Source organism: Rattus norvegicus, chromosome 2, assembly GCF_036323735.1.
Source record: "Rattus norvegicus strain BN/NHsdMcwi chromosome 2, GRCr8, whole genome shotgun sequence".
NCBI lineage: Eukaryota > Metazoa > Chordata > Mammalia > Rodentia > Muridae > Rattus > Rattus norvegicus.
In genome coordinates this window covers 18,301,480-18,373,568 of record NC_086020.1, presented here as the reverse complement: position 1 = coordinate 18,373,568, position 72,089 = coordinate 18,301,480, and the positions used below count along the sequence as shown (strand labels likewise).

The window sequence follows — 72,089 nt, the reverse complement described above, 5'->3', positions numbered from 1 at the left end:
GAATTGATGACCCAGAAATGAACCCATATACCTATGTTCATTTGATTTTGACAAAGGAGGTAAAACCATTCTGTGGAAAAATGAAATAGCATTTTCTAAAAATTCTGTTGGTCAGCATGTAGAAAAATGCAAATCAATCCATCCTTAACACCCTGTACAAAGCTCAAGTCCAGGTGGATCAAGGACCTCCACATAACAGATAAACAGAAACTAATAAAAGAGAAAGTGGGGAAGAACCTCAAACACATAGGCACAGGGGAAATTTTTCTATAAAAACACCAATGGCTTATGTTTTACGATCAAGAATTGACAAATGGGACTTCATAAAATTGCAAATCTTCTGGAACACCAAGGACACTGTCATTAGGACAAATGGAACCAACAGTTTTGGAAAGGCTCTTTACCAATCCAACATCTGATAGAGGGAAATATCCAATATATACAAAGAACTCAAGAATTATACTTCAGAGAGTCAAATAACCCTATTAAAAATCGGGTACAGACAGGAGCAGGAAATCCACTGCGTCTGAGACACCGCCGGAACCTGAAGGGACTGAAAGGATAAACAGTTCTCTGCACCCAAATCCCGTGGGAGGCAGAGCTAAACATTCAGAGACGCAGACACGCCTGGGAAACCAGAAGAGTCTAGACTCGGCCCACATCTCTGACTCCAGAGGAAGACACCAAACGCCATCTGGAACCCTGGTGCACGGAAGCTCGCGGAAAGGGCAGCACGGATCTTCCTGGTTGCTGCCCCTGCAGAGAGCTCATAAGCAACACACCATGAGCAAACTTGAGCCTCAGGACCGCAGTAAGACCAACTTTTCTGCTGCAAGCGTCCTACCTGGTGAACTCAAGACACGGGCTCACAGGAACAGCTGAAGACCTATAGATAGGAAAAACTACACGCCCGAAAGCAGAACACTCTGTCCCCATAACTGGCTGAAAGAAAACAGGGAAACAGATCTACAGCACTCCTGACACACAGGCTTATGGGACAGTCTAGCCACTGTCAGAAATAGCAGAACAAAGTAACACTAGAGATAATCTGATGGCGAGAGGCAAGCACAGGAACCCAAGCAATAGAAACCAAGACTACATGGCATCATCAGAGCCCAATTCTCCCACCAAAGAAAACACAGAATACCCAAACTCACCAGAAAAGCAAGATCTAGTATCAAAATCATATTTGATCATGATGAGGGAGGACTTCAAGAAAGACATGAAGAACTCCTTAGAGAAACACAGGAAAACATAAATAAACAAGTAGAAGCCTACAGAGAGGAATCACAAAAATCCCTGAAAGAATTCCAGGAAAACACAATAAAACAACTGAAGGAATTAAAAATGGAAATAGAAGCAATCAAGAAAGAACACATGGAAGCAACCCTGGATATAGAAAACAAAGGAAGAGACAAGGAGCCATAGATACAAGCATCACCAACAGAATACAAGGGATAGAAGGGAGAATCTCAGGAGCAGAAGATTCCATAGAAATCATTGACTCAACTGTCAAAGATAATGTAAAGCAGAAAAAGCTACTGGTCCAAAACATACAGAAAATCCAGGACTCAATGAGAAGATCAAACCTAAGGATAATAGGTATAGAAGAGAGTGAAGACTCCCAGCTCAAAGGACCAGTAAATATCTTCAACAAAATCATAGAAGAAAACTTCCCTAACCTAAAAAAAGAGATACCCATAGGCATACAAGAAGCCTACAGAATTCCAAATAGATTGGACCAGAAAAGAAACACCTCCAGACACATAATAGTCAAAACACGAAATGCACAAAATAAAGAATATTAAAAGCAGTAAGGGACAAATGTCAAGTAACATATAAAGGCAGACCTATCAGAATCACACCAGACTTTTCGCCAGAAACTATGAAAGCCAGAAGATCCTGGACAGATGTCATACAGACCCTAAGAGAACACAAATGCCAGCCCAGGTTACTGTATCCAGCAAAACTCTCAATTAACATAGATGGAGAAACCAAGATATTCCATGACAAAACCAAATTTACACAATATCTTTCTACAAATCCAGCACCACAAAGGATGATAAATGGTAAAGCCCAACATAAGGAGGCAAGCTATACCCTAGAAGAAGCAAGAAACTAATCGTCTTGGCAACAAAACAAAGAGAATGAAAGCACACAAACATAACCTCACATCCAAATATGAATATAACAGGAAGCAATAATCACTATTCCTTAATATCTCTCAACATCAAAGGCCTCAACTCCCCAATAAAAAGACATAGATCGACAAACTAGATATGCAATGAGGACCCTTCATTCTGCTGCCTCCAGGAAACACACCTCAGAGAAAAAGACAGACACTACCTCAGAGTGAAAGGCTGGAAAACAACCTTCCAAACAAATGGTCAGGAGAAGCAAGCTGGAGTAGTCATTCTAATATCAAATAAAATCAATTTTCAACTAAAAGTCATCAAAAAAAATAAGGAAGGACACTTCATATTCATCAAACGAAAAATCCACCAAGATGAATTCCCAATCCTAAATATTTTTGCCCCAAATACAAGGGCACCTAAGTAAATAAGTAAAAGAAACCTTACTAAAGCTCAAAACACACATTGCACCTCACACAATAATAGTCGGAGATTTCAACACCCCACTCTCATCAATGGACAGATCATGGAAACAGAAATTAAACAGAGACATAGACAGACTAAGAGAAGTCATGAACCAAATGGACTTAACAGATATTTATAGAACATTCTATCCTAAAGCAAAAGGATATACATTCTTCTCAGCTTCTCATGGTACTTTCTCCAAAATTGACCATATAATTGGTCAAAAGACGGACCTTAACAGGTACATAAAGATAGACATAATCCCATGCGTGCTATCAGACCACCATGGCCTAAAGCTGGTCTTCAATAACAATAAGGGAAGAACGCCCACATATACATGGAAGTTGAACAATGCTCTACTAAACGATAACCTGGTCAAGGAAGAAATAAGGAAAGATATTAAAGACTTTATAGATTTTAATGAAAATAAAGGTACAACATACCCAAACTTATGGGACACAATGAAAGCTGTGCTAAGAGGAAAACTCATAGCGCCTAGTGCCTGCAGAAAGAAACAGGAAAGAGCATAAGTCAGCAGCTTGACAGCACACTTAAAAGCTCTAGAACAAAAAGAAGCAAATACACCCAGGAGGAGTAGAAGACAGGAAATAATCAAACTCAGAGCTGAAATCAACCAAGTAGAAACAAAAAGGACCATAGAAAGAATCAACAGAACCAAAAGTTGGTTCTTTGAGAAAATCAACAAGATAGATAAACCCTTAGCCAGACTAACGAGAGGACACAGAGAGTGCGTCCAAATTAACAATATCAGAAAGGAAAAGGGAGACATAACAACAGATTCAGAGGAAATTCAAAAAATCATCAGATCTTACTATAAAAACCTATATTCAACAAAACTTGAAAATCTTCAGGAAATGGACAATTTCCTAGACAGATACCAGATACCAAAGTTAGTTCAGGAACAGATAAACCAGTTAAACAACCCCATAACTCCTAAGGAAATAGAAGCAGTCATTGAAGGTGTCCCAACCAAAAAGAGCCCAGGTCTAGACAGGTTTAGTGCAGAATTCTATCAGACCTTCATAGAAGACCTCATACCAATACTATCCAAATTATTCCACAAAATTGAAACAGATGGACCACTACCGAATTCCTTCTATGAAGCCACAATTACTCTTATACCTAAACCACACAAAGACCCAAAAAAGAAAGAGAACTTCAGACCAATTTCCCTTATGAATATCGATTCAAAAATACTCAATAAAATTCTGGGAAACCGAATCCAAGAGCACATCAAAACAATCATCCACCATGATCAATTAGGTTTCATCCCAGGCATGCATGGATGGTTTACTATACGGAAAACCATCAACGTGATCCATTATATAAACTGTTGCAAGCCCAACATCTTACCAGCATGAACGACGCGCGGACACCAGGATCCTTCTGCAGCAAAATGTTTATTGCATCTTGAAGAGGAGAGACCTGGGGCCCAGAAAGGCGCTGCCTATAAAACCCTAGCATGGCGCATCCACACCTGATTGGTCGCTTACCCATGATCTCATCGGCACGCCCCGGGGTGGGCAAAGAGTTGGTGCGAACACACTCTTGCACATGTGCACACAGCTAGCTTCCTGAAAGGAAGTCGGGCTGGCGCAGCGGAAGCCAGCGCCATCTTGTAATGGCGAATGCTATCCCGGCTTTCCACGTGGGGCACAGTGGAAGCCAGTGCCATCTTGTGATGGTGAATGTTATTTCGGCTTTCCACAATAAACAAACTGAAAGAACAAAGCCACATGATCATTTCATTAGATGCTGAGAAAGCATTTGACAAAATTCAACACCCCTTCATGATAAAAGTCCTGGGAAGAATAGGAATTCAAGGCCCATACCGAAACATAGTAAAAGCCATATACAGCAAACCAGTTGCTAACATTAAACTAAATGGAGAGAAACTTGAAGCAATCCCACTAAAATCAGGGACTAAACAAGGCTGCCCACTCTCTCCCTACTTATTCAATATAGTTCTTGAAGTTCTAGCCAGAGCAATCAGACAACAAAAGGAAATCAAGGGGATACAGATTGGTAAAGAAGAAGTCAAAATATCACTATTTGTAGATGATATGATAGTATATTTAAGTGATCCCAAAAGTTCCACCAGAGAACTACTAAAGCTGATAAACAACTTCAGCAAGGGGACTGGGTATAAAATTAACTCAAATAAATCAGTAGCCTTCCTCTACACAGAAGAGAAACAAGCCAAGAAAGAAATTAGGGAAACGATACCCTTCATAATAGACCCAAACCATATAAAGTACTTTGGTGTGACTTTAACCAAGCAAGTAAAAGATCTGTACAATAAGAACTTCAAGACTCTGAAGAAAGAGATTGAAAAAAACCTCAGAAGATGGAAAGATCTCCCATGCTCAAGGATTGGCAGGATTAACATATTAAAAATGGCCATTTTAACAAAAGCGATCTACAGATTCAATGCAATCCCCATCAAAATACCAATCCAATTCTTCAAAAAGTTAGACAGAACAATTTGCAAATTCATCTGGAATAACAAAAAACCCAGGATAGCTAAAACTATCCTCAACAATAAAAGGACTTCAGGGGAATCACTATCCCTGAACTCAAGTAATATTACAGAGCAATAGTGATAAAAACTGCATGGTATATGTACAGAGACAGACAGATAGACCAATGGAACAGAATTGAAGACCCAGAAATGAACCCACACACCTATGGGCACCTGATTTTTGACAAAGGAGCCAAAACCATTCAATGGAAAAAAGATAGCATTTTCAGGGAATGGTGCTGGTTCAACGGGAGGTCAACATGTAGAAGAATGCAAATCAATCCATGCTTATCACCCTGCACAAAGCTTAAGTCCAAGTGGATCAAGGACCTCCACATCAAACCAGATACACTCAAACTAATAGAAGAAAAACTAGGGTAGCATCTCAAACACATGGGCACTGAAAAATTTTTCCTGAACAAAACACCAATGGTTTATGCTCTACGATCAAGAATTGACAAATGGGATTTCGTAAAACTGCAAAGCTTCTGTAAGGCAAAGGACACTGTGGTTAGGACAAAACGGCAACCAACAGATTGGGAAAAGATCTTTACCAATCCTACAACAGATAGAGGACTTATATCCAAAATATAGAAAGAACTCAAGAAGTTAGACCGCAGGGAGACAAATAACCCTATTAAAAAATGGGGTTCAGAGCTAAACAAACAATTCACAGCTGAGGAATGCCGAATGGCTGAGAAACACCTAAAGAAATGTTCAACATCTTTAGTCATAAGGGAAATGCAAATCAAAGCAACCCTGAGATTTCACCTCACATCAGTGAGAATGGCTAAGATCAAAATCTCAGGTGACAGCAAATGCTGGCAAGGATGTGGAGAAAGAGGAACACTCCTCCATTGTTGGTGGGATTGCAGACTGGTAAAACCATTCTGGAAATCAATCTGGAGGTTCCTCAGAAAATTGTACATTGAACTACCTGAGGATCCAGCTATACCTCTCTTGGGCATATACCCAAAAGATGCCCCAACATACACAAAAGACATGTGCTCCACTATGTTCATAGCAGCCTTATTTATAATAGCGAGAAGCTGGAAAGAACCCAGATGCTCTTCAACAGAGGAATGGATACAGAAAATGTGGTACATCTACACAATGGAATATTACTCAGCTCTCAAAAACAATGCCTTTATGAAATTCATAGGCAAATGGTTGGAACTAGAAAATATCATCCTGAGTGAGGTAAACAAATCACAGAAAAACACACATGGTATGCACTTATTGATAAGTGGCTATTAGCCCAAATGCTTGAATTACCCTAGATGCCTAGAACACATGAAACTCAAGACGGATGATCAAAATGTGAATGCTTCACTCCTTCTTCAAAAGGGGGAACAAGAATACCTGTGGCAGGGAATAGAGAGGCAAAATTAAAACAGAGACAGAAGGAACACCCATTCAGAGCCTGCCCCACATGTGGCCCATACATATACAGCCACCCAATTAGACAAGATGGATGAAGCAAAGAAGTGCAGACCGACAGGAGCCGGATGTAGATTGCTCCTGAGAGACACAGCCAGAATACAGCAAATACATAGGCAAATGCCAGCAGCAAACCTCTGACCTGAGAATAGGTCCCCCGTTGAAGGAATTAGAGAAAGAACTGGAAGAGCTTGAAGGGGCCCAAGACCCCTTATGAACAACAATGCCAAGCAACTAGAGCTTCCAGTGACTAAGCCACTACATAAAGACTATACATGGATTGACCCTGGACTCCAACCTCATAGGTAGCAATGAATATCCTAGTAAGATCACCAGTGGAAGGGGAAGCCCTTGGTCCTGCTAAGACTGAACCCCCAGTGAACGTGATTGTTGAGGGGAGGGCGGCAACGGGGGAAGGATGGGGAGGGGAACACTCGTAAAGAAGGGGAGGTGGAGGGATTGGGGGGATGTTTGCCCGGAATCCGGGAAAGGGAATAACATTCGAAATGTAAATAAGAAATACTCAAGTTAATTTAAAAAATGGGGTACAGAGCTAAACAAAGAATTCTTAGCTGAGGAATATTGAATGACTGAAGAGTACCTAAAGAAATGTTCAACAACCTTAGTCATCAGGGAAATGCAAATCAAAACAACCCTGTGTTTCCCACTCCCACCAGTCTGAATGGCTAATATCAAAACTGGTAACAACAGATGCTGGCGAGGATGAGGAGAAAAGGGAACACTCCTTTATTGCTGGTAGGATTGCAAACTGGTACTACTGCTCTGGAAATCAGTCTGGAGTTTCCTCAGAAAATTGGATATTGTACTACCTGAGGACATATCTATACCATTCCTGGGCATATAGCCAAAAGTTACTCTAACATATAACAAACACACATGCTCTACTCTGTTCATAGCAGCCTTATTTATAATAGCCAGAAGTTGGAAAGGACCCAGATGCCCTTCAACAGAGGAATGGATACAGAAAATGTGGTATATCTACACAATGGGGTACTACTCAGCTATAAAAAACAATGATTTCATGAAATTCATAGGCAAATGGATGGAACTAGAAAATGTCATCCTCAGTGAGGTAACCCGATTCCAAAAACACACATGGTATGCCCTCAGTGATAAGTGGATATTAATCCCAAAGCTCAAATTACCCAAGATACAATCCACAGACCACATGAAGTTCAAGAAGATGGATGACCAAAGTACAGATGCTGCAGTCCTTCTTAAAATGGGGAGTAAAAATATTCACAGGAGGAGATATGGAAAAAAAGTTTGGAGTAGAGACTGAAGGAATGACCCTTCAGAAAACCTGCCCCATCTGGGGGTTCAGACCATACATACATAATATATATTATGTATGAATATATATATATATATATATATATATATATATATATATATATATATATATATATATATATAAATTGATGAAGCCAAGAATTGCATGCTAATAGGAGCCTGATATAGATGTTTCCTGACCGGCTCAGCCAGAGCATGACTAATACAGAGGTGGAATGCTAGCAGCAAAACATTGAGCTGAGAATGAGATCCCCATAGGAGGAGTTAGAGAAAGGATTGAAGATGATGAAGGGGCTTGGAACTCCATAAGATACCACCCAATGAGTACACATGGACAGACCCATGGCTCCAGCTGCAAAGATAGCTGAGGATGACCTTGTTGGACACCAATGGGAGGAGAAAACCTTGGTCCTGCCAGCTGGACCTCCCAGTGTAGGGGATTGTCAGGGCGGGAAGGGGGTGGTTGTGGAGGATGAACACCCTTATAGAAGAAGAGGGAGGGGGGATGGGATATACACAGGAAACAGGGAAAGGGGATAACATTTAAAACACGTATTTAAAAGATCCAATAAAAGAAAAAGAAAAAAAAGATACTAGTTTAGCTACTTTTCATATTGCAGTTACAAATATGTCACAAAAAACATCTTAATGAAAATTTTCCTTTTTTCTCATGGTTTCAGAATATGATCTGTCATAGTACAGAACATGAGGATGTTGAGAGAAGCTCCCGCTGCAGTAATTTCCTGAACTGGCAGATAAGGAGTAGAAGAACCAAGAGTTCAAGGTCATCCTCTGCTGCATAGCAAGTTCAAGATCAGCCTATGCTACCTGAGACTCTATATCAAATCAACAACAAAGAGAAAAAATGATCAGGACTGTGGTTTAACAGTTTCTCCCTGGACTCTGGAATATTCCCTATGTGTACTTCTATTGTGGGTTCAGTATTGACTTTAGATTCTATGTATTTTTCTTTACCCCAGTGTGTTTCTGCTACTGCACTACCATTGGTAGGGACATGTTCCTTGGAGATGTAAAATTCCTATACATGAAAAAAAATGTAGTTTAGTGCTACTACTGATTTCTCAAGGCCTGGTTGTCTCAGAGACAAAAGAGTCCTTAGGTAGACCTAAGTGACATTATGTGACCATGCTCCCAAGTTATTTCTGATTGTTGAATAAAGATGCTGGCAGTCAATAGCTGGGCAGAAGAAACATAGGCAGGTTTTAGAGTTTCCCAGCCTGCGAAGGTCAGAAAAGAACCACGGGGGAGAGAGAAGAAGGTAAATGAAGGAGAAGCCTCCATGGGTTACGTGTTTCATGAAAGCATGGCCCTGAGAACTTGCCAATTAGAGCTTAGAGCAGCCCAGATGAAAACTAGTAAGTAATAACTGAAGATTATTGATAAAAATAGATTTTATTAGCATGAAGGGTAGATATTTGCTCAGCTCTAATGATGATTAAAGCTTATTGTAAATGTAAAAGTTGTGCGTGTCTTTTAACCAGGAACCAAACAGTCAAAAGTAGAGTGGAAACCCTAGATTGGGATTAAACATTTCTACTACATAAAAGCCTTAACCACTTGTTATCTGCTTTCCTGTAACCCAAATTTACAGCTATAGCTAACACATCTGCAGTATCTATGTTTTCCCATTGCACTATTTTATATTGTCTGTTAACTCAACACAGCCTATGACGATTTTTTTAAAATAATACATTATTTAGATCAGGTTGTCCCCTGGTTATTTTTGTGGGTAAGTGAATTGTTAATTGTGTAGCAAGAACTAGCCCACTGTGGCATATTTCATCGGCTCGGCTATGAGCTGTATGAAAACTAGGTGAGTATAAGTAGAAAGCAAACATTTCTTTTTCTCTGTTTTGAAGTATGGGCATGATGTGAACATCTCCTTCCTGTGGGACTTCCTCAATAATTATTTGTAACCTGTAATTGTAAGCCAAAACCTAAATAGCAACAACAATGAACAATCTTCTCCTCCATGCTCTTTTTAGTCAGGGTGTGTAAACTTTTCAGCCAACTTATGCAGATCTTGTTGGCTTGACCTGGGATCTGAGGATCTTAAAAGAGTGGGCTATAGGCTAATGCTATATACAACTTTATTTGACTTCAGTGTACTTTTATATATGAATGCAACAAGGAAAGGAATAATCCAAGAAAAGATGTTTGAATTCAGAAAAACATGGTCAGAAAACTACAATCAGAAAAGCATATAAAAATGTGTAGCCCAGGCTGGCCTCTTATTCATGATCCTCCTGCCTCTGCCTCCTTCAGCAAATCCTACCAGCATGGGCCACCACATAGGAAGAAATACCCAGACAAAGAGTGGAACAGAGACTGAAGAAAAGGTCATGCAGAGACTGCCCTACCTGAAGATCAATCCCAGGTACAGCCACCAAGCCCAGTCACTATTTCTGATATCATGAAGTACTTGCTGCCAGGAGCCTGATATAGGTATCTCCTGAGAGGCTCTGCCAGAGCCTTATTGATACATATTAAGATGCTTGCAGCTAACCATCAGACTGAACACAGGAACCTCAATAGAGGAATTAGAAAAAGGACTGAAGGAGCTAAAGCAATTTGCAACCCCATAGGAAGAACAACAATATCAACCAACCAGACCCTCCCAGAGCTCCCAGAGATCAAACCACCAACCAAAGAGTATACATGGAGGAACCCACGGCTTCAGCTGCATCTGTAGCAGAGGATGGCATTTTCTGAAATCAATAGGAGGAGAGGCCCTAGGCCCCATGAAGCCAAATTTCCCCAGTGTAGGGGAATGCTAGGATGGTGAGGTGGGAGTGAATTGGTGAGAGCAGGAGCATTCTCATATAGCAGGGATGGGGCGTGGGGGAAACTGATATAGGGAATAACACTTGAAATATAAGTACATAAAATATCCAATAAAATGCAAAAAAGAAAAGCATGTAGTCATTAGAAAGCACATACTAAATATTAACAAAGCAGACTTTCTTAAAACTTTCTCAGGAAGACCAATTTCAGTACAGTGGTCTGGCATGTACATAGAGTATAGTAGGGAAAGCATGAAAGCAAGGCTGAAGCTCATAACCAGATTCAGGGCATGCTGACCATTTTGGGTTCCATAACTATGATCTGACATAATTTTTGTCACATTAAGCACAGAATCTCATCCAAGAGCAATTCAGAGGACAAAATACACTTGCCCTCTGCCTTTTTTCCCTGGAACTTCTTGTCACAGTGGGTCTCTGAATAGGCATTGTTTCCCATGGGTCTTTCTTTTGACTATGTTCCAATATGGGTGTTTTTATCATAGCAACAGATATGAAACTAGATCAACAACCATGTTAAAATTAGAAGACACCATTAACAGAGTGGCACTGTTGAATCTGAATAATTCAAACAATTTTGATAGAAGTATTTAAAAATTTCCTTGGAGATTTCAGGGTGACAAATATTAATATTCTGTTAATGTAAGGAGCCAGAGGTATAGAAAAAAATTCTTACAAGTGGGGTTTATATATACATGCAAACTCATTTTCTGTTCATTGCCCTTACCTTCTTCTTAAGAAGCCCAGACACACCTTTATGCTTTGGTAACTCTTTTTACACATATCTCTCTTCCTGTTGTAATGCCTGTCTTTAAATCTATATTAAATTTTTCTTAGTAAGCATCAACTTTTCTTTGAAAAGAGTATATATCCATAAAAGTATTTAGAAGGTTTCAGTTCCTTATATTTGGTTATAAATAGAACATGAGTCTGGCTATAATACCATGCAATTAGTAGAAGGCCATCATAAATTTAAAAAGGTCTTTCTTGCCTCATGTAAAAAGATGTTAGGTAACTGAAGTTACATAAAAGGTGTTAATGATCCCTTTACAAATATGTAATGACAGAAATTCTTATCCTAGACTAGTCTCTCTTCAAACTATCCAAAATGGTATCATTCTATAAAGGCTGTGACATAAATCACATGGAAATAAAATTGGTACGAATGAATTTAAACTATTAGAAAGTAATTAGATTTCAAAGAGTCCCTTGAGGCAAAATAAGTCTGGAGTAATCTCTAAAATCCTTCTGGAAGGTATTTACTTGTGGAATCCTCTAAGAATTGTACAGGAGAATGGGAACTAATTGCAAATGAAAAAGAATTAAACAGAGGTTTGTGGAATATTGGAATGAAGCCTCCAAGTCAGTTGTATAAACTGAGAACCATCTGTATTTACCATCCATGAGCCACAGAAGCATATTTTGAATTGTTTCCTAAATAAAAAGAGAAAACTGAAGAAATGGTAAAGCACCAAAGTGTTCTCCTTAGTTATGTTTATTATAATGACATATTTAAGCAGGCATATTTGTATTCACAAAGTATGTTGTCTCTGATGTTCTCTAGTGTTCTTCAGAAACAAAGACAGAATAGGTGCCAAAAGTATTACAAGTATTAAGGACAGGGCAGTATGTCTACTTCAATAGGTCTGATAAACAAGGACAAAATCAAAAGTTTATATGCATTAAGGACAGTCAGTGACATGTTCTCCTACACTGATTACACAGAAAAGACAAGTGGGGACCATTGTGGTTCTTGAAACCAACAATTTTCCCATTTGGAGGAAAAATAATAGTAAAACTAAGAATATGCAATGTAACACAAATGGGAATTTTAGTCATATATATGAAAAAACCTTCATGAAGTTAAAACATTAAATAATAAAAGCAAGTGATGGAATTGTTAATTTACATATTGGCTCCCAGTATTTACACTATTTTTATACAATGCATTTTGAGAAACTAGAATTAATTCTCTCTTGAATTTACAGTCACACTGAAATTGAAAGATCTACTCTTTGTACTCAGTGTGTTCCAATTTGGCCTAAAGGTTTCCCTTTCGTGTATGCTGTAGGCAAATTTTTAATAGGTCAAAGTCATTGTTATCACTGTATACCTAATGAGTGAATTGAAATCAGGCTGCTTTTCAGAAGGCATGAAGATAATATGACTTTCTGCTTATCATAAAAGAAAACCACCCTCAAACTCAATGTCTTAACAATGATTTACTGCTTTTGAATATATAGGTCAGTATCTGGACTTTACTTCAGATTTGTTTTGGATAGGCTAATGCTGATGGAGATGATTCATGAAATCCAGAAAGTTGTCAGTTCCCTAGGTCTTGGTACCTAGGTGAAGGTTTGTGTCAGGTATGATGACTCCTCTTTCTTCTTGTCTATGGTGGTTACACAGAGTTCAGATATACCAGGGTTACTACTACACAAGTTCCTTTCCATTGAATTCTCTGAGCCAGTGTAACTTGAAAGATCATTCCAAATTCAAGGAACTGAAAAAGTAAGTTTGACTTCATGATAGAAAGGCAGAGAACGATGGCCATCTGCCATAAATAATATGCTAAAGAAAGGAGGTTATGAGAAGATGTGACCTCAAGTATCACAGAGAAGAACCTAGATTTTGTAGTTAATTGCACTATAGAATTATATAAAAATGTTATGGACAACTATCATTTGAATTAAACTATTTTAGCTCTACGTTACAAGTAATTCTAAATAAGTTACAGCATTAATTAACTTTGGGAGGCATACTCATATTGAAATGCAATAATGTGCAATTGAAAAATTTCAACAAATGACACTTAACCATATAGGAAGCCCCTGAAGAGCTCAAGCAAACATAACATGTTATGGGAAGCCCATTGATACCCAATACCAATTGCTGCAGGTTTTGAAATATTCAGTGAAGTCAATTGAATGAAGGATCTGAATCACTCTGATTCCTTTGGTTTATTTTATTTGTTGAGTATATAATAAAGTTGAAAAAAAATCCTTTGAGTCTTTAGCCTGGTCTAGAATCCAATCCTAGTGCCATCCTGGTACCTCAGGATCTAAATCATCTACCAGAACTTTATAGGAATACTAGGAATTGCTAAGAGGAACTGTGGTACTATTTTCTGCTAGTTATTATTGTTTATAGTTCATATGTCTGGAATTATTGAAATGCACATTGTCTTAGTGTTTTACTGCTGTGAATAGACACCATGACCAAGGCAACTTTTATAAGAACAACATTTAATTGGGGCTGCTTACAGGTTCAGAGGTTCACTAAGGCAGAAACATGGCAGCATCCAGGCAGGTAAGGTGCAGGTAGAGCTGAGAAAACCACATCTTCCTCTGAAGGCTGGTAGTGGAAGACTAACTTCCAGGCAGCTAGGATTAGGGTCTTAAAGCTCATGCCTACAGTGACACATCTACTCCAACAAGGCCACACCTCCATATAGTGCCACTCCCTAGGCCAAGCAAATACAAACCATCACACACATTATATTTATTTTTGAAAGTAATTAAAAATATGACTTTTGGAATTTTTAAATTGGTTTTGTTCCCACATAGTACACAAGTATTTTAAGAATGATCTCAAATATGTCAGATCTCCCCCCCACCCTCTCTCTCTCTCTTATCTAGAAGAAATGTTAGGAACAAAAAGACTACTGAATCTTGAACAACATCAGTGCATAAAATGCATATCTTGTTAATTTGAACGTTTAAAAAAATTTTGGTTCCGGGTTCCTGGAAATTCATAAAAAAGGAGCATTGTTGAATTTTACAGGTATTTTTGTTGTTGTTCTTGGTTTGGTTTTTTCTTTTTTTCTTTTTTGGTGTGTGCCGTGCCCAACCTCGACCAACAAGGAAGACACGACCACAGGAGATCTTCTTCAAGCAGTTTTATTCAGGAACCTTGATTCAATCTTCTGACCTCTCTCTCTTCTGGCTCTCTCTCCCCGGGGAACGCCCTGCACCACACTTAAATAGCTAGCACTGGCCAGTCCTAGCAAGCCATGTGGGTCATGTAGATAGGCTGTCACTATGTGGAAGCTAGCGGGCCAGGCAGACATAGCCAAATAAGGACTTGTTTACTGCAAGGAGCGCTCACTGTTGGGAGGGTGGAAGGAGGAAACCAGCGCCATCTTTGAGGCGCGGCACGTCGCAGCTCTCTACAGGTGTGGAAGTCAAAACTTTATATATGTTTTCAAACAGCCCCTTTTGGACGTGACTCTGGCATTTTTATAAAAAGCACTATTTGGGATTGCTAGCCACGGGTTTTTTTTTTTTTTTTTTAAAGTGCAAATACTGTCAGTAATGTTATATATAAATCAAATTATTTAAGAATTTAAAGTAATTAGTAATTTAAATTTAGATTCACTATAATGCCCATTCTACCCTCTAAAACTATGTGCTTTGCAACTTCAAAACATTAAGGAGCATTATGATTTTGGAAATGTCAAGAGGTATAATTTGTAGTTTGGTTCTTTGATATAAAAAAAATGATAATTCAAGTTTTTCAAAACACGGAGTTCAGGAAAGTGTTTTTCACCTAGGATTTTTGGATGATGGAAGTGACTGTCATCCACACCTTCCCTTCAGCCTTTCAACTATGTGGAAACATGGCATTTTAGGGATAATATCTCAGGGCAGGAATACCAAAATCCCAAAACTCCTAGACTGTGTTTGGTAATCTGGACTTGGTGAACCAAGATTGACAAAAAGAAGCAGGTAAAAATGAAAATCAAAGTGCCACATGCAGTGGTAGAAGGAGATACTAACTTTTTATTTTAATGAGTCACATTAATCATATTCATATCATTACAAAGAATTTCCTCCTCAATCAGGAAGCATTGTGGTTTGTTTTCCTTTTTTTTTTTCTTTCCCTACGTTAAAGGTTTTGTTATAGTAGTAACAAGCAACATGTTTCTTTACTATATAGTACAGTTACTTGCTGAGAGACTCCTGCAGGTCTGTTCTCTGCTCTCTGACCTGTACTCTGGTGCAGACTTCCCAACACAATCCTGGTTCTTCTAAACCTTGTCACAGTGGTGTTATCCGTCTCTGACATGGGTTCAAACCAGTACCTAGGTTAGACGGCATGGCCGTTCGGAGACAGGCAGCTAAATGTTTCATTGTGAAATCAGGAACACATGACTAAAAAAATCACAGATTTGAAGGTGAACCCACTTAGGGAGAGTCCAGCCTTGTATGGGTAGCTTGGCAAGGTTGGAATATCACTTTATGGCTTAGTCACTTGAGTTGGCCAAAGTTTAAGTTCAAAGAAAGAACACGAAAGAAGGATTTTTTTTTTAATCTTTTTTTCATTGTCCCAGCTGTCCTGATTACAAGGATGAAAATATTTTATTGCCATGTTTGCTTTTTCTTATCACACTCAGACAATGAGTGCAGTTAATTTCAGTCCCCAATATTTTTAAATTTCTCCTTCTGTTCTGCATGGCCTCTCTTCTTATCCATCTTGGTTCTCCAGGCACTTAATGGTTGCCTGCTATTGTATGGATTTTTTTTTTGTCACTTTTCTTAACATGGAAACTCTTATTCTGTGTGTTAAGATTAAGCATAAATTAGGTAAAACAGTATATATGAACAATAAGTTTTCACAATTTCTACTCACTCCTCTTATATGTAGGTTTCAGAATGTAAAAGAAACTAATATCAAATTCAGCTCCAGAGTCAAACAGAAATGACCCTATCATAAAATTAATTTGTATTTTGTGTTCCCAATGCACAGTCAATGCAGGGCTAGAACAGGGGCAATTGTAATTCAGTTTGACAGTATCATTGCATTGCAGAACAGTGTTTTTACTTTGAACAACCCTTTAAACAAGTGAAGGGTGAGGAGTTATTTAAAATGAGGAAGCAATTGTGCTGATTTGCTTTTGCCCAACCTTGAAATAGCACTCAATAACAAGAGAAGATGGCAACTTGCCCGGATATTGAGGCTTGATTTTCAAATCAAATAATTTCATAGAATCTACAGCATGCCCACTCTTCACCCCTACCAAGAAGGACAGAAAATATTTCCCTAAACTTGAATTTCAAGCACAATTCTCAAAGGTGAACCATATGCCCTTGCAGAAGATATAGACAGTTTAGTGTTAGTAAGGTGATAGTTACAAGATGAGGCATCCTGCCCACATCAGCCAGGGCAGCAAAAGCATTGCAAAGATTAAAGGACAGGACTTGGGGAAGAGCCTGGGGAACAGCATTTGCACTCTAAAAAGGAAGAAAATGATTATAGGATATAAATATCTTAGAAATAAGAACACAGTGTAGAAGAAAAAAAGAGACATAACTGTACACTGACAAATAGCCTGTATTTCCAATGAGAAAAAGTTAGGCCCAAAGTAATAATTGAAAATAAGTTATGAAAGTAAAAGTTAAACGACACTAAAAATCATATATTTAAAATCTCTTTTCTGAAACCAGTAATTGTCTATCACGAACCTGCCCACTCTGCACTCTTCCGGAGCTTCTTCTTCATACCTCATCTTCCCAGCTGTCCTGATTACAAGGATAGAAATATTTTATTGCCATGTTTGCTTTTTCTTATCACACTCAGACAATGAGTGCAGTCACTTTCAGTCCCCAATATTTTTAAATTTCTCCTTCTGTTCTACATGGCCTCTCTTATCCATCTTGGTTCTCCAGGCACTTAACGGTTGCCTGCTATTGTCCGGATGTTTTTGATCCCTATGTGTTACTTTGTCATACTTCAGGAAACACACACTCTACAGCTTTGTCAAGAATGTGCCCCTTTAGTCAGTGGCCCCACACTAAGTCTACATTATACCCTCGAGCGCTCCATACTTCACAACAGAGCTCTTTTCCACGTATTCCCAGATTCCCTTTCTCTACTGTGTTCAGTCACTCCTCACAAGTCACCTACATTTAAAAATACAGCTCAACTTATTCCTATCCTTGAAATATCCATGATCATATAGCAGAGGAAGAAACTTTTGTTCAGAAATGCTCATGTTCTTAATTGCTCTGATAGATACTATCTTAACTTTTAAAAGAAAGAATTTCTGAACTTGTCCTTGTAGCTGTAAATAATAAAAATAGATACACCACTGATCCCACAGCTCCCAGTACCCAAATTCTCATGGGGGAGAGACTTCAACTCCCAGAAGTGTGGATAATCCTGAGACCACCGGACAGACGGTCACTTCTGCCCACTTCTGCCCACATACCTGGCCCAAGAGGAAACTGCATAGTACCTCTGGACACCACAATATACAGTTAGGGGCAGGAAACTGCTGGTTTCTGGCTGTGCCTGGAACTGAACCGAACCGGTTTCATAGCTCCCTCCACCAAAATCCAGTGGAGTAGAGAGCTGGACTCTCAGAAATGTGGAAACGTCTCAGAACTCAGAGGAGACAACTACTCTTTCACCACATTCCTGACCCAAAAGGAAATTGCCTAGTGGCATCTATGCCACCTGGGCACAGGGCCCTAGGAGAAGTCAGGGCCAGGACACTTCAAGTTTCTGCCTGCACCAAGAACTGAAAGCCACTCACCAGGAGTGCCTACACAATAGAGAGCAGAGTTCTCTGTTCCCAGATCCAGCTGAAAGAGAACAGGTCTACAGAAGTACTGACACATAGACCTACAGGAGGGTCAGATCAGTATCAAAGACAGAAAGACAGGCTAACACCAGAGACAACTCGATGGCGAGAGGCAACAGAAACTAAGACTACGTGGCATCATCAGAACCCAGTTCTCCCACCAAAGCAAATACTGGATATCCAAATATACCAGAAAAAGCAAGATTTAGATTAAAAAAACACATTTCATGATGATGATGGAGGGAAGACTATAAGGAGAACATAAATAACTCCCTTAAAGAAATACGGGGCATTATAGGTAAACAAATAGAAGCCCTTAAAGAGGAAACACAAAAATCACTTAAAGAATTACAGAAAAACACTACCAAACAGATGAAAGAATTGAACAAAACCATCCAAGATTTAAAAATGGAAATAGAAACAATAAACAAAGCACAAAGGGAGACAACCGTGGAGAAAGAAGACCTAGGGAAAAAATCAGGAGTCTTAGATGCAAGCATCATCAACAGAATACAACAGATAAAAGAGAGAATCTCAGGAGCAGAAGATACCACAGAAAACATCAATACAACCATCAAAGATAGTGAAAAACTCAAAAATCTTCGCCCAAAATATCCAGGAAATCCAGGACACAATGAAAAGATCAAACCTAAAAATAATAAGTATAGAAGAGAGTGAGGACTCCCAACTTAAAGAGACAGTAATATCTTCAACAAAATTATAGAAGAAAACTTCCCTAGCCTAAAGAAAGAGATGCCCATAAACATACAAGAAGCATACAGAACTCCAAATAGATTGGACCAGAAAAGAAATTCCTACTGTGACGTAATAGTCAAAACACCAAATAAACAAAACAAAGAAAGAATATTAAAAGCAGTAAGGGAAAAAGGTCAAATAACATGGGAAGGCAGACATATAAAAATTACACCAGACTTCTCACCACAGACTATTAGAGCCAGAAGATCTTGGGGAGATGCCATACAGACCCTAAGAGAACACAAATGCCAGCCCATGCTACTCTATCCAGCAAAACTCTCAACATAAATGGAGAAACCAAAATATTCCATGACAGAAAAAATTTAGTCAATATTTTTCTACAAATCCAGTCCTACAAAGGATGATAGATGGAAAACTCCAACCCAAGGAAGGAAACTACACTCTAGAAAAAGCAAGAAAGTACTCTCCTTGTAACAAAACCAAAATAAGAGAGCCACACAAACAAAATTTCAGTTCTAACAACAAAAATAACTGGAAGCAACAACCACTATTCCCTAATATCTCTGAAGATCAAGACTCAATTCACCAATAAAAAGACATAGACTAAACAGACTGGATATGTAAAGAGGACCCATCATTTTGCTACCTACAGGAAATACACCTAAAAGACAAAGACAGAAACTACCTCAGAGTAAAAGGCTGGAAAACCACTTTCCATTTCATTAGATGCTGAGAAAGCATTTGACAAAATTCAACACCCCTTCATGTTAAAAATCCTGAAAAGATGAGGAATTCAAGGTCATGCTGAAACATATAAAAAGCTGTCCCACGCACGACTTTCCGCCGGCAAGAAGCACGCGAGACATAGAAATTCTTGCTATGAGTGATACTTTATTCCTATCTCATGGAGAAGCCCCGCGCACCGGCTAGGCGCGCCTATTTAACCCTCGCGCACGCATCCACACCTGATTGGTTGCTTACTCATGATCTCATCAGGCACGCCCTGGAATGGGCAAAGACCTGGCAGGAAGGCACTCTTGCACATGCGCACAGTTAACTTCCTGAGAGGGGGCCAGCTGGCGCATCGAAGGCTGGCGCCATCTTGACTGACTTGGCCTTCCACGTGGGGCGCAGTGGAAGACAGCACCATCTAGTGGTGGCGAACGTATTGCGGCCCTCTACATCTCACCCTTATAATTTATATAATTTTATAGCAGAAATGATCACCCTATCGCGTGCAATGAGGAAACCTCAGCGATGTGCAAGGGCTGATCAAAGGAACGCTGAGTCTCTCTCAATCCCAGTGCAATGGATCCACAGATCCATGGGGTGCAGGAGCAGAGAACTCAGATACAGAGAGTATCCCTCTCCTCCCAGTGCAATGGACCCACAGATCCATGGGGTGCAGGAGCAGGGAACTCAGATACAGAGTAAATCCTGAACAAGATAACCAAATTCCAGGTGAGGCCCTTTGTACAATGGCCACAAGTGCTTGAGTGATAATGGCCTTGTCACGTTACTGCTGAGATCTGAGTTTGTAAACCAACCATGGTATGAATACTGATCCACAGCATAGGGCTGCAAACAGAGCCACACCCGATAAGTAGTGGGCACCTCATTTGGTCCTCCTCAGCTGTTACCACCAAGGACCGTAGTCAAGCTGCTCTTATAATAAAATTTAGAATTCCCAATTGTTAGTAACCACTCCAGAAAGTTCACCCACTGTACTTGTCTAACAATAGATTGGGGGAGGATAACTCCAGACACTGCAGACACAATGTCTGCAGCAGTAATGGCTGCTACAATAGCAGCGAAAGTGTCAAGGTCTTTTCTAGGACAGTTCAGGATCAGTCATTCTTCTCTGGAACAACCAGCAGACAATGGAACCATTTCTGAGATCTGTATAACCAGGACAGAGTTCTCCAGTCACTGTAGCTTTACACAGGTGGCTTTCTGTGAAGCTACAGTCTGTAAAATGACAACACCAGTTACCAGTTAAGGCAGCAAGAGTCACCAGGGAAATGAAGGGACAGGGGTAACAGCTGGAGTCCAGTCTTCTCCAGGAAGCAGCAGTGTATAGAGTCTGAGCGTAGGCCACAATGGGACGGGAACACACGCAGCGGTAACACTGACTGCAGCAACGGCAAAATCTCTGTGATGACAAAGGATGAAGGGGAATCTTCTATCTTCCTCTCAGGGCAGAGGAATGACTCCAGGGACCCGAACCACGAGAGCTGAATCTTCATGCTCCCAGGATCAGCATGTCTCACCAGACACTCAGGCAGCTGGCACACTCCTGTAGCATCCTGTAGAAAAAACACAAACATTTCCTCTTCCCCATATAAAATATCTGGACAGGAACATGTCAATAAGTGGATCTCTATTTCACCTAGGCAGAAGTATGCCTAGTTGTAGGGTGCCATAAACTTTGGCATCCAAATTTTTAAAATTGAAATATTTTAAAATTGAAATAAAAGGAACATTATTTAGCATACAGGGATAACTCCCCCTTTTTATTTATTAAGATATAGTAAAGATATTATTTATTAAGGTAAGTCCTCGAGGATTAAGTTGAGGACACTGAGCACTTGTATTTATAAATTGACTTGTATACCAAATTATCGTTTCCAGCATAATTGTATTGGATATATAAAGAATGAGATTTTTTTTGACTAATTGTTCTTATGTAAGGCCTATAATCTGTCTGGAATCTTGTCCTCCCTTGTTAAGGAGCCCAGGCAATCCAGTTTGAGTTCTTAAATGTCCTATTGAAAAGCTCTCAGGGAGAACTTTCCCTCGGGATGGAGACCCTCCAACTTCAATGACCAGGCCGAGACACCACAGGATGCAATCAGCAAGAGGATTTGATTTATTGTCGGGATACACAGGTACCTGTGGGCGCTTCAGTCGCTCGGGGGACTGGCGCGCCCACGGAACCAAGGATGGGCTTTTTTATAGGATTTTGGGGAGCAGAAGCAAGCATACAGAAGCAGATGCATGGTTACAGGGATATCATTGGTGGATTCTAATGTTTCCTAGCTACCTTCCTGAAACATAACGGCTGACTCGGCCCCCAAAGGGTTCAGCCCGGGGGCAAGTTTCCTAGCTACCTTCCTGAAACATAACGGCTGACTCGGCCCCCCAAGAGTTTAGCCTGGGGGCAAGTTTCCAAGCTACCTTCTTGAAACATAACAACTGACTCGGCCCCCCACCAGGGTGTGGGACCTCTCCCGGGGCTTTTTCTTATTGTCAGGTGCTCAACCCCAGTCATCCTGTTGCCAGGCCTTCAACCAAACATCTCCTGCTTGGCAGCCGCTGTATACTCAGTGTTCTAACCTTTCCCTGAACCAGTCATCTTAAGTACAGCCTTGCAAAATGGCGTTACTGCTGCTAAGCTGGGGTCTTTCATTCCCCCATTTTTTTGCTAACTTTGAGTGAAATCTTTCACTCAACTTGGTCAAGAAATTTCTGTCTCTTGTTGTCTCAGCCTATGGTACTGCTGCGTCAGTACGAGGGTCTGAATGACTGAAAGTCTATCCCTCATGAACTGTACCAGCCTATTAAGGATGCAGGGTCCAAAAAGAAGAATTAGGAGAAGAATAAGTAGGGGTCCCATCAGGGTAGACAGGAGGGTAGCAAACCAAGGGGATCGGTTAAACCACCCCTCGAACCATCCCTGTTGGGAATCAAACAGTTTTTGTCTTTGGGCCAGGCGTTCTCGAAGCTTAGCCATATTATCTCTTACTATTCCAGTATGGTCTGCATAGAAACAGCACTCTTCTTTTAGAGCAGCACATAATCCACCCTCGCGGAGGAACAACATATCTAGCCCTCGTCTATTTTGGAGGACCACTTCAGACAACGATGTTAAGGACTTTTCTAATGCACTCACAGACTCTTCTATAGCTTTAAGATCTGCATTCATGGCTGCTTGTAACTGATGGAAATGGCCAGTTTCAATGAGTGCAGTGGTCCCGGTCCCTATACCCGCGGCCACTCCCCCCAAGGTGATTCCTCCTAGGAGTAAAGCTAAAGTCAGGGTGGCAGGCTCTCGTCGAAAACGAGTCTGTTTCTCAAAAAACGTGTATATATACTCGGATTCATGGTAGGTGACTTTGGGCCAAATTTCTACTAATACACAATAGTCAGAGGATTGGTTGAGGACTGTGGCTGAGATACAGGGTGTTAGTCCGGTATTGCAGGCCCAGTATGTGCCTTTTGGGGCTGCCAGGAAGTAGTTCCCGATGGGAATCTTCTGAGTGGTGTTGCAGAGGGTCTGGTGTGTGGGGGGTACATTCCCCAAGCAGAGCCCTCGTCCCGAGACCTCGGGCAGAGTTAGTCTGTGGCTAGGGGTATTGGCACAACTGTCTGGGGCAGCAGTCAGGTTGGTGTAATTTCCAATGACTGCTACCCCTTCATAATAGGGCGGACCGGAAACGAGACACAACCAGCACTCCTGAGTCCTAAAAGGGTCTGAATAGTTGAGAGCCAGATATGCACCAGCCACCAAATTGAATAATCGATCCCCGGTGCCTGGCGATGGGGAGATCAAAATGGTGGAGCCCCCCGTTGTGGAGAAGGGGCTTGTGGGAGTACTACCAGGGGCCTGGGTGACCTTAGGCAATGACGGGGGTTGGGCTTGTGCCGGGAGCGAGGGAGGCTTCTGATCTGGTAGAACTGGGTTGGGTCCAATGGGTCGAGTGGCCAGGGGAGAGACTTGTCTATTTAGAGAGAACAGACCCACCGGATCGGTCCCTGTGACGTATAAGCGCAGGCCCCAAGATTTGGGCCCGTCCCAGGTCGCTCTTCTACCTGAGTCGGTGAAGTGGAGGACGAGGGGATTGCATTTCGCGTCCCGTTTACACAAGGTGTAAGGAGGCCGACCGTCTCGTTTCAGAGTTATCAGGTCCCAAGATGAGGATGGCTTCCAATACGCATCCCCAGTAGTCTCACATCCCCACTGGGCACAGTACCCACTCCCCGGCCCTCCGCACTGCCGGCTCACTCTGTGTCCAGGGCAAACGTAGATCTCTTTGCTGTGGGAAGCCGGACCGCAACCATAGTAGGTGGTTGAGGGATGCCAATTATGGGTAGTGCCAGGCTCCCACTTGTAGTCTATCACATCACAAAGGTCAAAGTATAAGGGAGGGAAGGCATCGGCCAGTGTCCCCCTTACGGAGGTAGCATTAGCCAGCCTTCCTGTCATGAGATTAGTGACTATCCAGGTAATGTTATAAATGTGGTGGGGGCTTATTCCCCCACTGACTCTAGGCCACAAAAGGACTAGGAGGAGCCACGTAGGAGTTTTAACTTTAAGGGGTTTGGAGTGCGCTGAACTCTCCATGTCTGGGGTGTAGTGTTGTGATTAGTCAATTCCTCAGACCGGACTGCCTTGACGTGTGATGCGTGGATCCAAGCCGCGACTCCGTCTACCTTTAGGGCGGTCGGGGTAGTCAGGAGGACGGTGTAGGGTCCTTTCCACCGTGGCTCGAGATTCTTGGTCTGGTGTCTGCGCACCCACACGGTGTCTCCAATCTGGAACGGGTGTGGCACCACCGGATGCTCAAGCTCGTCCTGGTAAGCAGCGGCCAAAGGTCTCCAGACGTCTTTCTGCACAATCTGTAGGGCCTGTAAATGGGCCCTCAGAGAAGGGCTGTCAGTGAAATCAGCAATGTTTGAATCAAAGAAATGGACAAATGGGGGTGGTGCTCCATACATTATTTCAAAAGGAGTTAGACCATGGGGGCCCGGGGTATTCCGGGCCCGATAGAGAACTAGGGGAAGGAGGGTCACCCAATCCTTTGAGCCAGTTGCAAGCGTAAGTTTGGATAAAGTCTCCTTAATTGTTCTATTCATGCGTTCTACCTGACCTGAACTCTGGGGTCTATAGGCACAATGTAATTTCCAATCAATCCCCAGCAATTTGGCCACCAACTGACTTACGTGGGAGACGAAAGCGGGCCCGTTGTCCGACCCCAACGCTTGAGGCATGCCATACCTGGGAAAGATTTCCTCGAGGAGCTTCTTGGTGACCATTTTTGCAGTCTCGTGCTTTGTGGGGAAGGCTTCGACCCATCCTGAGAAGGTGTCTACAAACACTAGGAGATACTTGTATCCATACATACCTGGTTTAATTTCAGTAAAATCAATTTCCCAATGGATGCCGGGACGGTGTCCCCTAGGACGAACTCCTTGTCCAATCATGGTCCTTCCCGGGTTAACCTGAGCGCACGCTTTGCAACTCTCAGTCACCTTTTGTATCGCTTTGTCCCGATTCAAAAACCACAGATTTATCTCTTCCCGATCTAGTAAGGTTTTCATCTTCTTAAACCCCAAATGGGTTAATTTGTGTAAAAAAGAGATCAATTCAAAAGTCATTTTTATTGGCATAACTGTCTTTCCTTTGTAGACCCACTGTTTTAGTTGAGGGTGGTAGATGGCCCCCATTTTTTCTAGGAGCTCTATGTCCTCATGGGCATAAACCCAACTGGTTTGTCCCACTGGTGGGGGCGTGGGTTGGTCTGGGCTATTTAAGGGTAAGATTTGTTTGCTCATGGCCACTTCTCGCGCCGTGGCATCGGCCAGCCGGTTTCCTCGTGCCTCTGGGTTGTGCCCCTTCTGGTGTCCTGGACAATACATAATACTCAGTCTTTTGGGCAAGAATAGGGCTTCTAAGAGGGCCAGAATTTCAGCCTTATTTTTAATATCTTTACCCTCAGATGTGAGCAGCCCCCGCCTCCGGTAGATCTCCCCGTGGATGTGTGCCGTGGCAAAGGCATAGCGGCTGTCTGTATATACATTTAGCCTCTTACCTTTTGCCATCTTGAGCGCCTGAGTCAAGGCGATGAGTTCAGCCCGTTGTGCGGAGGTACCAGCAGGCAGGGCTTTTGCCCAAATTACTTTGTCCTCCGTAGTGACCGCAGCTCCAGCCTTTCGCTCTCCCTCTGCCAAGAAGCTGCTGCCATCTGTGTACCATGTGTGGTCAGCATTCTGAAGAGGCTGGTCCGATAGGTCCGGCCTGGTTCCATGTACTTCTGCGAGGATTTGTAGGCAGTCATGTTGTTCTGCCTCCTCTGGTAGAGGAAGCAAGGTGGCAGGATTGAGGGCGACTACGGGCCCAAACTGAACCCGTTCTGCATCCAGTAACAAGGCTTGGTAGTGGGTCATGCGGGAATTAGAGAGCCAGCGGTCTGGGGGCTGCTTTACCAAGGCCTCCACTGCGTGGGGTGCTAGGATGGTGAGTGGCTGTCCCAAAGTCAATTTTCCAGCATCCTTGATCAGGACAGCAATAGCAGCCACCATCCTTAGGCACGGTGGCCAGCCGGAGGCCACAGGGTCCAATTTCTTAGACAGGTAGGCTACAGGGCGTTTCCAGGGTCCCAACCTTTGTGTTAGGACCCCTTTAGCATACCCCTGTTTCTCATCGATGAACAGTTCAAAAGGTTTGGTAATATCAGGGAGACCCAAGGCAGGGGAGGACAATAAGGCCTGTTTGATGTTTTCAAATGCTTTTTGCTGCTCTGGTCCCCACTGGAAGAGCACCCCCGGTTTAGTGAGGGGGTACAAAGGGGCTGCCATTTCAGCAAACCCAGGAATCCAGAGGCGGCAGAATCCCGCTGTCCCCAAGAACTCTCGTAGCTGTCGGCCATTCTTGGGGGCAGTGATGCCGGCCACAGTCTGTCTCCTGGCCGGGGTCAGCCATCGCTGTCCATCCCGTAGCTGGTAGCCTAAATAAGTAACCTGGGTCTGGCAAATTTGAGCCTTTTTGGCAGAGGCTCGGTAGTCCAATTGTCCCAAAGTCTGTAAGAGGGATTCAGTTCCCCGTTGGCATGCAGTTTCAGAAGTGGCCGCTAGGAGGAGGTCATCTACATATTGCAGGAGTATGAGGGTGGGATGCTGAACCCTAAAGTCAGCTAAGTCCCGATGTAAGGCCTCATCAAAGAGCGTTGGGCTGTTTTTAAACCCTTGAGGCAGTCTTGTCCAAGTTAATTGTCCTGAAAGCCCTACTTCAGGGTCTTTCCACTCAAAGGCAAATAAGGATTGGCTTTTCGGGCTCAGCCGGAGGCAAAAGAAGGCATCTTTCAGGTCCAAAACCGTATACCAAGTATGTGTAGGGGGCAGTGTACTGAGCAAATTGTAAGGGTTTGGAACAGTCGGATGAATATCTTCTACCCTCTTGTTGACCTCTCTCAAGTCTTGTACTGGCCTATAATCTCCAGTGCCGGGTTTCTTTACAGGCAGAAGAGGCGTATTCCAAGGCAACCGGCAGGGAACTAGGATGCCTTGATCCAGAAGCCTCGTAATGTGAGGCCTTATGCCTTGATAAGCTTCATGTGACAGAGGGTATTGTTTTATGGAGACTGGAGTTGCAGTGGCCTTTAACTGTATAATTAAGGGGGGCTGTTGGAGCGCCAACCCCATCCCACCAGTCTCTGCCCAAGCCAGTGGAAAATTCGTGACCCAAGTGCCTATTTCTTGGGATTGTGGCTTGTCCTGTCCCAGTTCATATAGTCTATATTCATCCTCTAATTGTAGGGTTAGAACTTGAAGGGGAGTTCCGTGGGGGCCAGTTATTTGGGCCCCTCCTTCCTCAAAATGAATTTGTGCTTTTAGTTTGGTGAGCAGGTCACGGCCCAGCAGAGGGTACGGGCAGTCCGGAACATGTAAGAAGGAATGGGTCACCTTACCGGTAGCCAGCTGAACCCGGCGGTCCGTAGTCCATCGGTATTGTTTCTCACCAGTAGCTCATTGTACCCAGGCCGTCCGGTCGCTGAGTTGTCCTGAAGCTTGAGTGAGGACTGAATGCTAGGCTCCTGTGTCTACCAGGAAAGTAACCGGCTGCCCCCCAACTTTAAGCGTTACCCTGGGCTCAGGGGGGGACTCCTGGCCCTGACCTCCCTAATCTTTATCTAGAGCCAAGAGGGAGGTTCGTGGTCGAGGCTTTCGGGGTCCGCCAGGCTTCTTGGGGCACTCTCTGGCCCAGTGCCCTTTCTCTTTGCAATAGCCACATTGATCTTTATCCAGCTTCAGCCCCTTTCGAGCTCCCCCCCTATCTCCCTTCCTTTCTTGGCCCTGAACTATGGCGGCCAAGATTCGACTTAGTTCTTTGTTTCTTTTTTTATCTCTCTCTTCCCTCTCTCTGCGAACTCTATCTTCTTTTTCTTCTTGTGTCTCTCTCTTATTAAAAATCCTTTCAGCTTCTTTAAGTAAATCCTGTAATGTATAGCCCTGCAAATTTTCTAACCTCTGTAACTTAGTCCTGATATCTGGAGCAGCCTGCCAGATGAAGGACATAGAGACACTCGTCATTTGTCCTGGGTCATCTGGGTCATAGGGAGTGTACATACGGTAGGCCTCCTTAAGTCTCTCTAGAAAGGCGGAGGGAGTTTCCCCTGCTTCCTGTAATACCTGTTTTACCTGAGCCAAATTAGTAGGGCGTCGTGTAGCCCCTCGGAGACCCGCTAGAAGCAACTGGCGATAAAGGCGTAGGTGTCCCTTACCTTCGGCTGTGTTAAAATCCCAGTTTGGTCTCTTAAGTGGGAATGCAGCATCAATTTCCTCAGGCAGCTGGGTGGGACGCCCATCATCTCCCAGAACATGCTTTCTGGCCTCTAGGAACACTCTTTGTTTTTCTTCTGAGGTTAAGAGAGCCTGTAAGAGCTGTTGGCAGTCATCCCAAGTAGGCTGGTGGGTAAGTAAAACAGATTCTATTAGGTCGGTGAGTGCCACCGGATCTTTGGAGAAAGAAGGGTTGTGTTGTTTCCAATTGTAAATGTCAGCTGCTGAAAACGGCCAGTATTGGGTCTGGCCACCGGTTCCCTGTCTAAGTGGAAAAGCCTGGGAGGTTGTATCTGGCATCACCTCGCGCTTATTGCGCAATCTCCCTGCGACAGGGGAGAAACCCTTATCAGACTGTGGCCCGGCAACTGATCTGGCCGGCAGCTCTGCCTCCTCCGTTTCAGCCGGGCCTGTAGGTAAACGATATGGGGGAGGAGGATCTTCAGAGAGAAGATCTATGAGAGGGGAGTTTGAGTCTGCCGGGAGGACAGGTTTCTTAGAAGGCTCTGATTTAATTAGAGTGGGGTAGAGAGAGGAAGACGGGGCCAGCAAACCGGGCGGGGCCGAGGGGACAAGCTGGGGGTTGAGGGGAGGCCAATTCGGGTCCACGAAGGGTTCCGCCCAAGGGGGGGTATAAGGCAAGACTCTCCCAAGTGATAATATAAGGAACCTGGTCAGGATGTCCGTGGACGACCCGATCTTTAACCTGTAAAATAATGATCTTATTAAATGTGCCATTCACTGGCCATCCGGCTCCGAAGGTGGGCCACTCGGATGTGCAGAGAGTCTGCCATTTTCCTTTTTTAACCTCGACGGACTGGTTGTGTGCCCGGTCGTGGACGTCTTTCCAATGATCAAGAGTGAGACTTAGGGGCGTTGTTAGGGACTGTCCCATGTTAGTTCTAAGGAAGATTAGAACACAGAGAAAACAAACAACACCAACAGTCAAACAAACAACAGACAGGCGTGCTGCACGGCTTTGGTACCAAACTGAAAGCAAAAAGTCAGATAGAGGTGGCAAAAGTCCGGGGCCCTCTGAAAGCCAAAAATACAGACAGAGTGCCGTTAGTCCGGATCTTTCTCAGATGGAGGTGGCAAAGGTCCGGGGCCCTCTGAAAGCCAAAAATACAGACAGAGGTGCCGTTAGTCCGGATCTTTCTCCTCTCCCAGATTGGGGCCCGAAAAGTCGGGCCCCTAGCACCCTTGGAACGTCTTCCAGGGCTGCGGGGCGAGAAGTCCGAGCTCGTCAGCTCCTTCTTCGTCCCGCCCAAATTCCAAACAACCTGGCTGAGCGCTCACAGAACAGACCTGGCTGAGCGCTCACAAAACCTGGCTGAGCGCTCACAGAACAGACTTGGCTGAGCGCCCACAGAACAGACCTGGCTGAGCGCTCACAGAACAGACAGAATAAGGTAGAACGAGACAAAATTAGACAGACAGACAGATGTCGGCCGGCTTACCTCCCAGTGGGTGGTCGGTGGTCCCTGGGTGGAGGATCTCCTTTCCCGGCCAACGCACCAAATGAAAAGCTCTCAGGGAGAACTTTCCCTCGGGATGGAGACCCTCCAACTTCAATGACCAGGCCGAGACACCACAGGATGCAATCAGCAAGAGGATTTGATTTATTGTCGGGATACACAGGTACCTGTGGGCGCTTCAGTCGCTCGGGGGACTGGCGCGCCCACGGAACCAAGGATGGGCTTTTTTATAGGATTTTGGGGAGCAGAAGCAAGCATACAGAAGCAGATGCATGGTTACAGGGATATCATTGGTGGATTCTAATGTTTCCTAGCTACCTTCCTGAAACATAACGGCTGACTCGGCCCCCAAAGGGTTCAGCCCGGGGGCAAGTTTCCTAGCTACCTTCCTGAAACATAACGGCTGACTCGGCCCCCCAAGAGTTTAGCCTGGGGGCAAGTTTCCAAGCTACCTTCTTGAAACATAACAACTGACTCGGCCCCCCACCAGGGTGTGGGACCTCTCCCGGGGCTTTTTCTTATTGTCAGGTGTTCAACCCCAGTCATCCTGTTGCCAGGCCTTCAACCAAACATCTCCTGCTTGGCAGCCGCTGTATACTCAGTGTTCTAACCTTTCCCTGAACCAGTCATCTTAAGTACAGCCTTGCAAAATGGCGTTACTGCTGCTAAGCTGGGGTCTTTCACTATAAAGGAACAGTATATAGTGTTCTTAACCACTAAGCCATTTCTCTAGCACCTCACAAACTTTATTTACCTAAACATAAGCATTAATTAGAAATGTCAAATCTTGTAAATATTGTCCAGATTCAGTCTTACTAGAAATCTCTGAGCTGGCAGGGTGAGGCTGGGAGTTGAAAGTAAACAAATGGAGTCTTCCTCTTTTCGTGAGGGTGTGTTATCAACTCTATTACCATTTTTAAAGAGCTGGGTCTATGGTTTTGTTTAATTGTCTGAGCCAGAGCACTGAAGGGACAGTGAGTTGTCAGACAAATTTACACTGAAATCACTCACTGATTTTAAGTAGAAAACTTGTCTCTAATAAAGCATTAAGTAATTGAAATCAATTGTAAACCACAAGCCACACATTGGCTATCAGTATATGAATAGAAAGCTTGATTTTTTAACATTTTAAAAACAGCGGCTAAAGCATGGAATTAAATAACCTGTGTTGAAGCAATAGAAACTCAAGAGAATAAACAAGTGATCTAATCATATATGTAGCCTTTTCATTAGATGAACCACCTATAAATGTACTAAGCGCATTTCCTATGGGTAGTACGCACAAATATGTAGGAAGTACAAAACCATGTAAAGAATAAAATTATCAATTTTGTCTGAAAATTTTGTATATGTAATAGGCCAAATATCAGTATTTAGTAGTAACCAGTTAATTGTTGTTTGGAATAAGATATGTTTTACCAGGTTTCTATTTAAAATACTTCCATGACTCTAGTCCACAACTCTGTACTAACACAGCTGAAGCTTTATCTCCAATGTGCATAACAAAGACCTAAGTCCTCTGGTAAGGTGAGGAACTTAGCCAATTAACATATCTTTAGTAGCTTAAAATTAGCTTTAAATATTCTTATCCGGAGTAGTGTAACAGCTACTCCCCAAATATTAAAGCTCATTTTGAGAGCAAAGGTTTGTAATAAAAATTTCCATATACATTGAAAGATTTAAGTTCTAACTTCTTACACTGAAGAAGCAACAAAATTACCTAATATGAGGCTGTTAGCCATTCTTAATGATATCACTTTATGGGCTCTCTAAAACTATAAGCAAGCTCACGAAATGAAAACTCACAATTGTTATGACGAAAACAAATTGTATAAAATCAATCCTCTAAATCTGTCTTGAAATGGCAGTTGGAGTAAGGAAACTGGCTGTAATGCTCTCACAAGTTCTAAAACCTCATCAATCCTTCATAAATCTTGTAACAATCTCTACCTGTTTGATTTTTTCTCAATTATAAATAAGCTTGAGTTAGTGTAACGTTAGCAATCTTTTAATTACAATCTTTAAGTTCTCCTTGTAACACCAGAACACAGCCACGAGGTCACCTGAATTCTGAGTGACTAGGCAGCTGTTCTCTGGGCAGTGGAAATTAGCATTAGAATACAGATAACTTCAGGGCAAGCCACAGCTTTAGAAAGCAAAACTTGCTAGGCGGCTGTTTTTGGGGCAGTGGAATTAGCATTAATATACAGATAACTTCTGGGCAAGCCACAACTTTGGAAAGCAAAACTCAAACTCCAACAAACAATCTAGTCTCCAAGACACCCCAAGTCTATCTATTATGTTGTAAAGTTTGACTGTCAATTCTCTCCAATACCTCAACAAAAGGACAATTTCCTAAATTCTTTTATAAGCCTGGTTTCTAGCATAAGAATTCCATAAAAACATTACCTCAATTTAGACCTGTCTCACTAGGGTGGCCCAATGTCACAAGTTGTCTAGAATTACTTCATCCAAATTACCAGCTTTATGTCAACTTTCTGTTACCAGTATTATACCTTTTTAACCATATCCAATAACTTGAAAGCCAATAGTCCACAACCAAGGCAAGCAGAGCATATTTATACATTTAAAACCAATGAGAAACAAAATTGAAATGGCTACACCTATCTTTAATATTTAGACCAAGCACCATTTTTACACTTTTGTTATGATTTTAAGAGAAGCACCTTGTCACCTGTTGAGTCAATTAATCAGTCAGGGATTTTTCTAAGAGAAACAGCTATCAACTCTTGTACCAAAGAAGCTGAGAAGCTGTTAGCGCCTTTAATATCAGCCCGTGTAGACGCTTAGCCAGCCTCTAAGCAGGTCCTCCAGCTAATCTAGACACCTGGCTCTAGGCACAGGGCTTCAAAGACCTGATTGAAACTGTTTTTTATTCATTTGTTCCTTTTTGAAACGAATTAAAACCAAGTCAAGGTGTGCACGACCGGCAGATAAAGTTTTTACCATTTTTCCTTTTGAACATGAAACATAAAACTTTTAGACAACGAGAAACAAAAACCACAGACATACACTGACAGACATGGGGACATCCTGGTGCACCAGAGACAAACAATAGACAAAGAGGGGAAAAAGCCAGATGGTGTTCACGGCGACTATCCACTCGAGTGGAGCTGATATGGGCGATGGATTGTCTCAATTCCTGGACTAGTCCACCAACGTGTTGAAACCCAATTCTGTAAGACACTGAGAGATATTATCTGAGCAGTATGACCGACATTCGCCAATGGTATGGAAGTGAAACACAGCCCTGAGTATTTTTACTCACAACCCAATTACATTAACTCTATCAGGCTGTGCACGGGCACTGAGATGTCCTTTTGTTTGATTCTCCTGAATAAATTTTCAGGCGGTCTGCCTCGATCAGATCTGATCAGTATGGCTCTGCAAACCTGTCGCGTCAGCGCACAGACGCCGTGGCGTCCCGAGAGCCGGCGCCGGAGCTTAAGTACACCTTTTACAGGCATAAAGACAAAATTTTTCTCCCAAAATATTGTGTTCTGTTTATCTCCTCCCTTGTTCTCTCCCGGGGCGTTTTTTCCCCACTCTCTCTCTCCCTCGGATCTAAAGTCCTCGAGAGGGTCTCTTTTCTTAAGTGCACTTTTTTCCTTTAAACTCTTTAGTTCGTTATCTAACCCTGTTTCTGACGCACTGTCTCGCCCTCCCCCCAACGCTCTCCGCTTTGCTGTTACAGCTGGGCAGTTCCCACGCGACCTCTGCTGCCGTTTGGCGGTAGCTAGAAACTCAAAGATCAATAGAAAAAGCCCGAGGGTTGCCAGAGCAACCACAGTGGCACCTGCCGCGTCCGGCAGGGGACTGAGTTGGAGCAGATCAAGGCTAGCCATGGTCTCTCAGAGTTTTTTACCTGTATTCCATAGCTTCTGAATTTCTTCCGTGACACGGAGGCCTCTCGTAGCGCCGGCGATGTTTTTGTCCCGGATTTCTCGGCACCAAATGTCCCACACGCGACTTTCCTCCGGCAAGAAGCACGCGAGACATAGAAATTCTTGCTATGAGTGATACTTTATTCCTATCTCATGGAGAAGCCCCGCGCGCCGGCTAGGCGCGCCTATTTAACCCTCGCGCACGCATCCACACCTGATTGGTTGCTTACTCATGATCTCATCAGGCACGCCCCGGAATGGGCAAAGACCTGGCAGGAAGGCACTCTTGCACATGTGCACAGTTAACTTCCTGAGAGGGGGCCAGCTGGCGCAGCGAAGGCTGGTGCCATCTTGACTGACTTGGCCTTCCACGTGGGGCGCAGTGGAAGACAGCGCCATCTAGTGGTGGCGAACGTATTGCGGCCCTCTACAAAAAGCAATATACAGCAAAACAGTAGCCAACATTAAACTAAATGGAAAGAAACTTGAATCAAACCCACTAAAATCAGGTATTAGACAAACCCACTAAAATCAGGGACTAGACAATGCTGACCACTCTCTCCCTACATATTCAATATAGTACTCAAAATCCTAGTCAGAGCAATCAGACAATGAAAGGAGTTGGGTCAAAGGAATACAAATTGGAAAGGAAGAATTCAAAATATCACTATTTGCAGATGATATGATAGTATACATAAGTGACCCCAAAAGTTCCTCAAACCTGATAAACTACTTCAGCAAAATGGCTGAGTATAAAATTAACTCAAACAAATCAGTAGCCTTCATCTACTCAAAGGATAAACAGGCTGAGAAAGAAATTAGGGAAATGACACCCTTCACAATAGTCACAAATAATATAAAACACCTGGGTGTGACTCTAACCAAGCAAATGAAAGGTCTGTATGACAAGAACTTCAAGTCTCTGAAAAAAGAAGATCTTAGAAAATGGAAAGATCTCCCATGCTCATGGACTGGCAGGATTAATATAGTAAAAATGGCCATTTTCTGGGGTTGGGGATTTAGCTCAGTGGTAGAGCGCTTGCCTAGGAAGCACAAGGCCCTGGGTTCGGTCCTCAGCTCCAAAAAAAAAAAAGAACCAAAAAAAAAAAATGGCCATTTTGCCAAAAGCAATCTTCAGATTCGGATAATCCCCATCGAAATTCTTCATAGAGTTAGAAAGAGCAATTTGCAAATTCATTTGGAATAACCAAAATCCCAGGATAGTGAAAAATATCCTTAAAAATAAAATAACTTCTGGGTAAATCATCATCCCTAACATCAAGCTGTATTACAGATCAATAATGATATTGGTATGGTATTAGTACAGAAGCAGGCAGATAGATCAGTGCCGTAGAATTGAAGACCCAGAAATGAACCCACACATCTATAGTCACTTGATCTTTGACAATGGACCTAAAACCATACAATGGAAATAAGTGCTGATCAAAGTGGATATCAGCATGTACAAGAATGCAAATAAATCCATTCTTATTGCCTTGTACAAAGCTTAACTCCAAGTAGATCAAGGACCTCCACATCAAACCAGATACACTCAAACTAATAGAAGAAAAAGTGGGGAAGAGTCTCAGTCACATGAGCATTGGAGAAAATTTCCTGAAGAAAACACCAATGGCTTATGCTCTAAGATCAAGAATTGACAAATGGGACCTCATAAAACTGCAAAGCTTCTGTAAGGCAAAGGACATTGTCATTAGGAGAAAACGGCAACCAACTGTTTGGGAAAAGATCTGTACTAATACTACATCTGATAGAGGGCTTATATCCAAAATATACAAAGAATTCAAGAAGTGAGACTCCAGTGAGTCAAATAATCCTATTAAAATATGGGGTAGAGAGATAAACAAAGAATTGTCAGCTGAGGAATATCGAATAGTTGAGAAGTACCTAAAGAAATGCTCAACATCCTTAGTTATCAGGGAAATGCATATAAAAACAACCCTGAGATTCTACCTCACATCAGTCAGAGTGGCTAAGATCAAAAACTCAAGTGACAACAGATGCTGGTGAGAGTGTGGAGAGAGAGAAACACTCCTCCATTGTTGTTAGGATTGCAAACTGGTACAACCACGGTGCAAATCATTCTGGAGGTTCCTCAGAAAATTGGACATTACCTGAGGACTAAGATATATCTCTCCTGAGCATATACTCAAAAGATGCTCCAACGTACAATAAAGTCACTTGCTCTACTATGTTCATAACAGCCTCATTTATAATAGCCAGAAGCCGGAAAGAATCCAGTGTTGTTCAACAGAGGAATGGATAAGCAACATAATAAAGGTGTGCATTCAACTTAAAGGAAATTTCAGAATGTTCAGATACAAGCCAGGTGTAGTTGCACATGCCTTCAGTCATAGTATTAGGGTGGCAGAGGCAGCTGCTATGTATTTGAGACCAGTTTTCTGTACATTTCAACTACCTGGACAGCTAGCACTAAATAGAGCTATCTCAATACTAAATACTCTATCTCAAAAATCCAATAAGTAAACAAATAACTTTAAATCATAATCAATGCACTTGATAATTCATTGATAGGAAAACTTCCCAGTGCACACATGTGGTCCTCTACCTGACAGGTGAGTTTGCTGATAACACTGGGAAGTATAACTAGATAACAGAGAAATTAGTTGATACAGTAAAGCCTGATAGATGAATATAATAGAAAAAAAGCTTTAAAGAGGAATACAGAAGTCCACGCGGAAAGGAGCTAATATTTTCTGTCTTTAGAATTCCTAGTCAGCTTGAGTCATAAGTCAGAAGAAGTAATAGTGTTTCCTGCCAAGCTAAGAAGAGAGAAGCTGCCAAGATCCTGTTCTACAGAGAAGATGGTGACAGTTCTTTTGCATAGGACAACTGGCTAATCTCTGGAGAAAAGCATGTGACCTTAGGAAACAAGTGGGCAGCAAGGTGTGACCAAGAGTGAGAGCGCTTATTTGGTAGTATAAGGAGTAACTGGCAAAATTTCCTGGTGATGAATATCATTTAATAATGGAAGTGCTCACCTTATACAATAAATTTTAACATATTATAATTATTTATGCAATCATCTATTTACATTTATACAATTATATAATGTACACTTACATAATTTTGCATTTTTTTTAATTATTAACTTGAGTATTTCTTATATACATTTCGAGTGTTATTCCCTTTCCCGGTTTCCGGACAAACATCCCCCTCCCCCTTTCCCTTCCTTATGGGTGTTCCCCTCCCTGCCCTCCCCACATTGCCGCCCTCCCCCCAACAGTCTAGTTCACTGGGGGTTCAGTCTTAGCAGGATCCAGGGCTTCCCCTTCCACTGGTGCTCTTACTAGGATATTCATTGCTACCTATGAGGTCAGAGTCCAGGGTCAGTCCATGTATAATCTTTATGTAGTGGCTTAGTCCCTGGAAGCTCTGGTTGCTTGGCATTGTTGTACATATGGGGTCTTGAGACCCTTCAAGCTCTTCCAGTTCTTTCTCTGATTCCTTCAACGGGGGTCCTATTCTCAGTTCAGTGGTTTGCTGCTGGCATTCGCCTCTGTATTTGCTGTATTCTGGCTGTGTCTCTCAGGAGCGATCTACATCCTGCTCCTGTCAGCCTGCACTTCTTTGCTTCATCCATCTTGTCTAATTGGGTAGCTGTATATGTATGGGCCACATGTGGGACAGGTTCTGAATGGGTATTCCTTCAGTCTCTGTTTTAATCTTTGCCTCTCTCTTCCCTGCCAATGGTATTCTGTTCCCCTTTTAAAGAAGGAGTGAAGCATTCACATTTTGATCATCCGTCTTGAGTTTCATTTGTTCTAGGCATCTAGGGTAATTCAAGCATTTGGGCTAATAGCCACTTATCAATGAGTGCATACCATGTATGTCTCTCTGTGATTGGGTTACCTCACTCAGGATGATATTTTCCAGTTCCAACCATTTGCCTACGAATTTCATAAAGTCATTGTTTTTGATAGCTGAGTAATATTCCATTGTGTAGATGTACCACATTTTCTGTATCCATTCCTCTGTTGAAGGGCATCTGGGTTCTTTACAGCTTCTGGCTATTATAAATAAGGCTGTGATGAACATAGTGGAGCACGGGTCTTTTTTATATGTTGGGGCATCTTTTGGGTATATGCCCAAGAGAGGTATAGCTGGATCCTCAGGCAGTTCAATGTACAATTTTCTGAGGAACCTCCAGACTGATTTCCAGAATGGTTGTACCAGTATGCAACCTCACCAACAATGGAGGAGTGTTCCTCTTTCTCTGCATCCTCGCCAGCATTTGCTGTCACCTGAGTTTTTGATCTTAGCCATTATCACTGGTGTGAGGTGAAATCTCAGGGTTGTTTTGATTTGCATTTCCCTTATGACTAAAGATGTTGAACATTTCTTTAGGTGTTTCTCTGCCATTCGGCATTCCTCAGCTGTGAATTCTTTGTTTAGCTCTAAACCCCATTTTTTAATAGGGTTATTTGTCTCCCTGCGGTCTAACTTCTTGAGTTCTTTGTATATTTTGGATATAAGGCCTCTATCTGTTGTAGGATTGGTAAAGATCTTTTCCCAATCTGTTGGTTGCCGTTTTGTCCTAACCACAGTGTCCTTTGCCTTACAGAAGCTTTGCAGTTTTATGAGATCCCATTTGTCGATTCTTGATCTTAGAGCATAAGCCATTGGTGTTTTGTTCAGGAACTTTTTTCCAGTGCCCATGTGTTCCAGATGCTTCCCTAGTTTTTCTTCTATTAGTTTGAGTGTGTCTGGTTTGATGTGGAGGTCCTTGATCCACTTGGACTTAAACTTTGTACAGGGTGATAAGCATGGATCGATCTGATAATTTTGCATTCTTAACATATTATACATACTTCCTTTGACATTCTTGACATTTTGCTGACTACTTTATTGGACACAATACTTACACAGGAATTTATAGTAATATAAGATCAGATTGTAATACTGTTTATTAATTAGGAGACATTATTCCATCAAGTTGAAATTGAACTAACTTAATTGTATTTGTACTGTAGCTATAAGGCCTAGGGTCAAAGAATAATTATAAAGAATGCGTTTTACTGTGGAACAACTTCTCTTATAATCACACTCTTGCCTGGTTTGCTTTGCTGGTTTGTACTACCATGTTCTTATATTTCCTACTTATAGCTAAAACATTACACTGAGATATATTAAACAGGTGGAACGCAATTACTTATTTAACTCCATTTTTGTGTTCCCTTAAAGTAACTCAGAATCATAAAACATTCATAGTATGAAAGCAACAGAAATTGCCTACATTTTAGTTCTATGAACAGCCTTATTACCATTTTGATCTTGTATCTTAATGTTTTTATGTATAAAGTGGACAATTCAGCTGTAAGGACTAAAATTTAAGTGAGGATAAATAATTTCACAATGTTAAATTTAATCATTGGCACAAAATCCCCGAATATTTATGAAGCAGCTCTAGTGAGCTTAACATATCAGCACACACTATATTAAGCTCAACATGGCTGAAAACAAATAACAAGCCATTTAAGCGAGCAGGAAACATATTTCAGTAAATGGTTGATCCTGAAAAGAACATTAATTTTAAAAGTTATGTATTCACGATAATATACATATATATGCTATATATCTACATACTATATATGCTGCAATACATAATATTTATATGCTGTAACATATATGCTGTAAAAGTTGGAAGGTTAAACTTAGGGAAGAAATACAAAACTATTTAAAACAAGTTAAATACATGTCAGTGCAATTAACAAACCTATAAAGGATAGGATTTGGAAGAAGAAACTATATGACTGTTTCTTAAAATTAATTTAAATAGCATATTATAGACATTGTAGAATGAATGAGAGTTGGCATGTAAGGATTTAGCTCCTTTCTCAAAGATCAAGCTCATAGAAGAAAAACCACATGATCATCTCATTAGATGCTGAGAAAGCATTTGACAAAATTCGATTCCCATTCAAAATAAAAGTCCTGGAAAGATCAGGAATTCAAGGCCCACACCTAAACATAGTGAAAGCAGTATACAGCAAACCAGTAGCCAACATCAAACTAAATGGAGAGTAATTTGAAGTAGTCACACTAAAATCAGGGGCTAGACAAGGCTGCCCACTCTCTCCCTACCTATTCAATATAGTATTTGAAGTCTTAAGAAGAGCAATAGATAACAAAATGAGGTCAACGGGATACAAAGTGGATAGGAAGAAGTAAAAATATCACTATTTCCAGATGATATGATAGTATACTTAAGTGAGCCCAAAAATTTTACCAAAGAACTCCTACAACTGATAAACACCTTCAGCAATGTGGTTGGATATAAAATTAACTCAAACAAATCAGTAGCCTTCATATACTGAAAGGATAAACAGGCTGAGAAAAAAATTGGGGGAAAAACACTCTTAGATTAGCCACAAATAATATAAAATACATTGGTGTGGCTCTAGTCAAGCAAGTGAAAAGATCTGTATGACAAGAACTTCAAGTCTTTGAAGAAAGAAATTGAAGATCTCAGAAGATGGAAACACCTTTCATGCTCATGTATTGGCAGGATTAATAAAGTAAAAATCTCCATGTTTAAAAACAATCTACAGATTTAATGCAAAACCCATCAAAATTCCAACTCAATTCTTCATAGAATTAGAAAAAGCAATTGGCAAATTCATCTGAAATAACCAAAAGCCCAGGATAGTGACAACTATTCTCAATAGTAAAAGAACTTCTAGGGGAATCACTATCCCTGACCTCAAGCTGTATTACAAGAACAATCATGAAAAAAACAAACAAACAAACAAACAAAAAACCCAAAAACAACCTGTATGGTATTGGTACAGAGACAGGCAGGTAGATCGATGGAATCAATCTGAAGGCCCAGAAATGAACCCACACACCTATGGTCACTTGATAATTTTTCTGAAGCCAGTTATATATAGATAATATTAGTCAGGAATAGGCTATTGGCTGCCCAGTGTCTACACTTATACCAAAGTTGCCTTTTATTATTTTACACTTGTTTGCTCAGCTTAGTGCTTTCCCTAGGTATCCAACTAATGCTACTGAAATTGATCCTGGCAGTGCTTAAGGGCTACCCGGTGTTCTGGGCTCCTGAATGAAAGATAAATAAATACAGTATTTTTATTTTTATATGCCTTAAACAGCTCAATTGCTGGACTACTAACTTCCACACCCCTCTGATTTTCTCCAGTTATGAATCACTAAAATATAGTCCATCTTTGTTTCCCTAGACCCAGATATGCAGCTGCCTTGGGCCTTGATCCCCCAGCTCCTACTTAGCTATTCTCTCTGTCCAGCATGGCTCAGGTATTCTGTCTCTACTCTCCTCCCAACTTGGCAGATCTCTCTCTTTTCCTCCTGTCTCTCTCTAGCCTAGGAATCTTAAAAGTTTCACATATGTCTGCCTTGTCATTAGCTGTTGTCATCTTTATTTTCCAGCAGAACCAAGTGTGGCAGGGTCTCTCAGTATCTTATTTGTGTGACACTGCAAACAGGTTTTGGGGGAACATAATTTGCATGAGACTACAAGCAGCTGTATTCACTAGTCTCAATCACCTTCCTTCTTTTTTAGGAGAGCTGGATTCTATTCTTTGGAGCCAGAAATGATCAAACCTGCAACTCCTATTAGCACAATTTGTCACTGGAACCTTTAGGCCTAGCTATATCTTTTTAAGCTAATTCTTTTGCCTGTTAAAATTATAATACCATTATATTTCTCTCTTTCCTCTCCTCATTCCAAACCCTAGTACTTAGATTGATATCTAGTGTAGGACCTGCATTACTATTGAGCACCGAAAACTAGGAGTAGTGTTTGCAGATGGAAGATAGAAAGATAAAGCTACTTAAGGCCCAAGTGTCACATTACACAGGCAGTTGAATACATACATATATATCCCCTTTACATGATGATACCAATTCAGGAATATTATATTTTGTCCTGATAATTCCCTAAAGATAGATAAAATAAAGCTTACAAAAGACTACTAATGATTGGAGAATGAAAATCATTTCTTTCTCAAAATTGGATATTGTTAAAAAGTTCAAAAAAATTCTAAAATAGCTATTTTCAAACTAGAGTATCAATTATGAACCTCAATGAAATCTAAGCCTTTTAAAATATGTATTTATTTTTACTCATATATGTTCATTATACATAACACTGGGAGTCATATAGATATTTTCTTCCCCTTGCATTATGTACTTTGACTGTATACACTTCTCGTTCCTCCATTAACTCTTTTTTCATCCTAAGCTTTGGTTGATCTCCTCCTATCTTCTAGACTCTCTTCTGTTGAAATAATATAAAAATAGTGGATAAAAGGTTATCCTTTTAGTCTAAGATTAAGAAACTTCTGATCTTAAATATGGACAAAAGATGCCATTGTGACTCTTTAGCAGCATATGGTGATTGTCAAATGGATAATCTGGTTCTCTAGGAGAAATAATTGTAATGTGCTGTTAACACAGATAATGAATATTTGGTAGATTAGGAATTAAATTGAAAAAGTAAAGTTGCAAAAATTATTCATAATACAAATAATACTATAAGTGACTATACAATTCTAGTAGTGATAGTATTAAACTTATTCCTGCTGGTTGAAAACATAACACAAATATTATGTTATATTACTGTGCAATGGTGCTTTTGCCTGTGTTAGCAAATTTGTTTCAAAATTCCTGAGCATGTGTGCTTCTGTCTTACAAGTACCACTGAATCTTATTGCTTCTTTGTTTAGAACTTAATTGAAAATTATAATGCATATTTACTTTATGTCTATGCAAATATGCCTATTAACCTTTCAAATTCTTTATTATTAACTCTTCTGGGACATTATACACTACAAAGATGGAGTCACATTGCTAAGATCTTTGGAGTTAGTTGGGTAGTCCTTAACTCCTGGAATCTCATGTGACTATAAGTTTATTTCCTATTGATTATTCTCAAAGTTAGTCTATAAAAATTCAATCTCTCTCAATATTTCTAACACTTTCATTTTATCTTTCCCAAGCAATTTATACTTTTGTAGGCAAAAATCAGAAATTTTCTATCTCAGAAATGATTCTATATTGGTATACATAAAATATCTTAAAATGTATATATTTCCTGCCACTGACTAAAGAGAAGACTGTTTCTCAAGGACTGGTGAATGCAGAAAATAGAAGTTAGAAATTTCACAACCATAGTGATTACTTCATCTTCCCAACACAGAAAACCAAACAATAATGGTATCCTGTGAAAATTAAGTGACCTGTTATCTAGATAACTAAAGCTACTCAAACGTTTAGTGTTGCTCTTGCAACCATACATACCTTTGAGTTGATTTTCCTACAAGTCCTTCAGTCATCATGTGTCACTAAGCATGCCTCAGTCTCACTCCTCTACTTACCACGCACTCATGGAATATACATCGTTTTCCTCCAACATATGAAGCACCTGCCACATTAGTTAAAATTATTACATTTTGACATTATTATATAGGTCCTATTATTTTAATATTAATTAAACATTAATACTTGTTATTGTAAAAGACAATAAAAAGCTGCATAATGATGGGTAAAATGATCTAAGAACGTAGCTTCACTTTCAAAGTACTGAATTCAGTAGAAATAAGAAAAATTTCATTTTAATGAAAGATTTTTCAGTTATAGTCTATTATTTTGGGCTACCCAATAAAGAGTAGATACCCAGCCTACAGTTCATTCTATCAAATGGTAAGAATAAAGTTCACAGAACAAGTGAAATTTCCTTATTCTCATTTTTTATGTTGATGGGATTAAAGACCATTTACAAGTACCAGCTTTTTCCATGTAATGAAATCTTAAATGACAAGTGACTCTATAAACGGAGGGAGGCATTCTGTCGTGCTACATTGGCAATCCTGGTTTTTGTCCTTTTCTTTATTTCATCCTTTTTTCTCTTCAATCAGAGAAAGTTCCTGGGATTTAATAACTGGACTCTATTTTTCTGAGGCACGCTGCAAATTCCATTGTGTGTTCAGCAACATCTAGTTAGCCTGCCTGAATTTCTTCCAACACCTTTGTTCTGACAAAACTTCTGGTGAAAAGAATCTCAGAGACAGGGAAATGAGTGGGTGGAAGGGGGAGGAAACACATACACAAGCACAGTTTGAAATGAAAAATAAATCAAGGTGTAATCTTCATTGAGTTATGTTAGGCTTTGCTACAGACAATACTTGGCAGTTTTTATCTTGTAGAAACTTGTCAGTAATTCACCTTGAAGATGATTTTACTGTATCTGAACAAGGGTCTGCACTTTCTTTCACACCTCTCCTCTGAAGCTCTTGTCAAACTTCATCTATTTAAGGTAAAAGTCAAACTTTGTCATTAAGTAAGTCTGAAGATTTAGTTCTGTGGATGAGGGCCGAGGTCTGCAAACATTTCTCAGAGATGTGAATTTCTGACTTTTAATTTAGGTTAAAAAATTTGCTTGCAAGGAAATGCACCATTTTTGTAGTTCAAACTGAAACTTGATTGGTAGATATTCATTTATCTGCAAACTGATTTAAAGAAGAAAAGGCAAGTAGTTTTTCTCACTTTTGCAAGAATCTGACAAACCCTGACCAAGAATGAGTTACTGACTAATCATTAATGTTCCTTCCCCGGGAATGCTAGAAGAACCCAGAGGGGTTGCTTATTACCTCTACCCCTAGTTACAATGCTAGATATGTAAATGCCAGAACATTGGACTGGAAAGCAGACCACACAACTGTTATTTTGATTTGTCATAGTATCTTAGAAAGATATCTACCTTAATTTCTTAGGATATATGTAGATTAACAAAACATTAAACACTATTTAAAGCTTTTTCAAAATGTTTTTATTTTTTTTTTACAAATAAAGTTTTATTGAAAAACAGTCACATTCATTTGTTTATTCAGTAATTATGGCTGTTTTTATGCTATGAAGACAATAGAGCTAGGCAGTTATGACACAGACAACATGGCCTGCCAAGTCCAGAGCATAAAAGTTTCAGGTCTTTTATAGAGCATGCAGGCTGACACCTAGCGAAGTAACAAGGGCCACTTGTCTTACGGTAACTTGCATCCTTTTCAGAGGCATCCAAAGAGCTACAGTCAGAGAAAATATGTGTACAGAAGTTCAGTGTGTGTGTGTGTGTGTGTGTGTGTGTGTGTGTGTGTGCGTGTGTGTGTGTTGCAAACTTGTAAGCTAGCATTTGGGAGGCAGAAGCAGGAAGATTTTAAGAGTTTGTAGCTAGCATGGACTGTTTGAAAACTGATCATAAAATGTAGGAATAAACAACATGTGGCCTATGGCTTTTATGACACACAGTTTAAAGGAGGAAATTAAAAATACAAAACAATAGGCAGTATCTCTAGGCAATAATTTCAATGAACCGGATGGGTATAGAGAAAACCAAGGTCCAATGCAATACATATGTCAAGTGACCATTCCTTGTGTTAGCAACAGTATAACTCCAGCTGACAGAATTAAAAATGGCTGACAGACTGTGTCTGCCATGATGGTATACAGACCTCTTTCTCTGAAAATGTCCAGAAGAGATGAAGAGGGAGAGGCTAGGAACTGTGAGGCATTGCCTAAGGTCCTGGTCCCCAGGACTCAGAAATTCAGGGGAATGACAGGCCAGTACTTTGGCTGCTTTCTGTCACAGTGTTTGTCAAAGCTCAGCTGTACAGCAGCCTCCAAGGCCAGGATCTTGGGAGCATTGTTCCCATATAAGCGCTTCATCTCTGCTTGGTCCCGCTCCCAGAGCTTCTCAGATGGGGGCTCCATTGACCTGTGGTCGTTGAAATACAGGCCATGGTCCGCATTCCACATAGTCATTCAGACACTCCTCGTCTAGCTGCTGCTGTCGCCTTCGCTCTTCTCTGTGCCTTCAGTCTGTGAGAAGTACTGGCAGAGCTCCTTCCATATTGCTCAGGTCACACTTCACTTTGTCATCTGAATCGACTCCAGCTCTTCCTCTTCACACAGTGTTTCATCTTCTCTTGGGGGTACTTTTGAGATGGGAAACATTGAAGGGAGACTCCTGCCACTCCGTGTGCTCGCCTTGAGAGTTTCAAGGACGTCCAGCCTCATAAGCAAGGGAGTTCCAGGGAAGAACTCCATGAGAGAAGAACCATGGGGAAGTGAAATAGGAATCCCTGAACTTTCTGTAGCAGGCATTCTGCTGACTTTGCATCCAGAGCATTGCATGATGATAATGTGTCCAGTATCTTGCATGTACTGGGTAAGAATACCAAGATGCAGTAGCCCTCATTTTGAGGTCATTGCTGCTATCTCTGATTGCAAAAGTCTAAGTGGGAATTCGTGGGCACACAGCTTGCAGATTTCAGGCGGTGGGCAACAATGGGCCTAGTTCTCATAGTGGGTATGTTTGCAACTTTTTTCTTTTAAATCACATCTTAATTATTTATGGAAACCCCCAAGTAGCTAAATGTAGAATTCTCATATAATAAAAAGGGAAATTAGTCATTTCTGAAAGTGATTGATATATGAAGAACAGAAGAAGTATGTGTGTCAACTAGATAATAACAAAAGAACAAGGAAAGGATAGTGAGCAACCCTTGAATTTCTTCCCTGTGGCAGGCATTATTTAGGTCAGAGCTCTGCTTATTCTGTGACCTCATTTTCTCCCCATGGGTGTAATTACCACTAACTGTTAGTACATTGAGTTTCTAAGGAGCTGAGGTCTTGATCAGGATCCTGGAGAATATTAGGGCAGAGTTCGAAATTAGTCGTCTGCAATCTGTATTCATTTTATCAAGTGTACAACTGCAGGAACAAAGGGTATGTCTGTAAACTTTTGGAACAGCTTAAGTCAATGTTCACTCAAAGGCATCAAGTGATCCAAAGCATGGCCAGGAAGTGATTGGACGACTACAAGCTATAGAAAAACAAAGAGGAATGAGTTTTGTGTTTAGAGAAACTCAGCTATCCACACATGAAAGTAAGTGCCATTATAGATCACACTCTTCCTAAGTGTTGAATGAATAGCAAACAATATGGGTCTGAATGTACTGAGCAAATAAAAAAGAACTGTGTAAAATGAAAGTTACTATTGTCAGTTCTAAGAAATATTGCATCTTTGACACCTTTATTGAGGTAGAATTAATAAAAATATAGTTAATAAAAGTATGAATAGATTAAAGTGATATTTTGATACTATGCAATGTGGAATAAGTACTATAATTTCACTAAGACCCTCTCACAGTCAGCTATCCACTGGTAGATATGATAAGAGTACTTGGAGTATATTCTGTTAGAAATTTCTAGTATATCATACACTATTTTAGTTCATCTACCATACTATATATTAGATATCTGAAATATTTTATCTTAAGCCAATAGGTTGATTTAATGTATATTTAATATATCTTAAATACAAGCTTTCTAGACAATTTTCTTTTGTTCTTAAAATTTACCAAAAAAAGGTAAGGCTTAAGCACAAACTTAAGAAATAGGAAGATATAATAATGTGACTACAGTGTTCTAGAAACATTATCCATGTCCTCAGCATAATGATGTCTTGAGTTTTTAAACATCTAGCACAGCAGCAATGTTCTTTCACAGACTAATATTACTTTATCTCCTATGGAGAAAACAATAGCTTTGGCAAGGTTCAGAGGCCCATGAGTACCTAGAGTCAAATCATCACCAGTACAAACCAAGGATTTATCTCATAGTTTCCAGACTATACTCCTTTTTCAGTATAAATATGTATTTCAAATAATACATTTTGATCTATAGTGGACAAGAACTTGGGGAATAATGAAATGCTTTGACTTTCTTTTTTTTTTTTTTTTTTTTTTTTTTTTTTCTTTTTTTTCTTTTTTTTTTTTTTATTAACTTGAGTATTTCTTATATACATTTCGAGTGTTATTCCCTTTCCCGGTTTCCGGGCAAACATCCCCCTCCCCCCTCCCCTTCCTTATGGGTGTTCCCCTCCCAACCCTCCCCCCATTGCCGCCCTCCCCCCAACAGTCTAGTTCACTGGGGGTTCAGTCTTAGCAGGACCCAGGGCTTCCCCTTCCACTGGTGCTCTTACTAGGATATTCATTGCTACCTATGGGGTCAGAGTCCAGGGTCAGTCCATGTATAGTCTTTAGGTAGTGGCTTAGTCCCTGGAAGCTCTGGTTGCTTGGCATTGTTGTACTTTTGGGGTCTCGAGCCCCTTCAAGCTCTTCCAGTTCTTTCTCTGATTCCTTCAATAGGGGACCTATTCTCAGTTCAGTGGTTTGCTGCTGGCATTCGCCTCTGTATTTGCTGTATTCTGGCTGTGTCTCTCAGGAGCGATCTACATCCGGCTCCTGTCGGTCTGCACTTCTTTGCTTCATCCATCTAGTCCAATTGGGTGGCTGTATATGTATGGGCCAAATGTGGGACAGGCTCTGAATGGGTGTTCCTTCAGTCTCTGTTTTAATCTTTGCCTCTCCCTTCCCTGCCAAGGGTATTCTTTTTCCTCATTTAAAGAAGGAGTGAAGCATTCACATTTTGATCATCCGTCTTGAGTTTCGTTTGTTCTAGGGATCTAGGGTAATTCAAGCATTTGGGCTAATAGCCACTTATCAATGAGTGCATACCATGTATGTCTTTCTGTGATTGGGTTAGTTCACTCAGGATGATATTTTCCAGTTCCAACCATTTGCCTACGAATTTCATAAAGTCATTGTTTTTGATAGCTGAGTAGTATTCCATTGTGTAGATGTACCACATTTTCTGTATCCATTCCTCTGTTGAAGGGCATCTGGGTTCTTTCCATTTTCTGGCTATTATAAATAAGGCTGCGATGAACATAGTGGAGCACGTGTCTCTTTTATATGTTGAGGCATCTTTTGGGTATATGCCCAAGAGAGGTATAGCTGGATCCTCAGGCAGTTCAATGTCCAATTTTCTGAGGAACCTCCAGACTGATTTCCAGAATGGTTTTACCAGTCTGCAATCCCACCAACAATGGAGGAGTGTTCCTCTTTCTCCACATCCTCGCCAGCATCTGCTGTCACCTGAGTTTTTGATCTTAGCCATTCTCACTGGTGTGAGGTGAAATCTCAGGGTTGTTTTGATTTGCATTTCCCTTATGACTAAAGATGTTGAACATTTCTTTAGGTGTTTCTCAGCCATTCGGCATTCCTCAGCTGTGAATTCTTTGTTTAGCTCTGAACCCCATTTTTTAATAGGGTTATTTGTTTCCCTGCGGTCTAACTTCTTGAGTTCTTTGTATATTTTGGATATAAGGCCTCTATCTGTTGTAGGGTTGGTAAAGATCTTTTCCCAATCTGTTGGTTGCCGTTTTGTCCTAACCACAGTGTCCTTTGCCTTACAGAAGCTTTGCAGTTTTATGAGATCCCATTTGTCAATTCTTGATCTTAGAGCATAAGCCATTGGTGTTTTGTTCAGGAAATTTTTTCCAGTGCCCATGTGTTCCAGATGCTTCCCTAGTTTTTCTTCTATTAGTTTGAGTGTGTCTGGTTTGATGTGGAGGTCCTTGATCCACTTCGACTTAAGCTTTGTACAGGGTGATAAGCATGGATCGATCTGCATTCTTCTACATGTTGCCCTCCAGTTGAACCAGCACCATTTGCTGAAAATGCTATCTTTTTTCCATTGGATGGTTTTGGCTCCTTTGTCAAAAATCAAGTGACCATAGGTGTGTGGGTTCATTTCTGGGTCTTCAATTCTATTCCATTGGTCTATCTGTCTGTCTCTGTACCAATACCATGCAGTTTTTATCACTATTGCTCTGTAATACTGCTTGAGTTCAGGGATAGTGATTCCCCCTGAAGTCCTTTTATTGTTGAGGATAGCTTTAGCTATCCTGGGTTTTTTGTTATTCCAGATGAATTTGCAAATTGTTCTGTCTAACTCTTTGAAGAATTGGATTGGTATTTTGATGGGGATTGCATTGAATCTGTAGATTGCTTTTGGTAAAATGGCCATTTTTACTATATTAATCCTGCCAATCCATGAGCATGGGAGATCTTTCCATCTTCTGAGGTCTTCTTCAATTTCTTTCCTCAGTGTCTTGAAGTTCTTATTGTACAGATCTTTTACTTGCTTGGTTAAAGTCACACCGAGGTACTTTATATTATTTGGGTCTATTATGAAGGGTGTCGTTTCCCTAATTTCTTTCTCGGCTTGTTTCTCTTTTGTATAGAGGAAGGCAACTGATTTATTTGAGTTAATTTTATACCCAGCCACTTTGCTGAAGTTGTTTATCAGCTTTAGTAGTTCTCTGGTGGAACTTTTGGGATCACTTAAATATACTATCATATCATCTGCAAATAGTGATATTTTGACCTCTTCTTTTCCGATCTGTATCCCTTTGATCTCCTTTTGTTGTCTGATTGCTCTGGCTAGAACTTCAAGAACTATATTGAATAAGTAGGGAGAGAGTGGGCAGCCTTGTCTAGTCCCTGATTTTAGTGGGATTGCTTCAAGTTTCTCTCCATTTAGTTTAATGTTAGCAACTGGTTTGCTGTATATGGCTTTTACTATGTTTAGGTATGGGCCTTGAATTCCTATTCTTTCCAGGACTTTTATCATGAAGGGGTGTTGAATTTTGTCAAATGCTTTCTCAGCATCTAATGAAATGATCATGTGGTTCTGTTCTTTCAGTTTGTTTATATAATGGATCACGTTGATGGTTTTCCGTATATTAAACCATCCCTGCATGCCTGGGATGAAGCCTACTTGATCATGGTGGATGATTGTTTTGATGTGCTCTTGAATTCGGTTTGCCAGAATTTTATTGAGTATTTTTGCGTCGATATTCATAAGGGAAATTGGTCTGAAGTTCTCTTTCTTTGTTGTGTCTTTGTGTGGTTTAGGTATAAGAGTAATTGTAGATTCGTAGAAGGAATTCGGTAGGGCTCCATCTGTTTCAATTTTGTGGAATAGTTTGGATAATATTGGTATGAGGTCTTCTATGAAGGTTTGATAGAATTCTGCACTAAACCCATCTGGACCTGGGCTCTTTTTGGTTGGGAGACCTTTAATGACTGCTTCTATTTCCTTAGGAGTTATGGGGTTGTTTAACTGGTTTATCTGTTCCTGATTTAACTTTGATACCTGGTATCTGTCTAGGAAATTGTCCATTTCCTGAAGATTTTCAAATTTTGTTGAATATAGGTTTTTATAGTAAGATCTGATGATTTTTTGAATTTCCTCTGAATCTGTAGTTATGTCTCCCTTTTCATTTCTGATTTTGTTAATTTGGACGCACTCTCTGTGTCCTCTCGTTAGTCTGGCTAAGGGTTTATCTATCTTGTTGATTTTCTCAAAGAACCAACTTTTGGTCCTGTTGATTCTTTCTATGGTCCTTTTTGTTTCTACTTGGTTGATTTCAGCTCTGAGTTTGATTATTTCCTGCCTTCTACTCCTCCTGGGTGTATTTGCTTCTTTTTGTTCTAGAGCTTTTAGGTGTGCTGTCAAGCTGCTGACATATGCTCTTTCCTGTTTCTTTCTGCAGGCACTCAGCGCTATGAGTTTTCCTCTTAGCACAGCTTTCATTGTGTCCCATAAGTTTGAGTATGTTGTATCTTCATTTTCATTAAATTCTAAAAAGTTTTTAATTTCTTTCTTTATTTCTTCCTTGACCAGGTTATCATTGAGTAGAGCATTGTTCAATTTCCACGTATATGTGGGCATTCTTCCCTTATTGTTATTGAAGACCAGTTTTAGGCCGTGGTGGTCCGATAGCACGCATGGGATTATTTCTATCTTTCTGTACCTGTTGAGGCCCGTTTTTTGACCAATTATATGGTCAATTTTGGAGAAAGTACCATGAGGAGCTGAGAAGAAGGTATATCCTTTTGCTTTAGGATAGAATGTTCTATAAATATCCGTTAAGTCCATTTGGCTCATGACTTCTCTTAGTCTGTCGACATCACTGTTTAATTTCTGTTTCCATGATCTGTCCATTGATGAGAGTGGGGTGTTGAAATCTCCCACTATTATTGTGTGAGGTGCAATGTGTGTTTTGAGCTTTAGTAAGGTTTCTTTTACGTATGTAGGTGCCCTTGTATTTGGGGCATAGATATTTAGGATTGAGAGTTCATCTTGGTGGATTTTTCCTTTGATGAATATGAAGTGTCCTTCCTTATCTTTTTTGATGACTTTTAGTTGGAAATTGATTTTATTTGATATTAGAATGGCTACTCCAGCTTGCTTCTTCTGATCATTTGCTTGGAAAGTTGTTTTCCAGCCTTTCACTCTGAGGTAGTGTCTGTCTTTGTCTCTGAGGTGTGTTTCCTGTAGGCAGCAGAATGCAGGGTCCTCGTTGCGTATCCAGTTTGTTAATCTATGTCTTTTTATTGGGGAGTTGAGGCCATTGATATTGAGAGATATTAAGGAATAGTGATTATTGTTTCCCTTTATATTCATATTTGGATGTGAGGTTATGTTTGTGTGCTTTCATTCTCTTTGTTTTGTTGCCAAGACGATTAGTTTCTTGCTTCTTCTAGGGTATAGCTTGCCTCCTTATGTTGGGCTTTACCATTTATTATCCTTTGTAGTGCTGGATTTGTAGAAAGATATTGTGTAAATTTGGTTTTGTCATGGAATATCTTGGTTTCTCCATCAATGTTAATTGAGAGTTTTGCTGGATACAGTAACCTGGGCTGGCATTTGTGTTCTCTTAGGGTCTGTATGACATCAGTCCAGGATCTTCTGGCCTTCATAGTTTCTGGCGAGAAGTCTGGTGTGATTCTGATAGGTCTCCCTTTATATGTTACTTGACCTTTTTCCCTTACTGCTTTTAATATTCTTTCTTTATTTTGTGCGTTTGGTGTTTTGACAATTATGTGACGGGAGGTGTTTCTTTTCTGGTCCAATCTATTTGGAGTTCTGTAGGCTTCTTGTATGCCTATGGGTATCTCTTTTTTTAGGTTAGGGAAGTTTTCTTCTATGATTTTGTTGAAGATATTTACTGGTCCTTTGAGCTGGGAGTCTTCACTCTCTTCTATACCTATTATCCTTAGGTTTGATCTTCTCATTGAGTCCTGGATTTCCTGTATGTTTTGGACCAGTAGCTTTTTCCGCTTTACATTATCTTTGACAGTTGAGTCAATGATTTCTATGGAATCTTCTGCTCCTGAGATTCTCTCTTCCATCTCTTGTATTCTGTTGGTGAAGCTTGTATCTACAGCTCCTTGTCTCTTCTTTTGGTTTTCTATATCCAGGGTTGTTTCCATGTGTTCTTTCTTGATTGCTTCTATTTCCATTTTTAATTCCTTCATCTGTTTGATTGTGTTTTCCTGGAATTCTTTCAGGGATTTTTGCCATTCCTCTCTGTAGGCCTCTACTTGTTTATTAATGATTTCCTGTGTTTCCCTAAGTGTGTTCATGTCTTTCTTGAAGTCCTCCAGCATCATGATCAAATATGATTTTGAAACTAGATCTTGCTTTTCTGGTGTGTTTGGATATTCCATGTTTGTTTTGGCGGGAGAATTGGGCTCCGATGATGGCATGCAGTCTTGGTTTCTGTTGCTTGGGTTCCTGCGCTTGCCTCTCGCCATCAGATTATCTCTAGTGTTACTTTGTTCTGCTATTTCTGACAGTGGCTAGACTGACCTATAAGCCTGTGTGTCAGGAGTGCTGTAGACCTGTTTTCCTCTCTTTCAGTCAGTTATGGGGACAGTGTGTTCTGCTTTCCGGCGTGTAGTTTTTCCTCTCTACAGGTCTTCAGCTGTTCCTGTGGGCCTGTGTCTTGAGTTCACCAGGCAGCTTTCTTGCAGCAGAAAATTTGGTCTTACCTGTGGTCCCGAAGCTCAGGTTCGCTCGTGGGGTGCTGCCCAGGGGCTCTCTGCAGCGGCAGCAACCAGGAAGACCTGTGCCGCCCCTTCCGGGAGCTTCAGTGCACCAGGGTTCCAGATGGTCTTTGGCTTTTCCCTCTGGCGTCCGAGATGTGTGTGCAGGGAGCAGTCTCTTCTGGTTTCCCAGGCTTGTCTGCCTCTCTGAAGGTTTAGCTCTCCCTCCCACGGGATTTGGGTGCAGAGAACTGTTTATCCGGTCTGTTTCTTTCAGGTTCCGGCGGTGTCTCAGGCGCAGAAGTCCTGCCGCTCCTGGGCCCTCCCCCACGGGAGCCCAGAGGCCTTATACAGTTTCCTCTTGGGCCAGGGATGTGGGCAGGGGTGAGCAGTGTTGGTGGTCTCTTCCGCTCTGCAGCCTCAGGAGTGCCCACCTGACCAGGCAGTTGGGTCTCTCTCTCACCAGGTCTGGGAGCAGAGAGCTGCTGCGGGCCGGGATCCGCGGGTGTGGGACTTCCGGTAAACACAGACCGTGCCTCCTAGAGAAATTCTGCTTCCGTGTCCCAAGCTCACCAGGCAGCTTTCTTGCAGCAGAAAATTTGGTCTTACCTGTGGTCCCGAGGCTCAGGTTCGCTCGTGGGGTGCTGCCCAGGGGCTCTCTGCAGCGGCAGCAACCAGGGAGACCTGTGCCGCCCCTTCCGGGAGCTTCAGTGCACCAGGGTTCCAGATGGTCTTTGGCTTTTTCCTCTGGCGTCCGAGATGTGTGTGCAGGGAGCAGTCTCTTCTGGTTTCCCAGGCTTGTCTGCCTCTCTGAAGGTTTAGCTCTCCCTCCCACGGGATTTGGGTGCAGAGAACTGTTTATCCGGTCTGTTTCTTTCAGGTTCCGGTGGTGTCTCATGCTTTGACTTTCAATACTAATGAACTGTCTCTCTATTTAAGTACATATCAACCTTCGTGATGATCTTGGGTGAACAACAATGTTGGCATTTGTTTTGCATCAGAGGAACCCAATTAGCTAGAATCATTTTGTTAGGTCTTCCCGGCATATGTTAACAATAAGTTAGCAATTATAGTTTAATATTTGTCCTCTGCTCCCACTTAAAATAAGCAAATTTATTCAGATGATGAATTTAGGATCCAAACAATTTCCAAGACTGTGTAGGGTTGATAATAGAGTTAAATGAGTCAAATTTAGCATATAGACTTCCAACTGCAGTATCTGGGCAGCTAAACAACATGGAGTCCTTTCTACAGCAGAATAGTCTCAAAAGTCAAATATTCCAAGTGTGAATTGAAAGAAGAGTTTCATACCCCCTTCTACTTTAGTCAAAGTTTGTCAAAAGCCATTTACATTCTTTCAACAGGAGCCCCCTGATATTCCTGTTGGCACATTCTATGTCTAATGCTGCCTGCTGTGACCTAGAAAATTGTGAATTCATTTGCATAATCAGTGTACTGTCCTTGCTGAGGTATATTTAGAAGGACCAAGTTTGCAAGAATGTGATCAAGAAGGGTCTGAGAAAACCAACAAGCCTTTCCTTTTTAAACTCAGAGAGCTGTATTGCTCAAGAGGGGGTACACTTTTGGGCAGTGAGGGATTAATGTAATATGTTACAAAGAAGGGAAATTAATTTATAGAAAATCTTATTTCAAAAGCAGTCTTATTCAGGTAATACAAGTTCATTAAAATGTATTTGGAAATATTTATCAATGTCATGGATATCCCTGGGCTCTAAAGGCAATCTGCACCATTTTCAGCCACTTAGTAGAAAGATCTTCTGGTCTTAGGGTAACAACTGATTAACCATATTTCTTGGCTAGATCTCTTAACACTTCTTGGTACCTATTTCATCATCTGTAGATGAAAAGTTAAGTTCATAGATTGTGAACTTAGGGCTCTTAGGTAGAAGTTGACAGATATAGATATTTTATATATCTATCTGGGTATTTTAAAGAAATGTGAATGTGAAAGTTATTCTGCTTACAGTTTGCTAGTGTTGTATGTATCTTGTGCTAGCACACAGAAGAACATTCTCTTTGTCTCTCACAGAAATGTTTAACAGTGCACTATTTCTCAGCCTTTGCTTTCAACACTCTTGCTTCTTCAATTGTCAATGTCAATTTAATGACTGGAGAAAAGAATTTACTCGATTAAGAATGAGTAAACAGGTTGCATAGTGGAGCATGGCTGGGTGTCATTAGCTGCAGCAAAAGAACTGAAAAGACTAAGGATGAGAGCCACCAGTAAAAGTCACCAAAATTGTCAAGCATTACCATTGAAGTTTTACAGTCTCTGTGAGGATTGGGGCATTAACAGTTGCCCAATGAATACATTTCTCACCTAATATATGACCATCTTTTTCTCTATTCACGAGTTTTTCTATATATAATATAATATCTTTCAAGGACAGAATGCAGACTTTTTGCTATAAAGCTAAGAACAGAAGGACAAAAACGGCTAGGGAGTTAAGGACATCTCTACCCTTAGGTGTAAGTCTTTTGGAAAGTAGAGAAAACAGTTACCCAGCCAATACCTTGGGATTTAGAATTTGTGCTGAGACCTATACACATATAAGACCTTAAGGCTGTCCAACCCTGCACTGTGAGGTAGAAAAGAAGGAAAATTCAAGAGCTGCTGTAGATAAAAAACCAAATCATTTATAGAATGGAGACCATAATATGAATGCTTCAACCTTGCAATTTGGTCATTTAGTACAGGATAAGCTGAAAACTACACATTACTTACAGTAATGCTTGTTAAGAACTGTTCCCAAATATCTCTTCCTATGACAAGAAACCATAAAAACAAGAATCATGGTAAATTTTAAAAAGCAAGCACTGAATTTTTATTTTGTAGCAAAACACAGTATGCACAACTTGGCATTTACTATCTACCGTAGGGACAATAGCAATATTACTAACTGCATGAGAACCTCCAAATAACATCTATTGAAACACTTTGAGAACTTCAGGTACTAGTTATCTGAAAATATTATACCCAAAAATAAAATACCAGTACAGTTTTCAGTAACATCAATGAACTGCTCTAAATCAATTCTGTTCTAATTAAATGTGAAAAGTGAAGTTACAATAGTAGTTTCTGTTATGGGTCTGGGGCAGTTCAGAGATTCACCAGTCAGACCATGAATAAATTGTAATAATGAAGCAGCTTTTATTCATATAATAGTGCCAGATCTAAACCTGGGACTGGAGATTCCCAAATGTAAAACTCAGCCAGGGTTTATAAAGGCAAAGAAACCAAGTTATATTCTGTTCTCCTGCAAGCTGGAGGTCCTGTCCTGCAAAGCAAGCTTTTGTTTACAGAAGTAGAAGCAATGGTTGACCCTGACCTCATGACCTATTACCTTGCATAAACATCAGTTTTTTTTAAAGTTATGCAGGACTAGGCACTTGAAGAAATCAACCCTTAACAACCCTTAACATTTGGAAGACAAACTTTGCTTTATAGTGAAAGAATAAAAAAATACAGCCAGGGTGTAAGAAGTTTAGAAATGCTATCTCAACCCAAGAAGCCCTAAATACCTCAAATTCTAGACCCTGCTCTCTGCCTGTAAGTAGGTAAAAGGTCACATTTCTTGAAGGAACTAGATAAAAGGACTTAAGATAAGTCCTTAGGTACATGATCCCGACCTTGTAAAGAAAGCAGGAAGCTACTCCTGAAAAATCCCACGCAGAGAGACCCTTACTCAAGTCTTGAAAAATCACGGACCCCAGACACAGAGAGACCATTTTGGATGTAATAAGCAAAGGCGAGGTTTATTACGGAGACCTATTACAGAGATCTCCGGGCCGACACGTATCCCGCGCAGGAGACAGAGGTGTCGACCCCGAAACTCAAAAGTCAGAGGGTTATATAGAGAAGGCTAGGGGGTTTTGGCGTGGTTACATACAATTGGCTCATTCAAACATAGCAGTGAGAACAAAGCAGAAAGAGTACGTGTTAGAAGTCAGGGGCTTATCAGGGTCTGGAGGATGGCTCTGAGTGAGCTGGGGGGAGATGTCTTTCTGCCAGACGTCCCATGAATCAGTCCCATTAAGTCAGGCTGGTTCCTGCATTCCTTTTCTTTATGGCTTGTCAGTCCTGCCTGGACAGTGTTTTCTGTGCTCCTTTATCTTTATGGCCTGTTAGTCCTGGCTGCAGGGCTTAGCCCTGGGTCTGTGGCCTTTTGGGGTTTATTCTTTTAATTTTTATATTTCTAAACCTAGAATTTGTATAATTCTCTTTTCACTCCCAGGAACTAGCTGACCATAAAGTTAGATTACAATCTTAAAAGCAATCTTGAGAGACAGGAAGCTTCTCCTTGTGATTTTTCACTGGTATTCTCGACATTTTCCAATGACGCCATCCCTGCCCCCTTGGGTTGTGGCTTCTTCCTTTAAATACTCCTTCTCTCAGCTACTCGTGGTCGAACTCCTCTGCCCCTGCATGGGGTACGAGTTTCCACTGGTTCCTATCGATAAACTTCATGTGATTACAACAAAAACAGCCTTACGTGATTTCTTGGGGGATCGCATCATCCTGAGACTTGAGTGAGGGCCTCCCTGCTCTGGGGTCTTTCAATAGTTATCTTAAGTACAGAAATTTTAAACTTTTAAACAAAGTTTGCCATCAATATAACACTAGCCATCACAGTCTCCACTCACAGATGAACTTTACAATTAGGCAAACCCTGTTCTACGTGATACCCTCATAATTTTTCAAGTAAAATTTAATTAAATTTGTTTAAGGGCTCAGCAGACTTTTGCAAATAATTTATGTTTTCAGGTGTACAGTTTATATCATCACAACCACTAAGTAATACTGCTGCTTCAAAGTGGCTCTATGAAGTACTGTTGAAAGGTGATATAGACAACATAAAAATTCCTTAAAAAATAAATACATGAAAAATTTTATGATCACGATATTTCTAAAGATTTCAAACTTAATGACCACCAATAACATACTCTTCAAACTATTGAATCATATGCATATAACTGTGCAATCAAAATATCATTCTGGTACATATTAAATAATAAACAGAATGTTTCCATGTTGAATGCAAACCTATTGTAGGATCCAATCAGTCCAGGAGGTCTACTCACGAAAACATGGAGATGGAGATCAATGCAATAAGCAAGAAGTTTAATAATCCAGTACACTGAGGTGACCCTGTAATCGGGACAGGGGGACCCTGAAGAACAAAAACTCACACCCTTTATACTATTTGAGGGTATAGGCTTTAGGTTACATCATGAGTTGGTTATTTCTCAGTGGTGGAGCTTATTACTTTTTTAATTCATTGGTGGCTGCCTATTGTCCTTTGAATTCATTGGAGGTGGGGAAATATCTTTGGCATGCAGAGAGGGTGGTGAAGGACCCCTGCTAAGGGCAGTTAGCTCATTTCCTGGAACAGGGTGTTATCCTGTGTTCCACCTGGTGTTTGCCTAAGGCAGCCATTGTCTTAAAGTTTGAATCTTACACTATTTCTTGGGGATGTTATTCACGAATATAGTCACCCCAAATAGGGAGCCTGTATCAGATCAAAATAAGATACCACCAAAGTCCAAGTTGCAGAACCAGTGAGTTTTAATCCGCTTACAGAAGCAGACATGACTCTAAGAAAGCTGCATCACCAAAGCCTACCCACCCCAGTCAGCTGATAGCTCACAAAAGCTTAGAACCTGGAACATACAGCTGGTAGGCAGATTGACCAGTTGGAGAATGTCATTTAAAACTGACTCAGGGGGTTGGGGATTTAGCTCAGTGGTAGAGCGCTTGCCTAGGAAGCGCAAGGCCCTGGGTTCGGTCCCCAGCTCCGGAAAAAAAAAAAAAAAAAAAAAAAAGAACTAAAACTGACTCAGTTGCTCTAAACCTCACAGGCAGCATGGCTGGTTTCTGCTTCTTCCAGGCAGTTAGCTAATCTAATCTAAGTCTACTTTGAAGTTTGATTTACCAACGTGAAAGAAAGACCTATTAAATTTGGTCATTTTCAGAGACAACTTTCTGAAGGGATTTTGAGTTGCTTACCTTCCTGCTTAAAGTGCTTCCCTGCAGGATAGAATAAGTCAATCTCTGAAGCTGTTAAATAACATGTGTATAGCAATTTGTCACTAGGATTAATTTTATTTCTATGCCCCTTTAGAAAAATTATAGTATTATTTTTCTGCTTAAACTGATGACCTATCTAGTCTCAGGTTCTTAGTCTCTTCAGCAGGATCAGATAAGGTTCCATCTGACGGAATGAATTTTAAATCCACGCAAAGGGTGTTCTTTACTCCAATAACATCTGTGTCATTATTGCACCTGAGTATCTTGCAGGCAGGTAGCTCTTGTAAGTCACGGTGTTAGTAGCTGGTGGCTGTTGATAATCATCTTTTTCTTCCAGTCAGCTCAGTTTCTGCTTCTCCTAGGTATTTGCTCTAGCTTCAGAGGTTTGCAAATTGGGTTATTTACTCTGGGAAGAAGAAGCCCAGGCAATCTGGTAGTTTCAGGAGTGACTGCCTGAAGCTATTTTGAGTTGTTTACCTAATGGCTTAAGGAGCTTCTCCACAGGAGCAGAAGTCTCAATCCCCCTAAAATAAGGTTACAAAAGAAGTGGCTAAATAATTGTAGTAGCTCTTATTCATCAAACTTTATGGACTATTTATTGAAACTTGATAGTTCAGTCTGAAGATACCAGTAAATACTACAAATAAATCTTAGAATCAGTGATTTTCCTAAAAGCACTCGGTTTGGGGCTGTAATCATGTTATTTCTATATATGTGTCAAGAACTGTTAACAGAGAAACACAACAGAGACCAAATAGAAAAACAAACCTGTCATTTCAAACCAAGGCCTTGTCTGATACAGGATCATTATTGTGGCAAGGAAATTCCAGTTCTTTCATCTGATCCATAAGGAGTCCTCACAGCTTCTCTGCCTGAGATGACAGCATCAGTGCCCTATTCTTGTCTAACACTTCCTGATGTTTTAATTTTTTTCCCCTCATGTCCTAGTTTGATTACACAAGTAGTCAATTATATAGTTAGAGTTAACAGTTTTTTTTTTCTTTTTCTGGCCTGGATAATGAGCTTCTCTGTCAATGAAATAAGTCAAATCATACCAAACTGAAAAAATATAAAAGCAGGTTTATATGGGAGCAAGTTTCCTAGACCCAGAGAAGGCCAGAGATGTTGCTAGCCCAGGCTGAGATGAGAAGGTTTTATAGATCCTAGGTGATGAATGATAACATGTCAACCAGGAGCTGGGATTGTGTGTATACCTGGTTAAAAGCTGAGCTCCTGGGTGGGCACTCTTGGGTGGGTGGCTGGGTTGCATGATCTGTCCTGGAGAAAGTAAAACTGAGTTTCTGGCATCTTCCCTTTGTTCAGAATTTTTTAGTTTTAGTGGGTTAGTTAGAAACAGAGGAATGGGACTTCCGAGATAATTTAATTCATTTTGCATTAGTATTGGGAGTATTGTGAATTTTCTTTCTCAGTATGTTTGCTACTTGTATATAGGAAAACTGCTGGCTTTTGTATGATTATTTTGTATTTGGTTCAGTGTTTTAAAAGTGATAGAAGTTTCCTGATGGTCTTTTATAATCTAAATTATATTATCTATAAATAAGAATATTTGGACTTTTCTTTGTTGTATATGCCCTGTCTCTTTCACCTGTATTGCATAACCATTTCCTCTCAGACTGGAACATTTCATCTTCAGAGAATCTCCTTAAGCAGGAATGGAAACAATTTAAAATAGCTTCAGGAAGTCCCAGAAAGTGATCAGATTTACTAGACCCCTCCCTACCAGAGTACGCAGTAACAGCTGAGATTCCCTTTCAGAAGATCAGAACCAAGCTGCATCTCCCTAAGAAATGTTTTGTCACACAATTATTTTAATACTTTAGGTAAGACTTAGTACTTTACAGGATAAGCAAGAAAGTGGATACCTTTGCTTTTGTGTGATTTTAATGGTGATATTGGTGGAATTTTGTAATAAATTGCTTTTATTATGTTGAGATACTCCCCTCATTTTCCTATTCTTTCCAGCACTTTTGTCATGAATGGGTGTTGGATTTGTTAAAGACATTTTCTGAAATTGCTAAAATCCTCATGTGTGCTGGTTTGCAAGAGAATATCCACCCCACAGGCACAGGGCAGGACTCTGAGAAGTGCAGACAAACCTGAGAGCACAGGAGAGACCACAACTTCTGCTCATATTTCTGGCCCAAGAGAAACCCATATGAAACTCTCTGGACATAGGAGCCTACAAGCAGTCAGGGACAGGATCCTTCCCATTTCCATCTGTGCCCTGAGCTGATCCTGTGACACAGGTCTCTGTACACAGATCCTACTCTCAGAAGTGTAGGCAATCCTGACAGCACAGATAAGATCACCAATTATGCTCATATTCCTGACCTAAAAGAAACCATCCTGGAGCACTCTGGGCAAAGGAACGTAGGAACAGTCTGGGACAAGATGCTTCCAGTTTCAGCCTGTGCCCTGAGCTGATCCTGTGACACAGCTCTCTGTACTCAGATTTTGCTGTGAGAAAACTGGTCTCCAGAAGTGCTGACATACAGGTTTACAGGGGGTCAAGGCACTGTCAGAGACAGCGAGACCAGTTAACACCAGAGATAACCAGATGGTGAGAGACAAGCACAGGACCTAAGACTAGTTGGCATCATCAGAGCCCAGTTCTCCAAACAAAGCAAATTCTGGATATCCAAACACACAGGAAAAAAAAGATTTGGATTTAAATTCACATCTCATGATGGTGATAGAAGACTTTAAGAGGGACATAAATGACTCCCTTAAAGAAATACAAGAGAACACAGGTAAACAAGTAGAAGCCCTTAAAGAGGAAACACGAAAATCACTTAAAGAATTAAAGGAAAACACAACCAAATAGATGAAGGAATTGAACAAAACCATTCAGAATCTAAAAATGGAAATAGAAAAAATAAAAAAATCACAGAGGGAAACAATCCTGGAAATAGAAAATCTAGGAAAGAGATCAGGAGACATAGACAAAAGCACTACCAACAGAATACAAGAGAGAGAAGAAAGAATATCAGGAGCAGAAGATATCCTAAAACACATTGACACACCCATCAAAGAAAATGTAAAATGCAAAAGGCTTCCCTAACCTGAAAAAAAAGAGATGCCCATAAACATACAAAAGCCTACAGAACGCCAAATAGATTGGACCAGAAAAGAAATTCCTTCTGTCACATAATAGTCATAACACCAAATGCACAAGACAAAGAAAGAATACTAAGAGCAGTAAGGGAAAAAGGTCAAGTAACATTTAAGGCACACATATCAGAATGACACCAGACTTCTCACCAGAGACTAGGAAAGCCAGAAGACCATGGGCAAATGTCATACAGAACCTAAGAGAACACAAATGCCAGCCCAGGCTACTATATCCAGCTAAACTCTCAATTACCATAGATGTAGAAACCAAGATTTTCCATGACAAAACCAAATTTACACAGTATCTTTCCACAAATCCACCTCAACAATAGGTATTATATGGAAAACTCTGACACAAAGAAGGAAACTACACCCTAGAAAAAGCAAAAAATTTATCTTCTTGCAACAAACCCAAAAGAAGAGAGCCACACAAACATAATACTACCTCTAACAACAAAAATATAAGAAAACAACAATCACTATTTCTTCATATCTCTTAACATCAATGGACTCATAGGACCCCGCATTTTACTACATACAGGAAACATACCTCAGTGACAAAGACAGACACTATCTCAGAGTGAAAGGTTAGGAAACAACTTTCCAAGCATATGGTTCCAAGAAACAAGCTGGCATAGCCATTTTAATATTGAAAAAATCAACTTTCAACCAAAAGTCATCAAAAAAGATAAAGAAGGACACTTCATATTCATCAAAGGAAAAATCCACCAAGATGAACTCTCAGTCCTAAATATCAATGCTCCAAATGCAAGACAGCTACAGTCATAAAAGAAACCTACTAAAGCACAAAGCACACATTGCACCAGACATAATAATAGTGGGAGATTTCAACACTCCACTCTCATCAATGGACAGATCATGGAAACAGAAGCTTTACAGAGAGACTGAAAAACTAATAGAAGTAATGAACCAAATGATTTAACAAATACTTACACAACATCTTGTCCTAAAACAAAAGAAAATACCTTCTTCTCAGCACCTCATTGTACCTTCTCCAAAACTGAACATATAATCGGTCATAAAACAGGTCTCAGGAGATACAAGAAGATTAAAATAATCCCATGCATCATATCAGATCACCATGGACGGAGACTAAAGTCTCCATAACAACAAAATGCCAGAAAGTCCACAAACATGTGAAAGCTAAAAATGCTTTACTCAAAGATAACGTGGTCAAGGAAGAAATAAAGAAAGAAATTAAAGACTTTTTAGAATTTAATGAAAATGAAGGCACAACATACCCAAACTTATGGGACACAATGAAATCAGTGCTAAGAGGAAAACTCATAGATCTGAGTGCCTCCAAAAGAAAGAGGAGCGCGAAGTAACACCCCACGAGCAAACTTGAGCCTCGGGACCACAGGTAAGACCAACTTTTCTGCTGCAAGCGACTGAATGGTAGCCTCAGGACACACAGAAGCAAAATTCCTCTAGGACCGGACACTTCCGGTTTTTAGCGGGAGTCCCGATCTTGCACTCCCCGTCTCCAGCTCATTGCTCCCAAACCCCGTGGGAGAGAGAGCTCACTACCAGGACAGGCGGGCACTCCTGAGACTGAAGAGCAGAAGAGAACACCAACACTGCCCACCGCTGCCCAGATCCCTGGCCCAAGAGGAAACTGTATACAACCTCTGGGTTCCTTTGGATAAGGGCACAGAAGCAGCAAGACCTCTGCGTCTGAGACACCGCCAGAACCTGAAGGGACCAACCAGATAAACAGTTTTCTGCACCAAAATCCCGTGGGAGGGAGAGCTAAACCTTCAGAGAGGCAGAAACACCTGGGAAAACAGAAGAGACTACACTCTGCCCACATCTCTGACTCCAGAGGAAAACACCAAATGCCATCTGGAACCCTGGTACACTGAAGCCCCCGGAGAGGGCAGCGCAGATCTTCCTGGTTGCTGCCCCCACGGAGAGCTCATAAGCAACACCCCACGAGCAAACATGAGCCTCAGGACCAGAGGTAAGACAAACATTCCTGCTCCAAGCGACCTGCCTGGTGAACTCAAGACACAGGCCCACAGGAACAGCTGAAGACCTATAGATAGGAAAAACTACATGCCCGAAAGCAGAACACTCTATTCCCATAACTGGCTGAAAGAAAACAGGAAAACAGGTCTACAGCACTCCTGACACACAGGCTTATAGGACAGTCTAGCCATGGTCAGAAAGAGCAGAACAAAGTAAGACTAGAGGTAATCTGATGGCAAGAGGCAAGCACAGGAACGCAAGCAACAGAAACCAAGACTACATGGCATCATCGGAGCCCAATTCTCCCACCAAAGAAAACACAGAAAATCCAAACACACCACAAAACCAAGATCTAGTTTCAAAATTATATTTGATCGTGATGCTAGAGGACTTCAAGAAAGACATGAAAAATTCGCTTAGAGAAACACAGGAAAACATAAATAAACAAGTAGAAGTCTACAGAGAGGAATCACAAAAATCCCTGAAAGAATTCCAGGAAAACACAATCAAACAGTTGAAAGAATTAAAAATGGAAATAGAAGCAATTAAGAAAGAACACATGGAAACAACCCTGGATATAGAAAACCAAAAGAAGAGGCAAGGAGCCGTAGATACAAGCTTCACCAACAGAATACAAGAGATAGAAGAGAGCATCTCAGGAGCAGAAGATTCCATAGAAATCATTGACTCAACTGTCAAAGATAATGTAAAGTGGAAAAAGCTACTGGTCCAAAACATACAGGAAATCCAGGACTCAATGAGGAGATCAAACCTAAGGATAATAGGTATAGAAGAGAGTGAAGACTCCCAGCTCAAAGGACCAGTAAATATCTTCAACAAAATCAAAGAAGAAAACTTCCCTTACCTAAAAAAAGAGATACCCATAGGCATACAAGAAGCCTACAGAATTCCAAATAGATTGGACCAGAAAAGAAACACCTCCCGACACATAATAGTCAAAACACCAAAAGCACAAAATAAAGAAAGAATATGAAAAGCAGTAAGGGAAAAAGGTCAAGTAACATATAAAGGCAGACCTATCAGAATCACACCAGACTTTTCGCCAGAGACTATGACGGCCAGAAGATCCTGGACAGATGTCATACAGACCCTAAGAGATCACAAATGCCAGCCCAGGTTACTGTATCCAGCAAAACACTCAATTAACATTGATGGAGAAACCAATATATTCCATGACAAAACCAAATTTACACAATATCTTTCTACAAATCCAGCACTACAAAGGATAATAAATGGTAAAGCCGAACATAAGGAGGCAAGCTACACCCGAGAAAAAGCAAGAAACTAATCGTCTTCGCAAAAAACAAAGAGAAGAAAAGCACACAAACATAACCTGACATCGAAATATGAATATAACAGGAAGCAACAATCACTATTCCTTAATATCTCTCAACATCAATGGTCTCAACTCCCCAATAAAAAGACATAGATTAACAAACTGGATACACAACGAGGGCCCTGCATTCTGCTGCCTACAGGAAACACATCTCAGAGACAGAGACAGACACTACCTCAGAATGAAAGGCTGGAAAACAATTTTCCAAGCAAATGGTCGGAAGAAGCAAGCTGGAGTAGCCATTCTAATATCAAATAAAATCAATTTTCAACTAAAAGTCATCAAAAAAGATAAGGAAGGACACTTCATATTTATCAAAGGAAAAATCCACCAAGATGAACTCTCAAACCTAAATATCTATGCCCCAAATACAAGGGCACCTACATACGTAAAAGAAACCTTACTAAAGCTCAAAACACACATTGAACCTCACACAATAATAGTAGGAGATTTCAACACCCCACTCTCATCAATGGACAGTTCATGGAAACAGAAATTAAACAGAGACGTAGACAGACTAAGAGAAGCCATGAACCAAATGGACTTAACAGATATTTATACAACATTCTATCCTAAAGCAAAAGGATACACATTCTTCTCAGCTCCTCATGGTACTTTCTGCAAAACTGACCATATAATTTGTCAAAAAATGGGCCTCAACAGGTACAGAAAGATAGAAATTATCCCATGCGTGCTATCGGACCACCACGGCCTAAAGCTGGTCTTCAATAACAATAAGGGAAGAACGCCCACATATACGTGGAAGTTGAACAATGCTCTACTCAATGATAACCTGGTCAAGGAAGAAATAAAGGAAGAAATTAAAGACTTCTTAGAATTTAATGAAAATGAAGGTACAACATACCCAAACTTATGGGACACAATGAAAGCTGTGCTAGGAGGAAAACTCATAGCTCTGAGTGCCTGCAGAAAGAAACAGGAGAGAGCATATTTCAGCACCTTGACAGCACACCTAAAATCTCTAGAACAAAAAGAAGCAAATACACCCAGGAGGAGTAGAAGACAGGAAATAATCAAACTCAGAGCTGAAATCAGTGAAGTAGAAACAAAAGGACCATAGAAAGAATCAATAGAACCAAAAGTTGGTTCTTTGAGAAAATCAACAAGATAGATAAACCCTTAGCCAGACTAATGAGAAGACACAGAGAGTGTGTCCAAATTAACAAAATCAGAAGTGAAAAGGGAGACAGAACTACAGATTCAGCGGAAATTAAAAAAAAAAAACATCAGATCTTACTATAAAAGCCTATTTTCAACAAAACTTGAAAACCCGCAGGAAATGGACAACTTCCTAGACAGATACCAGGTACTGAATTTAAATCAGGAAGAGATAAACCAGGTAAACAACCCTAGTATAACTCCTAAGGAAATAGAAGAAGTCATTAAAAGTCTCCCAACCAAAAAGAGCAGTATAGTGCAGAATTCTATTAGACTTTCATAGAAGACCTCATACCAATACTATCCAAACTATTCCACAATATTGAAACAGATGGACCACTACCAAATTCCTTCTATGAAGCCACAATTACTCTTATACCTAAACCACACAAAGACCCAACAAAGAAAGAGAACTTCAGACCAATTTCCCTTATGAATATCGACGCAAAAGTACTCAATAAAATTCTGGCAAACTGAATTCAGAAGTACATCAAAACAATCATTTACCATGATCAAGTAGGCTTCATCCCAGGCATGCAGGGATGGTTTAATATACGGAAAACCATCAATTTGATCCATTTTATAAAGAAACTGAAAGAACAAAACCACATGATCATTTCATTAGATGCTGAGAAAGCATTTGACAAAATTCAACACCCCTTCATGATAAAAGTACTGGAAAGAATAGGAATTCAAGGCCCATACCTAAACATAGTAAAAGCCATATACAGCAAACTAGTTGCTAACATTAAACTAAATGGAGAGAAACTTGAAGCAATCCCACTAAAATCAGGGACTAGACAAGGCTGCACACTCTCTCCCTACTTATTCAATATAGTTCTTGAAGTTCTAGCCAGAGCAATCAGACAACAAAAGGAGGTCAATGAGATACAGATCTGAAAAGAAGAAGTCAAAATATCACTATTTGCAGATGATATGATAGTATATTTAAGTGATCCCAAATGTTCCACCAGAGAACTAGTAAAGCTGATAAACACCTTCAGCAAAGTGGCTGGGTATAAAATTAACTCAAATAAATCAGTAGCCTTCCTCTACACAAAAGAGAAACAAGCTGAGAAAGAAATTAGGGAAACGACACCCTTCATAATAGACCCAAATAATATAAAGTACCTCGGTGTGACTTTAACCAAGCAAGTAAAAGATCTGTACAATAAGAACTTCAAGACTCTGAAGAAAGAAATTGAAGAAGACCTCAGAAGATGGAAAGATCTCCCATGCTCATGGATTGGCAGGATTAAATAGTAAAAATGGCCATTCTACCAAAAGCGATCTACAGATTCAATGCAATCCCCACCAAAATACCAATCCAATTCTTCAAAGAGTTAGACAGAACAATTTGCAAATTCATCTGGAATAACAAAAAACTCAGGATAGCTAAAACTATCCTCAACAATAAAAGGACGTCAGGGGGAATCCACTATCCCTGAACTCAAGCAGTATTACAGAGCAATAGTGATAAAAACTGCATGGTATTGGTACAGAGACAGATAGAAAGACCAATGGAAAAAAAATAGCATTTTCAGCAAATGGTGCTGGTTTTACTGGAGGTCAACATGTAGAAGAATGCAGATGGATCCATGCTTATCACCCTGTACAAAGCTTAAGTCCAAGTGGATAAAGGACCTCCACATCAAACCAGATACACTCAAACTAATAGAAGAAAAACTAGGGAAGCATCTGGAACACATGGGCACTGGAAAAAATTTCCTGAACAAAACACCAATGGCTTATGCTCTAAGGTCAAGAATCGACAAATGGGATCTCATAAAACTGCAAAGCTTCTGTAAGGCAAAGGACACTGTGGTTAGGACAAAACGGCAACCAACAAATTGGGAAAAAGATCTTTACCAATCCTAGAACAGATAGAGGCCTTATATTCAAAATATACAAAGAACTCAAGAAGTTAGACTGCAGGGAGACAAATAACCCTATTAAAAATGGGGTTCAGAGAGCTTCCAGGGACTAAGCCACTACCTAAAGACTATACATGGACTGACCCTGGACTCTGACCCCATAGGTAGCAATGAATATCCTAGTAAGAGCACCAGTGGAAGGGGAAGCCCTGGGTCCTGCTAAGACTGAACCCCCAGTGAACTAGTCTATGGGGGGAGGGCGGCAATGGGGGGAGGGTTGGGAGGGGAACACCCATAAGGAAGGGGAGGGGGGAGGGGGATGTTTGCCCGGAAACCGGGAAAGGGAATAACACTCGAAATGTATATAAGAAATACTCAAGTTAATAAAAAAAAAAAAACAAAAAAAAAGTGAAGATTATTTGTCAAGATGCTCAGGGAGAATGTATTCAAATAAATAAAATAAGAGTAAAGGACAAAAAAATGGGGTTCAGAGCTAAACAAACAATTCACAGCTGAGGAATGCTGAATGGCTGAGAAACACCTAAAGAAATGTTCAACATCTTTAGTCATAAGGGAAATGCAAATCAAAACAACCCTGAGATTTCACTTCACACCAGTGAGAATGACTAAGATCAAAAACTTAGGTGACAGCAAATGCTGGCGAGGATGTGGAGAAAGAGGAACACTCCTCCATTGTTGGTGGGATTGCAGACTGGTACAACCATTCTGGAAATCCGTCTGGAGGTTCCTCAGAAAATTGGACATTGAACTGCCTGAGGATCCAGCTATACCTCTCTTGGGCATATACCCAAAAGATGCTCCAACATATAAAAAAGACACGTGCTCCACCATGTTCATAGCAGCCTTATTTATAATAGCCAGAATCTGGAAAGTACCCAGGTGCCCTTCAACAGAGGAATGGATACAGAAAATGTGGCACATCTACACAATGGAATATTACTCAGCTATAAAAAACAATGACTTTATGAAATTTGTAGGCAAATGGTTGGAACTGGAAAATATCATCCTGAGTGAGGTAACCCAATCACAGAAAAACACACATGGTATGCACTCATTGATAAGTGGCTATTAGCCCAAATGCTTGAATTACCCTAGATGCCTAGAACAAATGAAACTCAAGAAGGATGATCAAAATGTGAATGCTTCACTCCTTCTTTAAAAGGGGAACAAGAATACCCTTGGCAGGGAATAGAGGCAAAGATTAAAACAGACACAGAAGGAACACCCATTCAGAGCCTGCCCCACATGTGGCCCATACATATACAGCCATCCAATTAGACAAGATGGATGAAGCAAAGAAGTGCAGGCCGACAGGAGCCGGATGTAGATCGCTCCTGAGAGACACAGCCAGAATACAGCAAAAACAGAGGCGAATGCCAGCAGCAAACCACTGAACTGAGAACGGGACCCCTGTTGAAGGAATCAGAGAAAGAACTGGAAGAGCTTGAAGGAGCTCCAGACCCCTTATGAACAACAATGCCAAGCAACCAGAGCTTCCAGGGACTAAGTCACTACCTAAAGGCTATACATGGACTGACCCTGGACTCTGACCTCATAGGTAGCAATGAATATTCTAGTAAGATCACCAGTGGAAGGGGAAGCCCTTGGTCCTGCTAAGACTGAATGCCCAGTGAACGTGATTGTTGGGGGGAGGGCAGCAATGGGGGGAGGATGGTGAGGGGAACACCCATAAAGAAGGGGAGGGGGAGGGATTAGGGGAATTTTTTGCCCGGAAACAGGGAAAGGGAATAACACTCGAAATGTAAATAAGAAATACTCATGTTAATTAAAAAAAAAAGAAAGAAAGAAACAGAGGAGCACACAAATTAGCATCTTGACAGCACACCTAAAAGCTCTAGAACAAAAAAAATCAAATATACCCAAGAGGAATAAAAGGGAGGAAATAATGAAACTCATTGCTAAAATCAACCAGGTAGAAACAAAGAGAAGTTTACAAAGAATTAACAGAACTAGGAGCTGGTTCTTTGAAAAAAATCAATAAGATGGATAAACTCTTAGCCATACTAACCAGAGGGCACAAAGAGAGCATGCAAATTAATAAAGTCAGAAATGAAAAAAGAAACATAACAGGAAAATCTGAGGAAATTTAAATAATTGTCAGATACAACTATAAAACCCTATATTAAACAGAACTGGAAAATCTGCATGAAATGAACATTGCACTACCTGAGGACCCAGCTATACCTCTCCTGGGCATAAACTCAAAAGATTCTCCAACATACAACAAAGACGCATGTTCCCATATGTTCATAGCAGCCTTATTTATAGTGGCCAGAAGCTGGAAAGAACCCTGATGCCCTTCAACAGACGAATGGATACAGAAAATGTGGTACATCTACACAATGGAGTACTACTCAGCTATCAAAAACAATGACTTCATGAAATTCATAGGCAAATGGATTGAACTAGAGAATATCATCCTGAATGAGGTAACCCAATCACAGAAAAACACATGGGATATGCACTCCCTGATAAGCTGATATTAGCCTAAAAAGCTCAAATTACCCAAAATACAATCCACAGAGCACATGAAGTTCAAGAAGAAGGATGACCAACATGTAGATGCTTCATTCTTCTTAAAAGGGGGAGCAAACATATTCATAGGAGGGGATATGGTGGCAAAGTTTGGAGCAGAGCCTGAAGGAATTGCCATTCAGAGCCTGCCCCACATAGGTAAACAGCCCATATATATATATAGCCACCAAAATTAGATAAGATTGACGAAGTTAAGTAGTCCATGGTGACAGAA

At 40.8% G+C, this 72,089-nt stretch overlaps 1 protein-coding gene and 1 pseudogene across 1 annotated transcript; both read right to left on the bottom strand.

Annotated features, from left to right (window-relative positions):
• Nucleotides 1-23,659: 23,659 nt before the first annotated feature.
• LOC134485702 (uncharacterized) lies at nucleotides 23,660-45,034 on the bottom strand. The gene is made up of 5 exons (XM_063282758.1): nucleotides 45,023-45,034; nucleotides 33,940-34,048; nucleotides 33,467-33,528; nucleotides 25,830-27,039; nucleotides 23,660-25,643 (listed from the first exon to the last, which is right to left on the bottom strand). The coding sequence occupies exons 1-5, from the start codon at nucleotides 45,032-45,034 to the stop codon at nucleotides 24,301-24,303; spliced, it is 2,736 nt and encodes a 911-aa protein (XP_063138828.1). The 3' UTR covers nucleotides 23,660-24,300.
• Nucleotides 45,035-45,568: 534 nt separating this feature from the next.
• On the bottom strand, nucleotides 45,569-46,229 carry Gemin8-ps6 (gem (nuclear organelle) associated protein 8, pseudogene 6; annotated as a pseudogene).
• Between the last annotated feature and the right edge of the window lie 25,860 nt (nucleotides 46,230-72,089).

Coding starts and splice junctions, on each gene's coding strand:
- LOC134485702 (XM_063282758.1), bottom strand. Junction 27,040..33,466: donor TCTGTGCGCTGACGCGACAG/GTTTGCAGAGCC, acceptor TTTGCCTTTGAG/TGGAAAGACCCTGAAGTAGG. Junction 25,644..25,829: donor GGCGCTCAAGATGGCAAAAG/GTAAGAGGCTAA, acceptor TGTATTGTCCAG/GACACCAGAAGGGGCACAAC.